This window comes from Lolium perenne, chromosome 7 (assembly GCF_019359855.2).
Source record: "Lolium perenne isolate Kyuss_39 chromosome 7, Kyuss_2.0, whole genome shotgun sequence".
In the NCBI taxonomy this organism is placed as follows: domain Eukaryota; kingdom Viridiplantae; phylum Streptophyta; class Magnoliopsida; order Poales; family Poaceae; genus Lolium; species Lolium perenne.
The window spans coordinates 38,266,460-38,338,548 of NC_067250.2; positions in this window are offsets into that span (position 1 = coordinate 38,266,460).

The window sequence follows — 72,089 nt, forward strand, 5'->3', positions numbered from 1 at the left end:
AAATTATTTCGGTAGAGACACAGCCAAGTGTCAATTCTGACATTTAAGGTGCGTATCTAGATCAGTGATGCTGGTATTACAGCTCAAAATAAGGTCATTGTCATTGCAGTGGGTGACTAGTCCAGCTGTCCCCATCAACAACACCCAACTAGGGCTCTCAAGATAGCGACTAGAATCAATGAAGTGCTTGTCGATGTCGATGCATAACATATGGAAATGTCTCAGCATCTCAACAGTTGTAAATATGAATACCACTACTGATTTGTACCAGTACTCCTGTATCACAAGCACAATTAGAACTGGATATCCATGGTGTCTCGACCATAGAAGGCAAGGCAAATATTATAAAGATCATTTATAAGATCCTTAAAATAACCTTCAATCCCGCGGGTTTGTTCCTTCTTTATGGGTCTGATTGATTGTTATTTTTGAATGGCAGAGGTTTGATTAATTCTGATTAGCCTTTATAAGGCCCTACGGCAGGTCTGCATTAGTGAGGTGAAGGCTAGCAGCACCCGTACACCACTCGTACTCGTAGTACTCCTACCATTTTTGTGATTCAGTCAAGTTGGCATTACCCATTACTTCACTGATTTGAACAACGCGCATACGGCTTGGCAGGATCGAATTGGAAAAGCCTTACGGCTCAGAGCAGTGTAACCGCGTCGGCTCCACAATGATTTGCATGGCCGTGCATCTCATCTAAGAACAGGGGAAAAGACTGTGTTTTATCATCGTCGCGTCGGATCCCCTTTCATTTCGTCGCTGAAACCTGCAGGCGATCTGGTCGACGACTTGAATTAGCGACATTGAAGCCATCATATGGATGGCATAAAGGCCCTATACCCCTTTACTGGGATGAAATGCACATTCATTTCTGGGGAGAGTTATTATTTCTTGTTCGCCATCAATCGCTGCACAACGACCTTACTGACACGGGATGTTGAAAATTCAAAACCCTCTTCTGTTCGCTCATTTGTTTTCTTATTAAACACAACATCTTCTTATTTGCACACAACAATCTTGTCTTCTTATTAAATTCGACCAACAAGGTTTGAATTTGGCCAAAAATTAGAAGAATAAATTATGGCTTTTGCATGCCAAAGTGATCATACAAAAACTGTTGTCGAATACACCCTTGTGCGCAGTACTGTCTCGGTCAGATTTTTGCAACGACACGTGTATTTGTTCCAATGGCTTGCAAAACAATTCACACAAAGTTGAAAACATTCAATCATTAGTTGTAAGTTCGACGTGAAAATGTGCAATTAACTCATTTAACGTGATGAAATCGGAGGGGACAATCACTACTAAGAATACAGTAGTATGTCACTGTGTGGAACTGCATCATGCAATTATACTACTTAACATCTCTCCTCACATCTGGGCCTGTAGGTTTTTTTTTTACGCGCAAGCCTTATATGGATATTTGGACTTTTTTATGGAGACTGCAAATATTTTCTTTTAATGTTATGTTTGCCAGGATATAAACTGACACCTTGTTGTCTGGTACCACGTAGAATTGCATGCTCTACTCAGCTAAACCAAAATATTCAACTAAAACACCAATCTGATGAAAGAATAACAAAAATGGAAGGTGTACAGGATTTAGTAGAAAGGCCCAAAAAGGCTTAGGCCCCGTTTTTTTTTTCCACACAAAGAGGGGCCGGAAGCCCCTAGAGAAATCCGTTAAAGTGGCAGGATTACAAATTGCAGAAAGCCCCTTACAAATTCTCGCTCGAAGAACCTAATATTTGAAGATAGGGACCTCCACTTTACAGAAAACACCCTAACAAAAACTAGATCGAAGCAATCAAGTCCAATGGTGTCTCTGCCACACATTGCCGGCGTCCTCCAGGCGTCGCCGCCGAGGAACCAGAGCCATCTGCTCCGGAGCCCTTTTCCGGCGAAAAGCTTGCTGCCGCGGTCCATCACCTCCAAGCGGGGAACGAATCACTTCGCATAGAGATGATTTGGAGCACCCGTGGCAGAGATGATTCAGGGCCTCCACATCGGAGGTTGAAGATGCGCCGCCCATGCGGCCATGAATAGCAGCGGCAAGGTTGCCAACTACTTGTTGAAGCTCGTCGACATAGCACCCCGTAGGCACCAGATAGCACCCATCCAGAGCTCCTTCGCCTTCTTCCACTTCCATCTCACCACCATGGCGAGTCAGAGAAGAGGGGAGAAGAAGAAATCCCCCACAGTTGGAGCCATCCACTGACCTGGATCTTGCAGCCATCACAAAGAGAGATGCATCACCTCTAGACTCCCCCTCGCCACCTAGGCCGGCCGGGAGATGAAGAGAAATCATCGCCAAGCTTCCTCCTCTCTTCCCCTCGCCACCATGGCCGGCCAGAAGAAGAGGAAGAACTTGGATCTTGCACAGGCCACCGAGATTCGCCGCCGCTACCTTATTTAAGAAGGTGGATCGCCCTCCGCTCCTGATCCCCTCCACCCAGAGGAGGCAGAACAGCAGCAGCAGAGCACCTAGGCCATGGATCCGGCGGAGATCCCTGGCGCAACCTCCGCTACGGGACATCCGGCCGAACACTGGCATAGCGCCAAGAACAAGAATACTACCAATCCTATACTACTCCGGCGCTTCACCTCCACCGCCTCCGGCCGGCTAAGCCGGCGGAGTGGCTTCGGATCGGCCCGGCCGATGGAGAGAGATGACCAAGTAGTGTAGACGGCTGAGAGCTGGCGGAGGGGGAAATGAGAGCGGGTGAATAGGTTCGCTTAGGCCCCGTTTGGTAGCTCCATATTTTTGGGAATGATGTTTTGGCACATGGCAGTGTATGCTCCCTTTATTTCGAAATGCATGTTAGACATATTTTGAAATGTTAAAAAAATTGAAATAAAAATTTCGCACGTACATCTTCATGTGCTACGCGCTCACAAAATCGTTTCGTGAAAAAACGAGTTGTCATGTGGCATGTGTAAAAAAAGACAAAATTCGGTGCTAAAACAAAGACTTGTCACAAGATAAAATTTCTCTTTTTCACGTAGACTATAAAAAATATCATTTTTTCGTGAAACTTGGCGAACACACATATATTATGGAGATGTACGTTAAAAAAAATTTGTCTAAATTTTTTAACACTTGGAAATATGTTTTTATGGTAGAGGGATCATACGCACCCGTGAGCCGAATTGAGTTTCTGCATATTTTTGAAGTATCCCAAGAATACTTCAGTTTTTAAAAATACTGTAGTATTAAAAAAATTGAGGCGTTTGGCTCTAAGAACTATTGAAGTTTTCAAAAACCAAAGTATCTACAAAACAGTGGTATTTTTTTAAGTAATCTAAAAACAGGTCTGACACTCTTTTTTCTAAAACTGAGAAACAAGAAAAACGAGGCGCGTTGTGGTCGCCTCCCTGCTGGCTATAGAAGCTCCTAGCGGCAGCCATGGATACGTGCGTCGCCTACAAGGCCATGCTCAGCGTCACCAAGAAAGCAGAAATAGCTAGCTCTTGCCTATTGCTCTGTCCTACCCCTCTGCATTGCATTCATGTGTGGATCCAACGTCATCAGGTGTGAGCTGAAACATCCAAAATCATCGGTTGATCAAACAGCCCTGCAACTAAACAATCAGCTAAAAAATGTATGCATGCAACAAGTTGTTCAACGGCCATGCAACTATACTTTCAGTCAACTATTGGTTATCCATGCGTCAAAACCACAACAAAACTCCAATTGTCAAACACATTGGTAGTTTTGCTAAAAACTGAGAAAAACGGTGGTTTCAAGAAAATAAAGTATTCATTGGCCTGACGTTGAAATACTTTGGTTTTGTAATACTTTAATTTTAGAAAAACTTTGTTGCTAAACTAGGCCTTATATTCAACACATAGACCCATTGTCACAACTGGATTTAAGGAACCGGATGGTAGCGTCCCCAGATGATGCCTAATAGCGCACTAATTCCGTCTGTATTCAAAGAATTGAGGGGTAGTTCTAAACCCATTAGAAGTTTTCTGCTAGACATATCTGACATATCTGCTCAGGTGGTTAATAATACCCGTTAGAGGTAATGACCAGTATGTGAGGGATAGGTCTTACCACCTTGTGGATGGCCGCTAAACAAGTGGGAAATAACGGTGCAATTTGTAAGGTCTCGGTATTGGGATACCCTTCCATGGCATTTAACGCAACTCCTCGTTGCAGCGATAGTCAATGTCCTTGCAAGCTCGATAATGCTTGTCAAGTGCATATTACAAAGATTTGGGCCCTTTTCTGCAGAGTTCATTCCATTTTAAAGATAGTTCTTTTTTTAGTTAAGATTATGGTACACTTATTTGAAAATATGGCAACTTTCTCATGCATAAACATTATCCCTTCGCAAGGCACTTACTCTATTTATTTGATTTGAGCTAGAAAGCAAGAGCGTACTTATTATTTATATTAAGGCATTGGCCTGGCCTGGGCAGATTGTTGCACTGCTAGAATCAAGAGAGTACTAGTGTACTATCACTGTTTACCAGATACACGTAAAAAATTTCTTACTTCATTAGTCGAGTAGAACATAAGAAAAAATAATCCTTGCAAAAAAAAATTTATGTGACGTAAATAAATAAATATGACATAAAATAAGTATTTCCGTAATTTTTTACACTACAATTACTCATACAATGTGTTTTTATGTCGACCTTTTGTGGTAAGTCAATATGAATGTAATTATATGTATAAAAACATAATTTTATGAATGTTACAACGTAAATTATGTTGGGTGCAAATTAACTATTCTGCACCCTCAGGGTCAAATACGTTTTTATATATGTATATGTATATGTATATGTATATGTATATGTATATGTATATGTATATGTATATGTATATGTATATGTATATGCATATGCACGTGTCAAATCTCTTAGATGGTGAACCCTTTAATAATGCTTCTCCTACTACTCCCGTTTCATGCTCCTGCATAGACGCATGGGCAATACCAATGGATCCTACTATGTACACTAGAGCTAAAACCGTTAGCGTGATCTGAATCGTCGACGCACATATATCAATATATGGACATCATTATATACATTTAAGTAAATATATCACCGTGAGTTTATTTTGGGAATGAAGGTTTTTTGTTGGTTGCGGTATGGCTAGCTAGTACACCTATGAAAGAGTACAAAGCTCCTGGCCTCTCCACCAAAAGTCCACACAACACAAAAGGTGCAAATAAAATAAACGTGATTAATATTTCCTTGGAGAAGGATGAAAGACAACTCTCTGAAAATAAGTGGTTGGAAATATAGCATGGACCCTCTCAATTAGCTTCCACAATGGAAATATACTACACCATCATTTATATATGGTGGGTAAAAACTGTCCGCGACTATCTCGCGATTTATACATGCTGCTCACACGAGCTCGCCCTGAAGAGTAGATCAAACATAAAGCAATGTGAAAATATATAATTTGCACATGAGAGTTGATTTTTTCTTTTATAAGAGCAATGAACTACATACCAAGTACCAACACATAGCAACAATTATAACATTTATAAGATCCATGAAATTATGATTGGTCCTTGTCAACCAAATCCTAAATATAGTAATTAGTAACACTTCTTGGGGTGTTTTAAGTTATATTAGACCTAGACTATGCAATCGCGAGAATAAATCATAATTATCACCGAAATTTTTTCAAGATAACTTAGTCAATTAAGTTCTTTTAATGGGGTTGTCCTTTGTTAGTACGACACATTTATGCGTGTAGCTCTGAAAATTCTTAATTTGAATGGTGCTTGAGTTTCAAAATCTATATATATTCTAAATAGGGGCATCAGACTGTATGAAGGACTAGTGCTGGTGTGATTACTTATTGTGGGCTTGAGACTCTCCTGGTCTACAATGCCTTGGTCATCCAGCCCGTTTCCCTCTCTTTCTAGAGAAAAAAATGGGGTAATCTCCGGCGCCATTGCATAACATGAAGCCAATTATTTGAGTTATAGAGAAATCAAACACACCCACCGGACAATCCCTTAGTTCTAGTAAGTGACCTGAAAGCGAAAGGAGAAACTAAAAGTTTTAGTAGCAACACGAGAATCTTTTCACAAATAAAACTACATGAACTAGGTCAAACTACCGGTTGGAGGGGTGACAGTAAGGCAGAGTAAAAGGGATGGCTCTAGTAGGGCATCTTGGTTTAGCTTCACTTACAAGGTCCTCAATAGAGAATTGCGTAAACAAAAGGTCCTCAATAGAGAAGAAAGCTAGGTTGAGAATGTAGTCATGCCTAGATTCTTTCTTTTGAAAAGGTCTTTGTATGAGGAACTAGCTACATCTAACAGGTTAGAGATTTATGTTACTTCCCTTGCAAACCACTCTAGGGAATTATGAGGTTTTTCCTCTCTTGCTCACAACTGCATTAAAGTAGGCGGGTCTTCTCCCACCTTCTACATTTCTGCACTAATTTTCTTTAACCTGTTTTTCTCTTCAACAAAGAGCTCCTATGTCTTAGACTTTATGTCTACGATACCATTTCTAGCACCATTTCTCTCTTTATTTTTCTTGGGAAGCCTTAGTGTTCTTGCTCGAGCCTTTAGGAACTCTCCTAAATTTAGTTAACTGGTATGTAATTTGTCCAGAAGGGTGACACTATTTTTCATACAAACTCAGTCCAAACTTCTATTACTGATTGGCTAACCTCATCTATAAGAATCACCATTTCTCATATGTGATTTTAATGGATATGCCAGAGTCCTATAGAACTGGGGTGTGGTCACTGCCAATCCTAGTGAGATCCTCGATAGAAACTAGAGGGGACAAGATATATAATTAATTATTACCAAAAATCATATCTATAGTTGACATGCATGATCAAGTTATTTTGATTATTTTCCTAGGTGTAGCATATTCTTGAAGCAAAATACATATCTCTATCGAGGCATTGAACTTGTCACACCAATTCTGATTAACAACATGGTTGTTTTCATTAGTTTGAAACCCAACTACATTGAAATCTTCACCAAGTAGGGTGAAGTAGAGGAATCCACGAAGGGGGAATGGAGTTCAAAAATGAATTCCTATTTTCCTTCCACATATGGTGAACCATAAACGGAGATAACTCTGAAAACTATGTTCTTAGTTTCATAGTTAAGAAAACATGAGATAAAGAGAGAGATAATGTCTAGTGAATGGATATCGTACATATCATTGTCTTTTCCTACCAGAATGCCACTACCACTAGCAGAGCCTATGACTGGGAGGCAGTTCAAAGTGCAATTCATGTTACCCACTAGGTATCTAAGGAAGGAGTTAGACATCTAATTATATTTTCTTCTTGAAAACAAACAATCGATGCATGAATTCTAGCTATTAATTTACCTATGATAAGAGGTTTTCTGTAAAAGGGGCATCTCCCTTTGGTATTCCAATTCATGCAATTGAAACCATTGATTAAAATTCTTCCTGGAGTGCTTGATCCAATATGGTTTCACCTTAGTCCACATAAATAAATAAAAGCTGTCATCACTAACACAACTTGTGAAACTAGGGGAGAAGGTTGTTCATCTACATTCAATGAAGAAAGACTGGTCTTGCAGGGTTTTTTCATGCGCAAAACGCCCATGTGCATTGAAAGATCATACCTACGAAGGATTGCACTGGCATCTAAATCCTCGGATTATGGGATGAAAATGTTTACTTTCATGGAAATATTATAAATTTGGATTGCCTAAAACAATAAAAAAGTATATACCCTTTTGATTTTGATGGTTTGGGTATTTCCATGCTCATATTTGTGTTTTCTCTAGTTATTTTCCATGACGGTCTTGTAGGAGGCAAAAGCTTTTACTTGCAGGAGAAATATGCTCAATTAAATAGTGGAGAACTGGACTAAGTAAACTATAACAGCAAGGCCACAACCATAGTACCAATCTCACTCATTGACTAAAACAAACCATGCTTGGCCTAGACACGATGCAACGAAAGTGCACAAACCACACATACGCACACAAGCATGCGTTGATGCGTGCACACCAAACGGCTGTGACACATGCAAAGAAACCGGTGGGGACGCGATATGCCTGGCTAGCAAATGGAATCTCTTAATGGTGTTGGAGAAAATAACGCATAACTAGTATGGAAAGAACATACAAAGGACACCCAGCGTTGGTAAAAACATGCGATAAACAAAAACCCGATGTCAAATGCAACAGATGACACGTTGCCGTCCAATGCCAAGGGAAATCTTGTTTCCCAAATAACACGACTCAAAGCTCTCAAAGTTGAAAACATGCTCTTTATAAATAAAAAAAAGTTATGTTGTGATAATGTCGTGGAGCATCTTTCTCACATACACCCAGCAACATCCCATATCTCCTTCTCCTTGATACGTCTCAAACGTATCTATAATTTCTTATGTTCCATGCTACTTTTATGACAATACTCACATGTTTTATATACACTTCACATCATTTATATGCATTTTCCGGCACTAACCTATTAACGAGATGCCGAAGCGCCAGTTGCTGTTTTCTGCTGTTTTTGGTTTCAGAAATCCTACAAAGAAAATATTCTCGGAATTGGACGAAATCAACGCTCAGGGTCTTATTTTTCCACGGAGCTTCCAGAAGACCGAAGAGCATACGAGGTGGGGCGACGAGGCGCCCAAACCACAGAGCCGCGCGGCCTGGGTGGGGCCCGCGCCGACCTATGGTGTGGGGCCCTCGTGCCTCCACCGACCCTGCCCTTCCGCCTACTTAAACTCTCCGTCACGAAAACCCTATTACCGAGAGCCACGATACGGAAATACTTCCAGAGACGCCGCCGCCGCCAATCTCATCTCGGGGGATTCAGGAGATCGCCTCCGGCACCCTGCCAGAGAGGGGAATAATCACCGGAGGGCTCTACATCATCATGCCCGCCTCCGGATTGATGCATGAGTAGTTCATCCTTGGACTATGGGTCCATAGCAGTAGCTAGATGGTTGTCTTCTCCTCATTGTGCTATCATGTTTAGATCTTGTGAGCTGACTATCATGATCAAGATCATCTATTTGTAATGCTACATGTTGTGTTTGTTGGGATCCGATGAATATTGAATACTATGTCAAGTTGATTATCAATCTATCATACATATGTTGTTTATGTTCTTGCATGCTCTCTGTTGCTAGTAGAGGCTCTGGCCAAGTTGATACTTGTAACTCCAAGAGGGGGTATTTATGCTCGATAGTGGGTTCATGCCTCCATTGAATCATGGACAGTGACAGAAAGTTCTAAGGTTGTGGATGTGTGATGGCGTGTAACTCACACGTTCGTTGGGAACCCCAAGAGGAAGGTATGATGCGCACAGCAGCAAGTTTTCCCTCAGAAAGAAACCAAGGTTTATCGAACCAGGAGGAGCCAAGAAGCACGTTGAAGGTTGATGGCGGCGGGATGTAGTGCGGCGCAACACCAGGGATTCCGGCGCCAACGTGAAACCTGCACAACACAACCAAAGTACTTTGCCCCAACGAAACAGTGAGGTTGTCAATCTCACCGGCTTGCTGTAACAAAGGATTAACCGTATTGTGTGGAAGATGATTGTTTGCAGAAAATAGTAGAACAGTATTGCGATGAGATTGTATTTCAGTATAGAGAATTGGACCGGGGTCCACAGTTCACTAGAGGTGTCTCTCCCATAAGATAAACAGCATGTTGGGTGAACAAATTACAGTTGGGCAATTGACAAATAAAGAGGGCATGACCATGCACATACATATTATGATGAGTATAGTGAGATTTAATTGGGCATTACGACAAAGTACATAGACCGCCATCCAGCATGCATCTATGCCTAAAAAGTCCACCTTCAGGTTATCATCCGAACCCCCTCCAGTATTAAGTTGCTAACAACAGACAATTGCATTAAGTATTGCGCGTAATGTAACTAGTAACTACATCCTTGAACATAGCACTAATGTTTTATCCCTAGTGGCAACAGCACATCCACAACCTTAGAACTTTATGTCACTGTCCCAGATATCAATGGAGGCATGAACCCACTATCGAGCATAAATACTCCCTCTTGGAGTTACAAGCATCTACTTGGCCAGAGCATCTACTAGTAACGGAGAGCATGCAAGATCATAAACAACACATAGACATAACTTTGATAATCAACATAACAAGTATTCTCTATTCATCGGATCCCAACAAACGCAACATATAGAATTATAGATAGATGATCTTGATCATGTTAGGCAGCTCACAAGATCCGACAATGAAGCACAATGGGGAGAAGACAACCATCTAGCTACTGCTATGGACCCATAGTCCAGGGGTAGACTACTCACACATCACTCCGGAGGCGACCATGGCGGCGTAGAGTCCTCCGGGAGATGATTCCCCTCTCCGGCAGGGTGCCGGAGGCGATCTCCTGGATCCCCCGAGATGGGATCGGCGGCGGCGGCGTCTCTGGAAGGTTTTCCGTATCGTGGCTCTCGGTACTGGGGGTTTCGCGACGGAGGCTTTAAGTAGGCGGAAGGGCAGGTCAGGAGGCGGCACGAGGGCCCCACACCACAGGGCCGCGCGGCCAAGGGGGGGGGCCGCGCCGCCCTAGGGTCTGGGCACCTCGTGGCCCCACTTCGTCTCCTCTTCGGACTTCTGGAAGCTTCGTGGCAAAATAGGACCCTGGGCGTTGATTTCGTCCAATTCTGAGAATATTTCCTTACTAGGATTTCTGAAACCAAAAACAGCAGAAAACAGCAACTGGCACTTCGGCATCTTGTTAATAGGTTAGTTCCAGAAAATGCACGAATATGACATAAAGTGTGCATAAAACATGTAGATATCATCAATAATGTGGCATGGAACATAAGAAATTATCGATACGTCGGAGACGTATCAGCATCCCCAAGCTTAGTTCTGCTCGTCCCGAGCAGGTAAAACGATAACACAGATAATTTCTGGAGTGACATGCCATCATAACCTTGATCATACTATTTGTAAAGCATATGTAGTGAATGCAGCGATCAAAACAATGTATATGACATGAGTAAACAAGTGAATCATATAGCAAAGACTTTTCATGAATAGCACTTCAAGACAAGCATCAATAAGTCTTGCATAAGAGTTAACTCATAAAGCAATAATTCAAAGTAAAGGTATTGAAGCAACACAAAGGAAGATTAAGTTTCAGCGGTTGCTTTCAACTTGTAACATGTATATCTCATGGATATTGTCAACATAGAGTAATATAATAAGTGCAATAAGCAAATATGTAGGAATCAATGCACAGTTCACACAAGTGTTTGCTTCTTGAGGTGGAGAGAAATAGGTGAACTGACTCAACATTGAAAGTAAAAGAATGGTCCTCCATAGAGGAAAAGCATCGATTGCTATATTTGTGCTAGAGCCTTGATTTTGAAAACATGAAACAATTTTGTCAACGGTAGTAATAAAGCATATGTATCATGTAAATTATATCTTACAAGTTGCAAGCCTCATGCATAGTATACTAATTGTGCCCGCACCTTGTCCTAATTAGCTTGGACTACCGGATCATCGCAATGCACATGTTTTAACCAAGTGTCACAAAGGGGTACCTCTATGCCGCCTGTACAAAGGTCTAAGGAGAAAGCTCGCATTGGATTTCTCGCTATTGATTATTCTCAACTTAGACATCCATACCGGGACAACATAGACAACAGATAATGGACTCCTCTTTTATGCATAAGCATGTAACAACAATTAATAATTTTCTCATATGAGATTGAGGATATATGTCCAAAACTGAAACTTCCACCATGGATCATGGCTTTAGTTAGCGGCCCAATGTTCTTCTCTAACAATATGCATGCTTAACCATAAGGTGGTAGATCTCTCTTACTTCAGACAAGACGAACATGCATAGCAACTCACATGAAATTCAACAAAGAGTAGTTGATGGCGTCCCCAGTGAACATGGTTATCGCACAACAAGCAACTTAATAAGAGATAAAGTGCATAATTACATATTCAATACCACAATAGTTTTTAAGCTATTTGTCCCATGAGCTATATATTGCAAAGGTGAATGATGGAATTTTAAAGGTAGCACTCAAGCAATTTACTTTGGAATGGCGGAAAATACCATGTAGTAGGTAGGTATGGTGGACACAAATGGCATAGTGGTTGGCTCAAGTATTTTGGATGCATGAGAAGTATTCCCTCTCGATACAAGGTTTAGGCTAGCAAGGCTTATTTGAAACAAACACAAGGATGAACCGGTGCAGCAAAACTCACATAAAAGACATATTGTAAACATTATAAGACTCTACACCGTCTTCCTTGTTGTTCAAACTCAATACTAGAAATTATCTAGACCTTAGAGAAACCAAATATGCAAACCAAATTTTAGCATGCTCTATGTATTTCTTCATTAATGGGTGCAAAGTATATGATGCAAGAGCTTAAACATGAGCACAATGATGGCGTGTATTTCACACGTTCGTTGGGCAACCCCAAGAGGAAGGTATGATGCGCACAGCAGCAAGTTTTCCCTCAGAAAGAAACCAAGGTTTATCGAACCAGGAGGAGCCAAGAAGCACGTTGAAGGTTGATGGCGGCGGGATGTAGTGCGGCGCAACACCAGAGATTCCGGCGCCAACGTGGAACCTGCACAACACAACCAAAGTACTTTGCCCCAACGAAACAGTGAGGTTGTCAATCTCACAGGCTTGCTGTAACAAAGGATTAAACGTATTGTGTGGAAGATGATTGTTTGCAGAAAACAGTAGAACAGTAGATTGTATTTCAGTAAAGAGAATTGGACCGGGGTCCACAGTTCACTAGAGGTGTCTCTCCCATAAGACGAACAGCATGTTGGGTGAACAAATTACAGTTGGGCAATTGACAAATAAAGAGAGCATGACCATGCACATACATATCATGATGAGTATAGTGAGATTTAATTGGGCATTACGACAAAGTACATAGACCGTCATCCAACTGCATCTATGCCTAAAAAGTCCACCTTCAGGTTATCATCCGAACCCCCTCCAGTATTAAGTTGCTAACAACAGACAATTGCATTAAGTATTGCGCGTAATGTAACTAGTGACTACATCCTTGAACATAGCACTAATGTTTTATCCCTAGTGGCAACAGCACATCCATAACCTTAGTGGTTCTTGTCACTCCTCCAGTTTCACAGAGGCATGAACCCACTATCGAGCATAAATACTCCCTCTTGGAGTTACTAGCATCAACTTGGCCAGAGCATCTACTAATAACGGAGAGCATGCAAGATCATAAACAACACATAAGCATAGCTTTGATAATCAACATAACAAGTATTCTCTATTCATCGGATCCCAACAAACGCAACATATAGAATTACAGATAGATGATCTTGATCATGTTAGGCAGCTCACAAGATCCGACAATGATAGCACAATGGGGAGAAGACAACCATCTAGCTACTGCTATGGACCCATAGTCCAGGGGTAGACTACTCACACATCACACCGGAGGCGACCATGGCGGCGTAGAGTCCTCCGGGAGATGATTCCCCTCTCCGGCAGGGTGCCGGAGGCGATCTCCTGGATCCCCCGAGATGGGATCGGCGGCGGCGGCGTCTGCGGAAGGTTTTCCGTATCGTGGTTCTCGGTGCTGGGGTTTCGTCACGGAGACTTTTTATAGGCGAAAGGGCAGGTCAAGAGGCGGCACGGGGCCCCACACCCACGGGGCCGCGCGGCCAAGGGGGGGCCGCGCCGCCTAGGGTGTGGCCCCTCCGTGGCCCCTCTTCGTCTCTCCTTCGGACTTACGGAAGCTTCGTGAGAAAATAGGCCCCTGGGCTTTGATTTCGTCCAATTCCGAGAATATTTCCTTACTAGGATTTCTGAAACCAAAAACAGCAGAAAACAAGAATCGGCACTTCGGCATCTTGTTAATAGGTTAGTTCCAGAAAATGCACGAATATGACATAAAGTGTGCATAAAACATGTAGATAACATCAATAATGTGGCATGGAACATAAGAAATTATCGATACGTCGGAGACGTATCAGCATCCCCAAGCTTAGTTCTGCTCGTCCCGAGCAGGTAAAACGATAACACGAGATAATTTACGGAGTGACATGCCATCATAATCTTGATCATACTATTTGTAAAGCATATGTAGTGAATGCAGCGATCAAAACAATGTATATGACATGAGTAAACAAGTGAATCATAAAGCAAAGACTTTTCATGAATAGCACTTCAAGACAAGCATCAATAAGTCTTGCATAAGAGTTAACTCATAAAGCAATAATTCAAAGTAAAGGTATTGAAGCAACACAAAAGAAGATTAAGTTTCAGCGGTTGCTTTCAACTTGTAACATGTATATCTCATGGATATTGTCAACATAGAGTAATATAATAAGTGCAATAAGCAAGTATGTAGGAATCAATGCACAGTTCACACAAGTGTTTGCTTCTTGAGGTGGAGAGAAATAGGTGAACTGACTCAACATTGAAAGTAAAAGAATGGTCCTCCATAGAGGAAAAGCATCGATTGCTATATTTGTGCTAGAGCTTTGATTTTGAAAACATGAAACAATTTTGTCAACGGTAGTAATAAAGCATATGTATCATGTAAATTATATCTTACAAGTTGCAAGCCTCATGCATAGTATACTAATAGTGCCCGCACCTTGTCCTAATTAGCTTGGACTACCGGATCATCACAATGCATTGTTTTTACCAAGTGTCACAAAGGGGTACCTCTATGCCGCTTTGTACAAAGGTCTAAGGAGAAAGCTCGCATTGGATTTCTCGCTATTGATTATTCTTCAACTTAGACATCCATACCGGGACAACATAGACAACAGATAATGGACTCCTCTTTTATGCATAAGCATATAACAACAATTAATAATTTTCTCATTTGAGATTTGAGGATTGTTGTCCAAAACTGAAACTTCCACCATGGAACATGGCTTTAGTTAGCGGCCCAATGTTCTTCTCTAACATATGCATGCTTAACCATATGGTGGTAGATCTCTCTTACTTCAGACAAGACGAACATGCATAGCAACTCACATGAAATTCAACAAAGAGTAGTTGATGGCGTCCCCGGTAAACATGGTTATCGCACAACAAGCAACTTAATAAGAGATAAAGTGCATAATTACATATTCAATACCACAATAGTTTAAAGCTATCTGTCCCATGAGCTATATATTGCAAAAGGTGAATGATGGAATTTTAAAGGTAGCACTCAAGCAATTTACTTTGGAATGGCGGAAAATACCATGTAGTAGGTAGGTATGGTGGACACAAATGGCATAGTGGTTGGCTCAAGTATTTTGGATGCATGAGAAGTATTCCCTCTCGATACAAGGTTTAGGCTAGCAAGGCTTATTTGAAACAAACACAAGGATGAACCGGTGCAGCAAAACTCACATAAAAGACATATTGAAAACATTATAAGACTCTACACCGTCTTCCTTGTTGTTCAAACTCAATACTAGAAATTATCTAGACCTTAGAGAAACCAAATATGCAAACCAAATTTTAGCATGCTCTATGTATTTCTTCATTAATGGGTGCAAAGCATATGATGCAAGAGCTTAATCATGAGCACAACAATTGCCAAGTATCACATTACCCAAGACATTTATAGCAATTACTACATGTATCATTTTCCAATTCCAACCATATAACAATTTAACGAAGGAGAAACTTCGCCATGAATACTATGAGTAGAAACCAAGGACATACTTGTCCATATGCTACAGCGGAGCGTGTCTCTCTCCCATAAAGTGAATGCTAGGATCCATTTTATTCAAACAAAACAAAAAACAAAAACAAACCGACGCTCCAAGAAAAAGCACATAAGATGTGATGGAATAAAAATATAGTTTCAGGGGAGGAACCTGATAATGTTGTCGATGAAGAAGGGGATGCCTTGGGCATCCCCAAGCTTAGACGCTTGAGTCTTCTTGATATATGCAGGGGTGAACCACCGGGTGCATCCCCAAGCTTAGAGCTTTCACTCTCCTTGATCATGTTGCATCATACTCCTCTCTTGATCCTTGAAAACTTCCTCCACACCAAACTCGAAACAACTCATTAGAGGGTTAGTGCACATTATAAATTGACATATTCAGAGGTGACACAATCATTCTTAACACTTCTGGACATTGCATAATGCTACTGGACATTAGTGGATCAAAGAAATTCATCCAACATAGCGAAAGAGGCAATGCGAAATAAAAGGCAGAATCTGTCAAAACAGAACAGTTCGTATTGACGAATTTTAAAATGGCACCAGACTTGCTCAAATGAAAATGCTCAAATTGAATGAAAGTTGCGTACATATCTGAGGATCATGCACGTAAATTGGCTTAATTTTCTGAGTTATATACAGGGAGGTGGACCCAGATTCGTGACAGCAAAGAAATCTGGAACTGTGCAGTAATCCAAATCTAGTACTTACTTTTCTATCAACGGCTTAACTTGGCACAACAAAACTCAAAACTAAGATAAGGAGAGGTTGCTACAGTAGTAAACAACTTCCAAGACACAAAATAAAAACAAAGTACTGTAGGTAAAAAAACATGGGTTGTCTCCCATAAGCGCTTTTCTTTAACGCCTTTCAGCTAGGCGCAGAAAGTGTGTATCAAGTATTATCGAAGGGTGATGCATTCTCAGCGGGGTGTGGAGTTTTCTCAACTAGGCATAGTATATTGGATACATAAGTTTCAGCATCTCCCTTTTCATTAGTCTTAGGCGTGCTACTCTCATCAAACAAATTTTCAGGAACTAGCCAAGCATAGTTATTTTCTAATGCATCATTCATAGCTAAGAGCTTACATGGTATTGGTGCTTTTATCTCCCCTCCATCATCAATATTATTAGTGTATCTTATTCTATCCATATCCATCTTTTCAAGGAGACTAACAAAATTAGTAGGAGAACCAAGCATATTAAACTTAGCAAACACCTTTCTAGCTTCTCTTGCTAGACCACCAAATTCTCTAAGAAGGGTTTCTAGTACAAAATCTTTCTTTTCCCCTTCTTCCATATCGCCAAGTGTGAAGAACATGTGTTGGATTATAGGATTAAGATTAACAAATTTAGTTTCCAACAGGCGAACTAAATGTGCAGCAGCAATTTCATAAGTAGGCGCAAGGTCTACCAAGTGTCTATCTTCAAAATTTTCAATAGTACTAACATGATTGAAAAATTCTTCTATATTATTTCTCCCAACTATAGACCCACGTCCTACCGGTATGTCTTTTGTGGTAAAATTAAAAGGAAACATGATGAAATAAGTAAAGTAAATGCAAGTAAACTAATTTTTTTGTGTTTTTGATATAGCAAACAAGATAGCAAGTAAAGTAAAACTAGCAACTAATTTTTTTGTATTTTGATTTAGTGCAGCAAACAGAGTAGTAAATAAAACTAAGCAAGACAAAAACAAAGTAAAGAGATTGAGAAGTGGAGACTCCCCTTGCAGCGTGTCTTGATCTCCCCGGCAACGGCGCCAGAAAATATGCTTGATGGCGTGTATTTCACACGTTCGTTGGGCAACCCCAAGAGGAAGGTATGATGCGCACAGCAGCAAGTTTTCCCTCAGAAAGAAACCAAGGTTTATCGAACCAGGAGGAGCCAAGAAGCACGTTGAAGGTTGATGGCGGCGGGATATAGTGCGGCGCAACACCAGAGATTCCGGCGCCAACGTGGAACCTGCACAACACAACCAAAGTACTTTGCCCCAACGAAACAGTGAGGTTGTCAATCTCACCGGCTTGCTGTAACAAAGGATTAACCGTATTGTGTGAAAGATGATTGTTTGCAGAAAACAGTAGAACAGTATTGCAGTAGATTGTATTTCAGTAAAGAGAATTGGACCGGGGTCCACAGTTCACTAGAGGTGTCTCTCCCATAAGACGAACAGCATGTTGGGTGAACAAATTACAGTTGGGCAATTGACAAATAAAGAGAGCATGACCATGCACATACATATCATGATGAGTATAGTGAGATTTAATTGGGCATTACGACAAAGTACATAGACCGTCATCCATCTGCATCTATGCCGATAGAGTCCGCCTTCAGGTTATCATCCGAACCCCTCCGGTATTAAGTTGCTAACAACGAGACAATTGCATTAAGTATTGCGCGTAATGTAACTAGTGACTACATCCTTGAACATAGCACTAATGTTTTATCCCTAGTGGCAACAGCACATCCATAACCTTAGTGGTTCTTGTCACTCCTCCAGATTCACAGAGGCATGAACCCACTATCGAGCATAAATACTCCCTCTTGGAGTTACTAGCATCAACTTGGCCAGAGCATCTACTAATAACGGAGAGCATGCAAGATCATAAACAACACATAAGCATAGCTTTGATAATCAACATAACAAGTATTCTCTATTCATCGGATCCCAACAAACGCAACATATAGAATTACAGATAGATGATCTTGATCATGTTAGGCAGCTCACAAGATCCGACAATGATAGCACAATGGGGAGAAGACAACCATCTAGCTACTGCTATGGACCCATAGTCCAGGGGTAGACTACTCACACATCACACCGGAGGCGACCATGGCGGCGTAGAGTCCTCCGGGAGATGATTCCCCTCTCCGGCAGGGTGCCGGAGGCGATCTCCTGGATCCCCCGAGATGGGATCGGCGGCGGCGGCGTCTCTGGAAGGTTTTCCGTATCGTGGTTCTCGGTACTGGGGGTTTCGTCACGGAGACTTTTTATAGGCGAAAGGGCAGGTCAAGAGGCGGCACGGGGGCCCCACACCACAGGGCCGCGCGGCCAAGGGGGGGGGCCGCGCCGCCCTAGGGTGTGGCCCCTCCGTGGCCCCTCTTCGTCTCTCCTTCGGACTTCTGGAAGCTTCGTGAGAAAATAGGCCCCTGGGCTTTGATTTCGTCCAATTCCGAGAATATTTCCTTACTAGGATTTCTGAAACCAAAAACAGCAGAAAACAGCAACTGGCACTTCGGCATCTTGTTAATAGGTTAGTTCCAGAAAATGCACGAATATGACATAAAGTGTGCATAAAACATGTAGATAACATCAATAATGTGGCATGGAACATAAGAAATTATCGATACGTCGGAGACGTATCACACAACAATTGCCAAGTATCACATTACCCAAGACATTAATAGCAATTACTACATGTATCATTTTCCAATTCCAACCATATAACAATTTAACGAAGAAGAAACTTCGCCATGAATACTATGAGTAGAAACTAAGGACATACTTGTCCATATGCTACAGCGGAGCGTGTCTCTCTCCCATAAAGTGAATGCTAGGATCCATTTTATTCAAACAAAACAAAAAACAAAAACAAACCGACGCTCCAAGCAAAGCACATAAGATGTGATGGAATAAAAATATAGTTTCAGGGGAGGAACCTGATAATGTTGTCGATGAAGAAGGGGATGCCTTGGGCATACCCAAGCTTAGACGCTTGAGTCTTCTTAATATATGCAGGGGTGAACCACCGGGGCATCCCCAAGCTTAGAGCTTTCACTCTCCTTGATCATGTTGCATCATACTCCTCTCTTGATCCTTGAAAACTTCCTCCACACCAAACTTAGAACAACTCATTAGAGGGTTAGTGACAATAAAAATTAACATGTTCAGAGGTGACACAATCATTCTTAACACTTCTGGACCTTAATGGATCAAAGAAATTCATCCAACATAGCAAAAGAGGCAATGCGAAATAAAAGGCAGAATCTGTCAAAACAGAACAGTTCGTATTGACGAATTTTATCGAGGCACCAGACTTGCTCAAATGAAAATGCTCAAATTGAATGAAAGTTGCGTACATATCTGAGGATCACTCACGTAAATTGGCATAATTTTATGAGTTACCTACAGGGAAAACAGCCCAGATTCGTGACAGCAAAGAAATCTGTTTCTGCGCAGTAATCCAAATCTAGTATGAACTTTTCTATCAACGACTTTACTTGGCACAACAAAACACTAAACTAAGATAAGTAGAGGTTGCTACAGTAGTAAACAACTTCCAAGACACAAAATAAAAAACCAAGTACTGTAGGTAAAAACATGGATTGTCTCACATAAGCGCTTTTCTTTAACGCCTTTCAGCTAGGCGCAGAAAGTGTGTATCAAGTATTATCGAAGGATGGGGTTTCTACAGCGGGGTGTGGATTTTTCTCAACTATGCATAGTATATTAGATACATAAGTTTAGAATCTCCCTTTTCATTAATCTTAGGCGTGCTACTCTCATCAAACAAATTTTCAGGAACAAGCCAAGCATAGTTATTTTCTAGTGCATCATTCATAGCTAAGAGTTTACATGATATTGGTGCTTTGATCTCCCCTCCATCATTAATATTATTAGTGTACTTTATTCTATCCATATCCATCTTTTCAAGGAGACTAACAAAATTGGTATAAGAACCAAGCATATTAAATTTAGCAAAGACCTTTCTAGCCTCTCTTGCTATACCACCAAATTCTCTAGGGTTGGTGGCCGGCGGCGCCCTAGGGAGGAGGGGGCGGCGGCTAGGGAGGAGGGGGCGGCGGCTAGGGTCGGTGGCCGGCGGCGCCCTAGGGAGGAGGTGGCCGGCGGCGCCCCAAGGAGAGAGGAGGGCGGTGGCTAGGGCAGGACCCAAAGGGTCTCTGATACCATGTAGAAGAGTTATTGGAGATTGCACAGCACCAATAGGGCCGGCTGCTCATGTTTATATAGGCGGACACATGTACAATTACAGGTACAACCCTAAGAAAACACGGGGACCTATACCTATACAATATGTTACTCAACAATATGATCTACTTCATCCGAACCATAATAAGTTTTGAAGATTTAATTTAAATTAAAGCTACTTTGAACTAAAATCTCAACGCTTATTATGAATGGAAGTGAGTGGTTGATGTTATACACTTAGTGGAACGTATAGAGAGAGTCCTACACAAATACAAAATAGTTTTCTCCGCCGGCGCGGCTCGCCGCATTTTGCCCGGCTCGCGAGCTGCAACGATGTTTACGAAACAAAGTTGTGTGCTCACAAGTACGTACTCTCCCATGCGTGGTGGTTCTCGTCGATGGTGGAATTTATGCAAAGTCTTTCTGGTGCATCGATATATCCGTCCTGCGAAACAGTGTTGTAGTTGGCGCTCCGTATGACGTACGCCTTGCATCGCTATTACTCCCCGAACCAACTTAAATACTAGCCATCGATCATGTAGCTAGCTGCAATATCGCCTCCACCGGTCATCGATCATGTAGCTAGCTGCAATATCGCCTGCACCAGGGAGACAGAATGGCCAAGACACGAGGGATAAATGCAACAATCTGTTGATCTGAAATTACCCTGGAGTATCTATTTATTTATTGGCTTATTTAGCGAGAAGAAATGCTTGGACAAGTTTGGAAATCTTGAAGGGACTTGCGATTGAACCGTTGTTTTTTCATGCCGTGTATACTATAGCGTGACACAGGCACAGTGCAAATTACGTATTGCTTGGCATTTAATTCCAGGGAAGGGAACGAAAGAGGGTGGAAAAGAAAACAACTTGGGCCAGAAAGAGCTGCGTCGACGATATGGGCAGCGATGACGACAACTAGGAGCACCTAGGCACGCTGCTGCAACGGTATGGCCATATTTAAGGCCCCTCCTTCATTCAATTCCGTCGTACATATTCTCCAGCACAACAAGCCCAAAGTGACCAAGCCTCCAACAAATCCAGAAACCACTCCAAAATCAGAAATTTCGGCTGCATATGTTTTCTCGATCCAAAAATGTATCTCTGATTGTTAAAAAAATTTAACAAAAAATATCATACGTACATCTCGACAATCTATATGCGTTCGTAAAGTTTCACGAAAAACATTTTTTATATGGTTAATGTAAAAAAAAAGGATAAAACATGTCTCACAAAAGGTCTTATTTGTAGCACTAAAATTTGCCTTTTTTTTACATGGCTCAAACGATAGTTCGACTTGTCGTTGAAATACTTTGTGCCACGTAACATGTGAAGATCGTACACGCGGATTTTTCATTTGGAAGAGCAATAACAACTCGATACAAGTAGTGGAATAAAATAACTGAAAATAAAAACCAAAAGCGTGAAGCTTCTCGGCAACGGCGCTAGATAATAGCTTCATGCCTCCAAGATCATAGATTCCTTGTATCTAGTTTTAAAAGTAAGTGTCGGATCCACAATGAAGTGATTGCTAATGGTTTATTGCTTACCGCTATATTCACTAAAAATCATTTAGGACTATTCTTAGTCCTATGCAAGGTAAATGAGAGGGATTAAAAAATAACAATGTAATAGTAAATAAAATTGTAAAGAGAAGACAGTGCTAATGATATAAAATGCTTGAAACTCAATGGAGGTGAAGCATTATGAGGGAGTTGCGGATTTACCGCTAGCATGCTTACTAATTTGATTAGAATTTAATATCTTTTTGCTACATGTGTGAAGTGGGGAGAGGTCCGAATAAAGGTGCTCCCATAAACGATGTTCCACACCCCTCATAACCACTACTTTTCCCATCGCATGCCCCGCCGGTCCAGTAATTAAGGGTCTTTCCATGGCTACAGAGCTCTTGTACCTCATAACCCTCGTTGAACGTGGCTGAAAGAGGTGATTGATTCTATCTTTTTTACGTCCACGTACTGCCAACCATGCTCAATGATGATTAGCTCCAGTGTCCCTAATATAAAATATTGCATGGTGCACAACATAGAACATCATGGAAGACAACCACCACTTTTACATGTTACAATTAAACAACATAAATATTTATTTGAAATCATAGAATTACTAGGGTTTCTCCATCTCCCAAAGAACAAATGAAAGTACTCACTCACGGGGCAAATAACGTCAGCATGAATGTAAATTAAGTACGATCGATCAAATGAATACGAGTGCAAACCAATGTAAGATGTGTATTACAACAAGATGGATATGATGGATATGGTGATTGATGTAATGGTGCTGATGGGGATGATGAAGATGATGCCCAATCCTCCAAGATCCGAGCAGCGGCGTGATGGATCCCCTTCGGTAAGTTACCCCTCCAGATCCCTTCCGGAGACGAGGTTTCGTGGTTTTCTGGTGTCTCTACGTCTCTGATTCAAGATTCATCTTCACAGGGTTGAGATAGTTAACGAGGGGAGGCCGACATCAGGTGCTACGGTCGCACCACAAGGGTGGGTGTGATCGTACCACTGATCGTTAAATCTTCTCCTTCGACGCTTCACGAATTTCTTCCTTGGTTTGACTCCTAGGTTTGTGGCAAATGCAAGGAAGGTGTTTTAATACCTTCAATCATTATTATTACACCCAAATATGATCTATTTTATCAATTTGTCCATCCTCCTCCTTAAATCTGGGATCGTGCTAAAAAACAAAAATTGGTGCACGCTAGCGTAGTAAAATGGCAAAATCCCTATTACTTAGGCATCTTCTGTGTCGTAAAACATGTCGCTTTTTGCACTCATCAACATCCCCAAAATTAGACTCTTGATCATCCCTGAGCAAGATAGCAACTTGAGTGAACACGGTCAACTCGTTCATTAAAGATGAGCCGCTAAACTAAATGAGGGCAATACAGCGAATGATGATTTTAAAGGATGTAGAACTACTTTTAAGCTCTACCTTACTTATATAAATAAAATGGACTAAGAAGCTTCCACGCCTTATAAGAATACTTGTTATACGAAGATCTAATCAATAGCATAACATAGCTCATAAATTTTAACCGAGTAAGTGTGATGAGGTGCCCTCAAACCTTTTTGGAATCTTCATACATATGCCTTTGTTTGAAACCTTGAATGTTCTCTTTTAGTCACTCTTTCTTCCTTTTTATCTTATTTATCTTCTTCTTTCTTTTCTTTAGAGCCATGCAAGGAACTAGACATATTTGACCAACATATGAGATGGAATAAAAGATATCAAGAATGAAGGTTTACACTTAAAAGTCGAGCATGAAGTGATTCAATATTTGTGATTTGAGTTACGACCTCAACCCATGCCTACTCCAAGAGTTGGATATAATATGCAACAGTCCTTATTTTACTTCTTTTTGTATTCTTATTTGATAATAAAACTCATGATTTATCTCATGACATGGATCATTCTTCACGTGTTCAAACAGACTCATGGGTGTGGAAGGTCCTAAACCATTATCTACATACAAGTGAAGTAACACTCAACTTAATTCATACACCTAATAAAATGATCACAAACTGAATTCTTCAATCATAATATTGTCTCACATATCAAGGGATAAAAATTGTTCCCTCCTTAAAGAGTTGATGAAAATGATGTAAATTAATGTAACACAAAATTAGATCAAACTAACTTTTATTGAAAAGATAAACATGCTAGAAGCGGCAAAAATCACAAGGTATCAGAAATTCTTCTAGCTTGAAACCAAGCGAGGGAGGATCATATAATCCCTTGCTTGCACCTAAATTTTCCCCGGGCCGACTTCCAACTTCATATTCCTTCACCTCCCAAGTACAAGAATGAGCAATACACGCGAAACGAGAAGAAGTTCTATTATTGTTGCTTGTTGCTTGTGCACAATATTCATGATTTCCTTCTTTTCTGCTGCCATCTAAATAATAAATTTAGTGAGTATGTTCATCGTACTGTTGATATCATTGATCTTATTTTGATAGGTTTGCTCATCATCCAGTAGGCATCAACCCCTTATCCAATAGTATTAACACAAGCTTAGATTTTTCCTCAAGTTCATTGATCTTCTCCTTAACCTCATCCCGCAGCACACCCAGGGGTTGAGGTGGTGGTGGAAAAAGTTTTGGTGAGGATCTTTCAAGATTATGCCTGTACGTATTTGGCGGGTGCACCTTATTTTCTTCAATACTGATGTGCCTCGGCATCTTGAGGTTGTGCGGAAGCAAGTCTTCTCAATTGGGCAATGGGTTTACCTTGATCTGGCTTGATGGTTCCTCCTCCCTGGTTTGCAAGGGCTTCATCTCTTATGTTGGCTCATCGGTCTTCTTCATCCAAACCTACTTGGTGTGGAAGGGTTGCATCATGGCGATTGGATCTGATGGAGGATCAATTAGAGGCCTTTGGGGAGGCTAGGTTAGGTTACTAGCCCTTGGTCTCATGAGTTTGGATGGGGGGAAATGAGATTGGCAACAATGGCAAAGAAATCAGGCTTAAAGGGGTCAATCTCGGTCGGTAATGGCCACTGGTACGAGCGAGTATGACCGTACTGCGCCTGCATACCATGGAGTTACATATTTATAAAATCGATAAGTTTTAATGAACCGTGATGCGGTCATGGTCACCGTACGATGCACCCGTACCAAAACTCATAGATAATCTCGGGAAAACCTAACGAAAATACATAAGGTTTAACGAGCTGCGGTACGGTCGTGGCCTCCATACCATGCGCCCATACCAAAACTTGTAAAAATGACTCAAAAAGAAAACAAAGATGGAGAAGTTTACGGGCCGTGGTACGTTCGCGGCCATCATACCATGCGCCCGTACCAAAACTTGTAAAATGATCCAAACAATAAATAGACAAACAAAAGGTTTAATGACCCATGGTACAGGTGCGGTGACCGTACGGTCCGCCCGTACGAGTCAGAAAACCCACCATTTTTATCAGAATAAAATTGGGGAAGAGGAAAATGAAGTCAAAACAAAGAATTTAAGAGAAGTTGTTCACAGAGTGAAGTCTTTTTGGATGGTCTAATGAACCCTTATTTCTTCCTTAGGTGAGACAACTAGGATTAACTCAATGGACTTTTGTTCTTCAATCATGTAGTGTTTTATTTGTTGTCCATTGACAATCCAAGTAGTAACTTTACTTCCCTCAATCTTATAGCTCATGACTTATAGGCTTCTTCAACTTCGAGTGGTCCTTCCCTTTTTGACTTAACTTTCCCTCCAAACAACTTCAAATGAGATATGTACAACAAACTTTATCTCCTTCTTTGAATTGTTGTTTTTAATATTTTTATCATACAACATCTTAACTTTCTCTTTAAAAAGTCTAGAATTTTCATAAGCTTCATTTCTATGTTCATCTAGAGGATGGATATCCAATAAGCCTTTTCCTCTCGCAGTTTTACAATCATACTTAAAATTCTCTGTAGCCTAGTAAGCCTTGTGTTCTAGTTCTATGGGAAAATGATGAGATTTACCGTAGACCATTCTGTATGGTATCATTCCCATATGTTTTTATACGGTGGTTCGATATGCCCATACATCATCGTTTAACCGAGTTGACAAATCCTTCCTTGATATAGCAACTATCTTCTCCAAAATTCCTATTATCTCCCTGTTGACAACTCTACATACCACTTCTTTGTGGATGATATGGCGAGGAGACTCGGTGCATTACTCCGTACCTATGAAGAATTTTCCTAAAGGTTCCTTTCAAAAAGTGAAATCCACCATCAGTTATAAGGCAACCAAATCATAGTGCATATGCATTTCTTGCCTCTTATTCAGGGCCCTTTGTCGCAAATGATGTCTCACTAAAGTAAGAGAGACAGACACCCCACTAGCCGCTTATATGTTGCAAGCCATATGTCAAGCGCGGAACCAGTTTTGTGTAAGTGTACGCATGAGGTTGGTTTGGGTCCGCTTCATCAAACAGTGTCGTGATACGTCCAAAACATATCTACTTTCCCGAACACTTTTGCTGTTGTTTTCCCTCTATCTTGTGTGTTTTGAATACAACTAACGGGGACTAATGTCGTTTTCAGCAGAATTGCTCTGGTGTCTTGTTTTTGTGCAAAAATTCAACTTTCAGGAAAATTCCCGAAAAATATAGAAAAAACCATATTTCACCTGAAGACTCCCGGAGCCAGAAGAAGAGATGGAGGGGGCCACGAGGGGCCCACACCCACCCTTGTCGCGGGCCAGGACTTGGCCGCGCCCAGGGGTGGTTTGGCCGCCTCGGCCACCCCCTCGACCTCTCCTTTGCACTATATAAGCCTCCTGACCTAAAAATCGAGGGGGGTCGACGTTTTTCCAGAAAGAGTTCCGCTGCTCCGCCGCCACCAGAAACCCCAATCCGGGGACCAGAAAATATGTTCTGGCACCCTGCCGGGACGGGGATTTGGAGGAGATCATCGCTATCACCGACGCCTCTGCATCAACCATCCATGATTCCCCCATCCATGTGTGAGTAATTCCCCACTGTAGGTTGTAGGGGATGATAGGGATTGGATGAGATTGGTCATGTAATAGCTATAATATTGTTATGGGCATAGTGCCTAGTATCTTTTGTTAGTATTTTTGACATTGTTGCAACTTGCTATGCTTAATGCTTGTCACTTTGGGCCCGACTGCCATGATCTCAGATCCAAACATGTTATTGATTTATGAGGATAATTATTATTTTTGATCATATCTGCAAGTTGTAGACACATATTGTTGTCTGGAACCCGAGGCCCCAAAGTGACGATAATTGGGATAAGTTGAGGGGATGGCTATGATGTGAGGATCACGTGTGTTCATGGAGTGTTAATGCTTTGCTCTGGTACTCTATTAAAAGGAGTACCTTAATTACCAGTAGTTTCCCTAGAGGCTCCACTTCAACGGGCTGGTAGGACAAAAGATGTCGTGTGATGCGTGCAGTTAACACACGTCCGTTGGGAACCTTGATGTCTACGGGAGCTTCTATTCTTGTAGACAGTGTTGGGCCTCCAAGAGCAGAGGTTTGTAGAACAGCAGCAAGTTTCCCTTAAGTGGATCACCCAAGGTTTATCGAACTCAGGGAGGAAGAGGTCAAAGATATCCCTCTCAAGCAACCCTGCAACCACAAAGCAAGAAGTCTCTTGTGTCCCCAACACACCTAATACAATAGGTGCACTAGTTCGGCGAAGAGATAGTGAGATACAAATAATATGGATGAGTATGAGTGATAATAGCAATCCGAGTAAAATATGGCAGCGAGTAAACATTCAACAAAACAGTAAACAAATGGAGATTCGATGCTTGGAAGCAAGGCCCAGGGATCCTGCTTTCACTAGTGGACACTCTCAACAATGATCACATAATAGGACTACTCTACACCCTCTTGTTGGATGATGAACACCACTAACTGTGTAGGATTACACGAACCCTCAATGCCGGAGTTACAAGCTCCACAATATTCAATGTTCATATTTTAAATAACCTTAGAGTGTAAGATAGATCAATACGACTAAACCAAGTACTAACATAGCATGCACACTGTCACCTTCACACTATGTAGGAAGAATAGATCACATCAATACTTATCATGGCAATAGTTAACTTCATAATCTACAAGAGATCACAATCATAGCATAAACCAAGTACTAACACGGATGCACACACCGTCACCATTACACCGTGTAGGAGGAATAGACTACTTTAATAACATCACTAGAGTAGCACATAGATAGTATTCAACTTGATCACAAAGAGAGAGATGAACCACATAGCTACAGCGGAGCCCTCAGCCCCGGGGGTGAATTACTCCCTCCTCATCATGGAGGCAGCGATGGCGGTGGAGACGGCGGTGGAGATGGCTCCGGGGGCAATTCCCCATCCCGGCAGGGTGCCGGAACAGCGACTTCTGTCCCCCGAATTGGACTTTCGCGATGGCGGCGGCTCTGGATGGTTTTCTCTGTTTCCGTCGAACTGGTCGATGTTTTTAGGTCAGGGACGAATATATAGGCGGAGAGTCGGAGTCGGAGGGGCCACGGGGTGCCCACACCATAGGGGGCGCGCCCCCCCCTTGGGCCGCGCCGCCCTGTGAGGTGGGGCCCCCAGCACCCCTACGACTTTTCTTCGGTGCTCCGGAAGCTTCCTGAAATTATAAGATCTCCGGAGTTGATTTCGTCCGATTCCGAAAATATTTCCTTACTAGGATTTCTGAAACCAAAAACAGCAGAAAACAGCAACTGGCCTTTCGGCATCTCGTCAATAGGTTAGTTCCGGAAAACGCATAAAAATGATATAAAGTGTGAACAAAACATGTTGGTATTGTCATAAAACAAGCATGGAACATCAGAAATTATAGATACGTTGGAGACGTATCAGCATCCCCAAGCTTAGTTCCTACTCGTCCTCGAGTAGGTAAACGATAAAAGATAATTTCTGAGGTGACATGCTACCAACATAATCTTAATCATACCATTGTAAAGCTTATGAGATGAATGCAGCGATTCAAAACAATGTAAATGCAATGAGTAAACAATTGAATCATATAGCAAAGACTTTTCATGAATAGTACTTTCAAGACAAGCATCAATAAGTCTTGCATAAGAGTTACTCATAAAGCAATAATTCTTAGTAAAAGGTATTGAAGCAACACAATGGAAGATTAAGTTTCAGCGGTTGCTTTCAACTTGTAACATGTATATCTTATGGATAGTTGTCAATGCAAAGCGATATAACAAGTGCAATAAGCAAGTATGTAAGAATCAATGCACAGTTAACACAAGTGTTTGCTTCTAAGATAGAGAGAAATGGGTAAACTGACTCAACATAAAAGTAGAAGAAAGGCCCTTCGCAGAGGGAAGCATTGATTGCTATATTTGTGCTAGAGCTTTTATTTTGAAAACAAGAAACAATTTTGTCAACGGTAGTAATAAAGCATATGTATCATGTAAATTATATCTTACAAGTTGCAAGCCTCATGCATAGTATACTAATAGTGCCCGCACCTTGTCCTAATTAGCTTGGACTACCGGAATTATCGCAATGCACATGTTTTAACCAAGTGTCACAAAGGGGTACCTCTATGCCGCCTGTACAAAGGTCTAAGGAGAAAGCTCGCATTGGATTTCTCGCTATTGATTATTCTCAACTTAGACATCCATACCGGGACAACATAGACAACAGATAATGGACTCCTCTTTTATGCATAAGCATGTAGCAACAATTAATTTTCTCATATGAGATTGAGGATATATGTCCAAAACTGAAACTTCCACCATGGATCATGGCTTTAGTTAGCGGCCCAATGTTCTTCTCTAACAATATGCACGCTCTAACCATAAGGTGGTAGATCGCCCTTACTTCAGACAAGACGAACATGCATAGCAACTCACATGATATTCAACAAAGGGTAGTTGATGGCGTCCCCAGGAACATGGTTATCGCACAACAAGCAACTTAATAAGAGATAAAGTGCATAAGTACATATTCAATAGCACAATAGTTTTTAAGCTATTTGTCCCATGAGCTATATATTGCAAAGGTAGAGGATAGAAATTTAAAGGTAGCACTTCAAGCAATTTACTTTGGAATGGCGGAGAAATACCATGTAGTAGGTAGGTATGGTGGACACAAATGGCATAGTGGTTGGCTCAAGTATTTTGGATGCATGAGAAGTATTCCCTCTCGATACAAGGCTTAGGCTAGCAAGGTTGTTTGAAGCAAACACAAGCATAAACTAGTACATCAAAACTTACATAAAAGACATATTACAAGCATTATAAGACTATACATCGTCTTCCTTGTTGTTCAAACACCTCATTAGAAAATATCTAGACTCTAGAGAAACCACTCATGCAAACCAAATTTTAACAAGCTCTATGTATTTCTTCACTAATAGGTGCAAAGTATATGATGCAAGAGCTTAAACAAGAGCACAACAATTGCCAAGTATCAAGTTATTCAAGACATCATACCAATTACTACATGTAGCATTTTCTGTTTCCAAGCATATAACAATTAACGAAGCAGTTTCAACCTTCGCCATGAACATTAAAAGCTAAGAACACATGTGTTCATACGAACCAGCGGAGCGTGTCTCTCTCCCACACAAGCATTTATTCAAACAAGAACAAAAACAAGAAACATACAGACGTTCCAAGTAAAGTACATAAGATGTGACCGAATAAAAATATAGTTTCAAGAGAAGGAACCTGATAATTTGTCGATGAAGAAGGGGATGCCTTGGGCATCCCCAAGCTTAGATGCTTGGGTCTTCTTGAAATATGCAGGGATGAACCACCGGGGCATCCCCAAGCTTAGACTTTTCAGTCTTCTTGATCACATTGTATCATCCTCCTCTCTTGACCCTTGAAAACTTCCTTCACACCAAACTCAAAACAACTCATTAGAGGGTTAGTGTATAATCAAAAATTCACATGTTCAGAGGTGACACAATCATTCTTAACACTTCTGGACATTGCCCAAAGCTACTGGAAGTCAATGGAACAAAGAAATCCATCCCACATAGCAAAAGAGGCAATGCGAAATAAAAGGCAGAATCTGTCAAAACAGAACAGTCCGTAAAGATGAATTTTATTGAGGCACCAGACTTGCTCAAATGAAAATTCTCAAATTGAATGAAAGTTGCGTACATATCTGAGGATCACTCACGTAAATTGGCTTAATTTTCTGAGTTACCTACAGAGAATTTAGCCCAGATTCGTGACAGCAAAGAAATCTGTTTCTGCGCAGTAATCCAAATCTAGTATGAACTTTTCTATCAACGACTTTACTTGGCACAACAAAACACAAAACTAAGATAAGGAGAGGTTGCTACAGTAGTAAACAACTTCCAAGACACAAATATAAAACAAAGTACTGTAGCAAAATAATACATGGGTTATCTCCCAAGAAGTTCTTTCTTTATAGCCATTAAGATGGGCTCAGCAGTTTTGGTGATGCACCCGCAAGAAATAGTATTTGAAGCAAAAGAGAGCTTCAAGAGGCAAATTCAAAACACATTTAAGCCTAACATGCTTCCTATGCAGAGGAATCTTGTACACAAATGAATTCATGAAGAACAAAGTGACAAGCATAAGAGGATAAAACACGAGTAACTTCAAGATTCTCAACATAAAGAGGGGAAACTTAATATTATTAAGATGCATATAACCATATTTCCCTCTCTCATAATAACTTTCATTAGAATCATTGATGAAATCCACAATATACTCATCACTTAAAACATTCTTATCATGGTTCATATGCATAGAAGTATCATTAATTTTGGCATAAGGAGAGTTCTTTTCATTAATAGTAATTGGAGCAGGATTATTATCAAGAATTTGAACATGGTAAACAAGTTGCATATTAAGGGAATTGTTTTTGGTAACCCAATCATGACTATGACAAGTTTCATAAGGATAGTTAGAACCTATATCATAGCATTCTTTGTAATAATCATCAGAGATCGGAGGCACAGTGTCATCATAGGCAATAGAATAGTTATCTTTCACAGTCGGTTTATCTGTGTCCACACCATCATTGTTATTAGAAGGAGATGTATCAAGAACATAATGACCAGTAGCTAAAGGATTTTCAAACACCTCTTCCCCAAGCTTAGAGCTTTCTATATCATTATGGGAGGAAGCATGGATAGCACTGATACTATGGCAATTATTAACATCATCATTTTCAGAATTAGTTTCCCAGAGATTTGCAATATCAAAAGTAGTGTGCTCATTCAAATCATGATTGCTAATGTATGTAAAGGGCATAGGAAGATCATCGTATTCAGATTCATTATCACAATAATCGTTAGGAGCAACATACTTACGGTTACCTATCGTTATCTCATATACGCGGGGATATGCTGTTACCTCTTTCTTTTTATTCCCCTTATTCTTCTTCTTCTTCTTCGTTCCCTTCTTCTTCTTCTTCTTCTTCTTCTTCTCCTTCTCCTTTTCCTCGTTCCCTTCTTCAGGAGGGAGAGGCTTGATGAGAGGCTTCTCCACATAACCTGCTTTATTTCCAGAAACAATAAAAGAAACTTGGGAGGATTCCTCCTTTTCATTAATAAGTTTGAAACACACAGCGGTCCTATCATATTTTGGCAAGGTGTCATCTTCTAAAATATTTTGTATGTAAGTATTTGTATGGCAATTATCAATGCAATAAGAAAAACACCCATGCAGGACATCATCAACATCAAGATCGTTAATATCTAACAAAGAAATTTTTCTTGATAACTCTTCACACCACAAAAATAAAGTAAGTTCATCATGCTGATTAGGAGTAATTTCATCATCACAATACAAATTTGCAGCACTCATGGGATTCAAATTATCATTGGAGGAGCATTGAAAATTAAAATGACCCACTCTATGGCAAAGTTCACAAATAAAAGGATAGAGGACACAAACTTTTTTACCAAGATCATCTAGTGCCCTAGACCACTTTCTAGTTTTTTCATTAGTATGATGGATACAATATTCATCTTCGATTTGATTAATTCCACAAGGTCTATGCATTCCACAAAAATTAACATGCTTATAGGAAATAGCATTCTTAAGAGTTTGAGCATGTTTATTGCAATCATTAACAATAATTTCATCCTTCATACAAGCCTCTTTAAAAGGTTCATGATACTTATCAAAATTCTTCCTAGGCAATTCAAAATGAGAGGCAAAAGCTTTATAAAGATTCACAGCAACTTGAGAGTCAAGACCATAGGTAGCACTCATATTTCGAAATTTACCAGTATCCATAAAAGTTTCAATGCATTCATAATCATAGTTTATACCTGATTCTTTACCTTTGTCGTTCTCCCAATCTTCAGCGTTCTCCTGAATCCGATTAAGAAGGTCCCATTTAAACTCTTCTTTATTGCGCGTGAATGATCCAGAACAAGCAGTATCCAGCAAGGTTTTATCTTGAAAAGAAAGTCTTGCATAGAAATTATCAATGATGATATTACCAGGAAGCTCATGATTGGGGCATTTGAGCATTAAAGACTTCAATCTCTCCCATGCTTGGGCAATACTCTCTCCATCATGAGGCCAGAAATTATATATTCGGTTTCGGTCTTTGTGAATTTCACTTGGAGGATAGAATTTAGAATAAAATAGAAGCACAATATCCTTCCAATCAAGAGAATGCTCATCCTTCAGCAGTTTATACCAATGCGCCGCTTTACCAGACAACGACATAGAGAATAATTTCTTCTTCACTTCATCCATAGAGATACCTGCACACTTGAATAACCCGCATAATTCATGCAAAAAGAGTAAATGATCTCCAGGATGGACAGTTCCATCCCCTTCATAGCGGTTATCCACAACACGTTCAATAATTTTCATAGGGATTTTTTATGGAATACTTTCAGTAGGTGCATTTAAAATATCACAAGCATCATTAGAGTTATTGCATATGGGAGATAAAGTATTATCAGAGCAAATTTTCTCCCCTAAAGATGGGAAGCTAAAAAGATCACAAAAACTAGCTTCCCCAAGCTTAGACTTCTCCATAGCATTAGCAGTAATTGCATTCATACTAATAACATCGCTACTAGCATGCAAATAAGGTTCCATAGGTTTTTTAATTTTCGCATCAAACAATTCTAAATCAGGAAAAAGATTAAAAAGCTCACCAATTTTTTTGTTGGTTTCCATTATGCCTAACTAGTGTAAACAAGAAACAAAAAGTTGCAATTGCAGGATCTAAAGGAAATAGCTTCGAGCACACACACAATGGCGCCAGAAAAGTACTGTTACCTGGAACCGGAGTATGAGTGCCTTTTACCTTTCCTCCCCGGCAACGGCGCCAGAAAATAGCTTGATGTCTACGGGAGCTTCTATTCTTGTAGACAGTGTTGGGCCTCCAAGAGCAGAGGTTTGTAGAACAGCAGCAAGTTTCCCTTAAGTGGATCACCCAAGGTTTATCGAACTCAGGGAGGAAGAGGTCAAAGATATCCCTCTCAAGCAACCCTGCAACCACAAAGCAAGAAGTCTCTTGTGTCCCCAACACACCTAATACAATAGGTGCACTAGTTCGGCGAAGAGATAGTGAGATACAAATAATATGGATGAGTATGAGTGATAATAGCAATCCGAGTAAAATATGGCAGCGAGTAAACATTCAACAAAACAGTAAACAAATGGAGATTCGATGCTTGGAAGCAAGGCCCAGGGATCCTGCTTTCACTAGTGGACACTCTCAACAATGATCACATAATAGGACTACTCTACACCCTCTTGTTGGATGATGAACACCACTAACTGTGTAGGATTACACGAACCCTCAATGCCGGAGTTAACAAGCTCCACAATATTCAATGTTCATATTTTAAATAACCTTAGAGTGTAAGATAGATCAATACGACTAAACCAAGTACTAACATAGCATGCACACTGTCACCTTCACACTATGTAGGAAGAATAGATCACATCAATACTTATCATAGCAATAGTTAACTTCATAATCTACAAGAGATCACAATCATAGCATAAACCAAGTACTAACACGGATGCACACACCGTCACCATTACACCGTGTAGGAGGAATAGACTACTTTAATAACATCACTAGAGTAGCACATAGATAGTATTCAACTTGATCACAAAGAGAGAGATGAACCACATAGCTACAGCGGAGCCCTCAGCCCCGGGGGTGAATTACTCCCTCCTCATCATGGAGGCAGCGATGGCGGTGGAGACGGCAGTGGAGATGGCTCCGGGGGCAATTCCCCGTCCCGGCAGGGTGCCGGAACAGCGACTTATGTCCCCCGAATTGGACTTTCGCGATGGCGGCGGCTCTGGATGGTTTTCTCTGTTTCCGTCGAACTGGTCGATGTTTTTAGGTCAGGGACGAATATATAGGCGGAGAGTCGGAGTCGGAGGGGCCACGGGGTGCCCACACCATAGGGGGGCGCGCCCCCCCTTGGGCCGCGCCGCCCTGTGAGGTGGGGCCCCCCTGGCACCCCTCAGACTTTTCTTCGGTGCTCCGGAAGCTTCCTGAAATTATAAGATCTCCGGAGTTGATTTCGTCCGATTCCGAAAATATTTCCTTACTAGGATTTCTGAAACCAAAAACAGCAGAAAACAGCAACTGGCCTTTCGGCATCTCGTCAATAGGTTAGTTCCGGAAAACGCATAAAAATGATATAAAGTGTGAACAAAACATGTTGGTATTGTCATAAAACAAGCATGGAACATCAGAAATTATAGATACGTTGGAGACGTATCAAACCCCAAGAGGAAGGTGTGATGCGTACAGTAGCAAGTTTTCCCTCAGTAAGAAACCAAGGTTATCGAACCAGTAGGAGTCAAGGAACACGTGAAGGTTGTTGGTGACGGAGTGTAGTGCGGCGCAACACCAGGGATTCCGGCGCCAACGTAATCAAAGTACTTTGCCCCAACGTAACAGTGAGGTTGTCAATCTCACCGGCTTGCTGAAAACAAAGGATTAACCGTATAGTGTGGAAGATGATGTTTGTTTGCGAAGAACAGTAAAGAACAATTGCAGTAGATTGTATTTCAGATGTAAAGAATGGACCGGGGTCCACAGTTCACTAGTGGTGTCTCTCCCATAAGATAAATAGCATGTTGGGTGAACGAATTACAGTTGGGCAATTGACAAATAAAGAAGGCATAACAATGCACATACATATATCATGATGAGTACTATGAGATTTAATCAGGGAATTACGACAAAGTACATAGACCGCTATACAGCATGCATCTATGCCTAAAAAGTCCACTTTCAGGTTATCATCCGAACCCCTTCCGGTATTAAGTTGCAAACAACAGACAATTGCATTAAGTATGGTGCGTAATGTAATCAACACAAATATCCTTAGACAAAGCATTGATGTTTTATCCCTAGTGGCAACAACACATCCACAACCTTAGAACTTTCGGTCACTGTCCCAGATTCAATGGAGGCATGAACCCACTATCGAGCATAAATACTCCCTCTTGGAGTTACAAGTATCAACTTGGCCAGAGCCTCTACTAGCAACGGAGAGCATGCAAGAACATAAACAACATATATGATAGATTGATAATCAACTTGACATAGTATTCCATATTCATCGGATCGCAACAAACACAACATGTAGCATTACAAATAGATGATCTTGATCATGATAGGCAGCTCACAAGATCTAACATGATAGCACAATGAGGATAAGACAACCATCTAGCTACTGCTATGGACCCATAGTCTAGGGGTGAACTACTCACACATCGATCCGGAGGCGATCATGGCGATGAAGAGTCCTCCGGGAGATGATTCCCCTCTCCGGCAGGGTGCTGGAGGCGATCTCCTGAATCCCCCGAGATGGGATTGGCGGCAGCTGCGTCTCTGGAAGGTTTTCCGTATCGTGGCTCTCGGTACAGAGGGTTTCACGACAAAGGCTTTAAGTAGGCGGAAGGGCGGAGTCGGAGGGCTGACAGGGGCCGCACACGCTAGGGCGGCGCGGGCCCAGCCCTGGCCGCGCGGCCCTAGTGTGGCGGTGCCTCGTCGCCCCACTTCGTGATCCTTTCGGTCTTCTGGAAGCTTCGTGGAAAAATAAGACCCTGGGCGTTGATTTCGTCCAATTCCGAGAATATTTCCTTTGTAGGATTTCTGAAACCAAAAACAGCAGAAAACAGCAACTGGCTCTTCGGCATCTCGTCAATAGGTTAGTGCCGGAAAATGCATAATAATGACATAAAGTGTGTATAAAACATGTGAGTATCATCATAAAAGTAGCATGGAACATAAGAAATTATAGATACGTTTGAGACGTATCATCGTGCAAGTTTCTCATTGCGAGCACGCACGATTAAATAGGAACACACGCCTATGGTTATATTATGCTAGGATGGTTATATCATTATTACTTGCAATGCCTATGTCTTGCTATTATATGGACTCTCTCATTCATGCAACGCTCGTTCATCCATCATTGTGCCTACAGTATTTTAATCCTGATGTTTACTGCAATCATCGCTACTGGTGTTTTTATATCGCTACTGTTGTTACTTCACTACTACCACTGCTATAAAACTGTTACTACTGATAAACTGTTGCGAGCAAGTCTAATTTCAGGTGCAGGTGAATTGAGAACTCATCTATTAAAGCTTATAAATATTCTTTGGCTCCCCTTGTGTCGAATCAATAAATTTGGGTTTTACTTCCCTTGAAGACGGTTGCGATTCCCTATACTTGTGGGTCATAATTTTGATCAATACTATTGTAAAGCACATGAGATGAATGCAGCGATTCGAAGCAGTGATGAAGACAATGAGTAAACAACTGAATCATATAGCAAAGACTTTTCATGAATAATACTTTCAAGACAAGCATCAATAAGACTTGCATAAGAGTTACTCATAAAGCAATAAATTCTTAGTAGAAAGCTTTGAAACAACACAAAGGAAGATATAAGTTTCAGCGGTTGCTTTCAACTTCAACATGTTTATCTCATGGATAATTGTCAACACAAAGTAATATAACAAGTGCAATAGGTAGATATGTAAGAATCAATGCACACAGTTTACACAAGTGTTTGCTTCTAAGATAGAAAGAAGTAGGTAAACTGACTCAACAATAAAGTAAAAGAATGGCCCTTCGCAGAGGGAAGCATGGATTACTATTTTTGTGCTAGAGCTTTTCATTTTGAAAACATAGAAACAATTTTGTCAACGGTAGTAATAAATCATATGTGTTATGTATAAGATATCCTATAAGTTGCAAGCCTCATGCATATAATACTAATAGTGCTCGCACATTGTCCTAATTAGCTTGGATTAACACGGATTATCATTGCATAACATATGTTTCAACCAAGTGTCACAAAGGGGTACCTCTATGCCGCCTGTACAGAGGTCTAAGGAGAAAGTTCGCATTGGATTTCTCGCTTTTGATTATTCTCAACTTAGACATCCATACCGGGACAACATAGACAACAGATAATGGACTCCTCTTTAATGCATAAGCATTCAACAACAGATAAAATTCTCATAAGATATTGAGGATTAATTGTCCAAACTGAAACTTCCACCATGGATCATGGCTTTAGTTAGCGGCCCAATGTTCTTCTCTAACAATATGCATACTCAAACCATTTGATCATGAAAAACGCCCTTACTTCAGACAAGACGAACATGCATAGCAACTCACATGATATTCAACAAAGGTGAAAAGTTGATGGCGTCCCCAGAAACATGGTTGCCGCTCAACAAGCAACTTATTAAAAAATAAGATACATAAGTACATATTCTTCACCACAATAGTTTTTAAGGCTATTTTCCCATGAGCTATGTATTGTAAAGGCAAAGAATAGAATTTTAAAGGTAGCACTCAAGTAATGTACTTTGGAATGGCGGAGAAATACCATGTAGTACGTAGGTATGGTGGACACAAATGGCATAGTTTTTGGCTCAAGGATTTGGATGCACGAGAAGAATTCCTCTCAATACAAGGCTAGGCTAGCAAGGTTGTTTGAAGCAAACTCAAGTATAAAATGGTACAGCAAGACTCACATATGAACATATTGTAAGCATTATAAGACTTTACATCGTCTCCTTGTTGTTCAAACACCTTAACCAGAAAATATCTAGACTCTAGAGACCAATCATGCAAACCAAATTTTAACAAGCTCTATGTAGTTCTTCATTAATAGGTGCAAAGTACATGATGCAAGAGCTTAAACATGATCTATATGAGCACAACAATTGCCAAGTATCAAATTATTCAAGACATTATACCAATTACCACATGCAGCATTTTCTGTTTCCAACCATATATCAATGAACGAAGTAGTTCAACCTTCCCAATGAACATTAAGAATAAAGCTAAGAACACATGTGTTCATATGCAACAGCGGAGCGTGTCTCTCTCCCACACAAAGAATACTAGGATCCGATTTTATTCAAACAAAAACAAAAACAAAAGCAAACAGACGCTCCAAGTAAAGCACATAAGATGTGACTGAATAAAAATATAGTTTCACTAGAGGTGACCTGATAAGTTGTCGATGAAGAAGGGGATGTCTTGGGCATCCCCAAGCTTAGATGCTTGAGTCTTCTTGAAATATGCAGGGATGAACCACGGGGGAATCCCCAACCTTAGACTTTTCACTCTTCTTGATCATATTGTATCATCCTCCTCTCTTGACCCTTGAAAACTTCCTCCACACCAAACTCAAAACAAACTCATTAGAGGGTTAGTGCATAATTGAAAATTCATATATTCAGAGGTGACATAATCATTCTTAACACTTCTGGACATTGCACAAGGCTACTGAAAGTTAATGGAACAAAGAAATCCATCAAACATAGCAAAACAGGCAATGCGAAATAAAAGGCAGAATCTGTCAAAACAGAACAGTCCGTAAAGACGAATTTTTCTGGGGCACTTAACTTGCTCATATGAAAATGCTCAAATTGAATGAAAGTTGCGTACATATCTGAGGATCACGCACGTAAATTGGCATATTTTTCTGAGTTACCTACAGAGAATTCTACTCAAATTCGTGACAGTAAGAAATCTGTTTCTGCGCAGTAATCCAAATCTAGTATTGACTTTACTATCAAAGACTTTACTTGGCACAACAATGCAATAAAATAAAGATAAGGAGAGGTTGCTACAGTAGTAACAACTTCCAAGACTCAAATATAAAACAAAAGTGCAGAAGTAAAATAATGGGTTGTCTCCCATAAGCGCTTTTCTTTAACGCCTTTCAGCTAGGCGCAGAAAGTGTGAATCAAGTATTATCAAGAGATGAAGCATTAACATCATAATTTGTTCTAATAATAGAATCATAAGGTAACTTCATTCTCTTTCTAGGGAAGTGTTCCATACCTTTCTTGAGAGGAAATTTATATTTAATATTACCTTCCTTCATATCAATAGTAGCACCAACAGTTCGAAGAAAAGGTCTTCCCAATATAATGGGACAAGATGCATTGCATTCAATATCCAAGACAACAAAATCAACGGGGACAAGGTTATTGTTAACCATAATGCGAACATTATCAATCCTCCCCAAAGGTTTCTTTATAGCATTATCAGCAAGATTAACATCCAAATAACAATTTTTCAATGGTGGCAAGTCAAGCATATCATAGATTTTCTTAGGCATAACAGAAATACTTGCACCAAGATCACATAAAGCATTACAATCAAAGTCATTGACCCTCATCTTAATGATGGGCTCCCAACCATCTTCTAACTTCCTAGGAATAGAAGTTTCAAGTTTTAGTTTATCTTCTCTAGATTTTTATGAGAGCATTGGGACTTTTAGCAAGTTTTTGTAAGAACTCTATAACTTCAGAGATGTGATAATCATCAAAATCTAAACCATTATGATCTACAGCAATGGGATCTTTGTCTCCAATATTTTGAAAAATTTCAGCAGTTTTATCACAAGCAGTTTCAGCAGTTTTAACAGTTTCAGACAATTTTGCACGCTTTGCACTAGGAGTAGAAACATTGCCAATATCAATTATTTTACCATTGATAGTAGGAGGTGTAGCAACATGTGAAGCATTATCATTACTAGTGGTGGTAATAGTCCAAACTTTAGCTACATTATTCTCTTTAGCAAATTTTTCGTTTTCTTCTCTATCCCACCTAGCATGCAATTCAGCCATCAATCTAATATTTTCATTAATTCGAACTTGGATGGCATTTGCTGTAGTAACAATTTTATTATCATTATCCTTATTAGGCATAACTTTCGATTTTAAAAGATCAACATCAGAGGCAAGTCTATCAACCTTAGAAGCAAGAATATCAATTTTATCAAGCTTTTCCTCAACAGATTTGTTAAAAGCAGTTTGTGTACTAATAAATTCTTTAAGCATGGCTTCAAGACTAGAGGGTGCATTCCTATTATTGTTGTAAGAATTCCCATAAGAATTACCATAACCATTACTATTATTAGAAGGATATGGCCTATAGTTGTTACCAGAATTATTCCTATAAGCATTGTTGTTGAAATTATTATTTTTAATGAAGTTCACATCAACATGTTCTTCTTGGGCAACCAATGAAGCTAAAGGAACATTATTTGGATCAACATTAGATCTACCATTAACAAGCATAGACATAATAGCATCAATCTTATCACTCAAGGAGGAGGTTTCTTCAACAGAATTTACCTTCTTACCTTGTGGAGCCCTTTCCGTGTGCCATTCAGAGTAATTTATCATCATATCATCAAGAAGCTTTGTTGCCGCCCCCAAAGTGATGGACATAAAGGTACCTCCAGCAGCTGAATCCAATAGGTTCCGCGAAGAAAAATTCAATCCTGCATAGAAGGTTTGGATGATCATCCAAGTAGTTAGTCCATGGGTAGGGCAATTCTTCACCAAAGATTTCATTCTCTCCCATGCTTGAGCAACATGTTCATTATCTAATTGCTTAAAATTCATTATGCTACTTCTCAAAGATATAATTTTAGCGGGAGCATAATATCTACCAATAAAAGCATCCTTACATTTAGTCCATGAATCAATACTATTCTTAGGCAAAGATAGCAACCAATCTTTAGCTCTTCCTCTTAAGGAGAAAGGAAACAATTTCAATTTTATAATATCACCATCTACATCCTTATACTTTTGCATTTCACAAAGTTCAACAAAATTATTGAGATGGGCAGCAGCATCATCAGAACTAACACCAGAAAATTGCTCTCTCATAACAAGATTTAGTAAAGCAGGTTTAATTTCAAAGAATTCTGCTGTAGTAGCAGGTGGAGCAATAGGTGTGCATAAGAAATCATTATTATTTGTGCTAGTGAAGTCACACAACTTAGTGTTTTCATGAGTATTCATTTTAACAGTAGTAAATAAAGAAAACTAAATAAAGTAAATGCAAGTAACTAATTTTTTTTGTGTTTTTAATATGGAGATCAAGACAGTAAATAAAGTAAAACTAGTAACTAATTTTTTTGTGTTTTTGATATAAGAGCAAACAAAGCAGCAAATAAAGTAAAGTAAAGCAAGACAAAAACAAAGTAAAGAGATTGGATGTGGGAAACTCCCCTTGCAGCGTGTCTTGATCTCCCCGGCAACGGCGCCAGAAAAAGTGCTTGATGCGTGCAGTTAACACACGTCCGTTGGGAACCCCAAGAGGAAGGTGTGATGCGTACAGTAGAAAGTTTTCCCTCAGTAAGAAACCAAGGTTATCGAACCAGTAGGAGTCAAGGAACACGTGAAGGTTGTTGGTGACGGAGTGTAGTGCGGCGCCAACGTGGAACCTGCACAACACAATCAAAGTACTTTGCCCCAACGTAACAGTGAGGTTGTCAATCTCACCGGCTTGCTGAAAACAAAGGATTAACCGTATAGTGTGGAAGATGATGTTTGTTTGCGAAGAACAGTAAAGAACAATTGCAGTAGATTGTATTTCAGATGTAAAGAATGGACCGGGGTCCACAGTTCACTAGTGGTGTCTCTCCCATAAGAAAAATAGCATGTTGGGTGAACGAATTACAGTTGGGCAATTGACAAATAAAGAAGGCATAACAATGCACATACATATATCATGATGAGTACTATGAGATTTAATCAGGGCATTACGACAAAGTACATAGACCGCTATCCAGCATGCATCTATGCCTAAAAAGTCCACTTTCAGGTTATCATCCGAACCCCTTCCGGTATTAAGTTGCAAACAACAGACAATTGCATTAAGTATGGTGCGTAATGTAATCAACACAAATATCCTTAGACAAAGCATTGATGTTTTATCCCTAGTGGCAACAGCACATCCACAACCTTAGAACTTTCTGTCACTGTCCCAGATTCAATGGAGGCATGAACCCACTATCGAGCATAAATACTCCCTCTTGGAGTTACAAGTATCAACTTGGCCAGAGCCTCTACTAGCAACGGAGAGCATGCAAGAACATAAACAACATATATGATAGATTGATAATCAACTTGACATAGTATTCAATATTCATCGGATCCCAACAAACACAACATGTAGCATTACAAATAGATGATCTTGATCATGATAGGCAGCTCACAAGATCTAACATGATAGCACAATGAGGAGAAGACAACCATCTAGCTACTGCTATGGACCCATAGTCTAGGGGTGAACTACTCACACATCGATCCGGAGGCGATCATGGCGATGAAGAGTCCTCCGGGAGATGATTCCCCTCTCCGGCAGGGTGCCGGAGGCGATCTCCTGAATCCCCCGAGATGGGATTGGCGGCGGTTGCGTCTCTGGAAGGTTTTCCGTATCGTGGCTCTCGGTACAGAGGGTTTCGCGACGAAGGCTTTAAGTAGGCGGAAGGGCGGAGTCGGAGGGCTGACAGGGGCCCCACACGCTAGGGCGGCGCGGGCCCAGCCCTGGCCGCGCGGCCCTAGTGTGGCGGCGCCTCGTCGCCCCACTTCGTGATCCTTTCGGTCTTCTGGAAGCTTCGTGGAAAAATAAGACCCTGGGCGTTGATTTCGTCCAATTCCGAGAATATTTCCTTTGTAGGATTTCTGAAACCAAAAACAGCAGAAAACAAAGAATCGGCTCTTCGGCATCTCGTCAATAGGTTAGTGCCGGAAAATGCATAATAATGACATAAAGTGTGTATAAAACATGTGAGTATCATCATAAAAGTAGCATGGAACATAAGAAATTATAGATACGTTTGAGACGTATCATCGTGCAAGTTTCTCATTGCGAGCACGCACGACTAAATAGGAACACACACCTATGGTTATATTATGCTAGGATGGTTATATCATTATTACTTGCAATGCCTATGTCTTGCTATTATATGGACTCTCTCATTCATGCAACGCCCGTTCATCCATCATTGTGCCTATAGTATTTTAATCCTGATGTCTACTGCAATCATCGCTACTGCTGTTTTTATATCGCTACTGTTGTTACTTCACTACTACCACTGCTAAACTGTTACTACTGATAAACTGTTGCGAGAAAGTCTATTTTCAGGTGCAGGTGAATTGAGAACTCATCTATTAAAGCTTATAAATATTCTTTGGCTCCCCTTGTGTCGAATCAATAAATTTGGGTTTTACTTCCCTTGAAGACGGTTGCGATTCCCTATACTTGTGGGTCATCAAGACTATTTTCTGGCGCCGTTGCCGGGGAGCATAGCTTTATTTACAAGCCCACTTGAAATTGATATTGTTCGCTGCAATTTATTTATTATGGGGAAAGCTCCTGAATCAAAGTTCCCTATATTGCCATCCACTACAAGAAGAGGTACAACTCTGAACACCTCTGTTGCTCTTGATTCGCCATCTGTTATGAGTAAGCTTCTTACTCCACCACATGCTACTGCTACTTCTACTGAATCTGATAATGTTCCTGATGATTTTGATGATGCTTCTATTGTGCTTGATAAGAGTGGTTCGTTAGGTCCTTTCCAAGATACTACAATTGCTAGAGCTAAACAAATTGAAAATGTTGAAAATACTATTACACCTGTTAGTTCACCGCAAACTAGGGGGAATCCTAGTGATGATCTTGATGAAACTTATATTGAACTCGATAATGACTTCATTGAAAAATGTCATGCTACTAGAGATGCAAGTTCTATGAAAAGTCTTCTTGCAAGAGGAGTTGTTAGATATAATTTGTCTCCTGATTCTAAATTTGCCACATCTCCCATAAATATTAGAAATAAGGATTAAGATTTCTCTTTGGATTTATCTTACATATCTATTATTGAGAAAGAACCTTTCTGAGGTACTGAAAATGAAAGTGCTATGAAACATATGAATGAACTCTCTACTTTGAGCAATTTATTTTCTAATGATATTAAGATATGCACTTACTTTGTCACTAAAATTTTCCTTTTCTCTCTGAAAGGAGCAGCTAAAATTTGGTATGATAATTTGTCTCCTGGATCTGTTGATAGTCATACTGGTTTGATTAATGCTTTCTTGCAAAAATATTTCCCTGCTAGTGCTCAGCATGCTGCTTTGCAGAAAATCTTTCACTTTGTAGAAGGAGAGAAATTCCCTGAATCTTGGGCAAGATTTTGTTCTTTAATTAGAGCATTACCTAAACATCCATTAGCTAAAAATGAACTCCTTGATATATTCTATAATGGACTAACGGCTGAATCTAGGACATACCTGGATAGTTGGGCGGGTTGTGTTTTCAGGAAAAGAATTCCGGCTGAGGCTAAGAAATTTTTGGCCAAAATAAGCAAGAATTATGATGATTGGACTACACCGGAGCCGACACCAACACCGAAGAAAAGGGGAATGATTGAATTAAATGATGAAGTGATGAGGGAAGCCAAGAAATCTCTTAAGGAGAAGGGTATTAAATCTGAAGATGTGAAGAATCTACCACCTATAGAAGAATTATGTAAGCCAATCCATCGTTCTTCCACTATTGAGGTACACTCTCTCCAACGTTTTGATAATAGAGATATTCCCTACTCTAAACCTCCTGATCAATGCTTAGATTAATTTGATAATTATATTATTAAGCAAGATAACTTTAATAAGAGAGTGGAACATCACCTAATAGAAAATTCTAGAGCTATCAATAATTTGCATGATATTGTGGAAAAAACCTCTAATGATGTTAAAAGGCTTGTTAAACATTTCCATATGGTTCAAACTCAAATTGATCAGCTCACTAAAGTGCAAAAAGATTTTCTAGTTAATGCTTCTAGAGAAAAGCATGCTTATGAAATAAGAACTAGAAGTGGTGTTTCTACTCAGGATCCTCTATATCCTAAAGGACATCCAAAGAGAATTGAACAAGATTCTCAACAAGTTAATGATACTAGGACTAAGTCTAAGAAAAAGAAAAAGAAACATAAAACTGTTGTAGAATCCTCTGAACCTACTAAAGATCCTAGTAGTATATCTATTTCTGATACAGAAACTGAAAGTGGTAATGATAAAAATGATGCTTCCGATAAAGAAGACATTGCAGAAGAACCTGAAAAGCATACTAGGAATACAAAGTACACTAAGGAAGATTTCATTGCTAGTAAACATGGTAGTGAGAGAGAACTTGGGTGCAAAAACCAATGCCTTTTCGTAATAAGAAACATAAATCAAAGGAGGAAGAACATTATAATAAGTTCCGTGAATGGATGAAACCTTTGTTTTTACAAATTCCTTTGACTGATGCTATTAAATTGCCTCCTTATTCGAAGTATATGAAAGATATTGTCTCTAATAAGAGGAAGATTCTAAATGAGGAAATTTCCACTATGCTCGCTAATTACTCTTTTAGTGGTAAGGTTCCAAAGAAGCTTGGTGATCCAGTATACCCACTATTCCATGCTCCATCAAAAATAATTATGTTAGAACTGCCTTATGTGATTTGGGAGCAGGAGTTAGTGTTATGCCTTTTTCTCTCTATAGAAGACTTGATCTAGAAAAATTAATACCAACTGATATATCCTTGCAAATGGCTGATAAGTCTACTACTATTCCTGTTGGTATATGTGAGGATGTTCCTGTTCAAGTTGCTCATCATTGTATGATATTAACTGACTTTGTTGTGTTGGAAATGCCGGAAGATGATAATATGTCTATTATTCTTGGGAGACCTTTTCTTAACACTGCATGGGCTGTTATTGATTGCAACCAAGGAAAAGTAACTTTTAATGTTGATGACAAAGAGCATACGGTTTATTTTCCCAAGAAGATTGGTGTGAATTATGGTCTAAACTCAATTATTAATGTTGATACTACCCAAATTGGGAAATTTCATTTCCCTTTGCCCAAGCCAAAGAAGGGGAATGATATTGTCATGGTTGGAACTATTCCTATCAAGATTGATGTAACATAATCATATCGTGAAATACAAAGTTTTGCTTCATATAAAATTGTTTTGATAACAAGACTTGATCAACCTTGTTAACAAAATAATTTTGACTGAGTGAAACTATGTTTTCAACTATGTACCATTGATTGACTTTATATTAGAATGTCTTAGAGTTGCTGTAGATTTGATTTTGATTTTGATTTTCATCATTCTATAATTGTTTTCCTGCGATATAATCATTATTCAAATTCTGAAATTTGGCCAAAAATAAAATTTATCGAAAAATTCCAGAAAATGTATAGAAATTTTTTACGCATGAAAAGGGGTAGAGAGGCACTTGGGGCAGCCCAGGGGGACCCACCAGCCGACCACACCATGTGGTGGCGCGGCTGGCCCCCTGGCCGCGCCAAGGGCAGGTGTGGGGCCCCTTGGCCCTCCACTTGCTCCCTCCTCTGCCATTCTCTTCTCTCTCCCGAAAAAACACCCCACCATTGCTCAAATCCGTGCTCTTGCTGTTCTTCATCGCGAATTTTCGATCTCCTTCCTCAGCCCATATTTCTTGCTGAAATTTGAAGCATTTGCTCTCCGGTATGTGACTCCTCCGATTATCCAACTAGAATTTTGATTGGTGAAGTATATCTTGAGTATTTTGCTGATGTAGATAACATGTTAAGTAAGCTTGCATGCTTGTATTATGATGAGATAAGTTGTTTTGATACATGTTTAGTCCTCTTATAAGTCTCCATAGTGTTCTCCTTCATTTGTTTGTCTTAAAATCATTTTTATGAGGTTTGTTAAAAATTTCAGAGAACAAGGATGGACAACCACTCATATGGAGATATCTTTGAGAGGGAAGAACCTGGACCTAGGAGGACTTCAAGATCATCTACCCAATACAGGCAATCTTACAGTGAAGATCTCATTGCCCAAGATTTTGGTGAAAGGGATGAAGGGGAGGCACATCCATCCACTTTTCATTGCACTGACTTCATGATAGATGCAGGGATTTGTGATGATTTCTTATTCCTTGTTGACAGGGTTGGCTTAACCGATTACATGAATGATGAGAGCGAGCAATATGCTTCGCTCACTAAAACATTTGTTGAGAGTTTCCAGTTTAGCATAACTAAGTACAAGCCGAGTGTTGCATTTAAAATCTATGACAATTCTATCACTTTGCCTTTATCATTTTTTTTGCAATCCTAGGTATTCCTACTACAGGGATGATACGTCCCAAACGTATCTATAATTTCTTATGTTCCATGTTACTTTTATGATGATACTCACATGTTTTATACACATTATATGTCATTATTATGCATTTTCCGGCACTAACCTATTGACTAGATGCCGAAGAGCCAGTTGCTGTTTTCTGCTGTTTTTGGTTTCAGAAATCCTAGTAAGGAAATATTCTCGGAATTGGACGAAATCATCGCCCAGGGGCCTATTTTTCCACGAAGCTTCCAGAAGACCGAAGAGGATAAGAAGTGGGGCCACGAGGTGGCCACACAACAGGGCGGCGCGGCCCAGCCCCTGGCCACGCGGCCCTAGCGTGTGGGCCCCTCGTGACGCCCCCTGACCTACCCTTCCGCCTACTTAAAGCCTCCGTCGCGAAACCCCCAGTACCGAGAGCCACGATACGGAAAACCTTCCAGAGACGTGATGCATGCAATTAACACACGTCCGTTGGGAACCCCAAGAGGAAGGTGTGATGCAGACAGTAGCAAGTTTTCCCTCAGAAAGAAACCAAGGTTTATCGAACCAGGAGGAGCCAAGAAGCACGTTGAAGGTTGATGGCGGCGGGATGTAGTGCGGCGCAACACCAGGGATTCCGGCGCCAACGTGGAACCTGCACAACACAACCAAAGTACTTTGCCCCAACGAAACAGTGAGGTTGTCAATCTCACCGGCTTGCTGTAACAAAGGATTAACCGTATTGTGTGGAAGATGATTGTTTGCAGAAAACAGTAGAACAAGTATTGCAGTAGATTGTATTTGATGTAAAGAATAGGACCGGGGTCCACAGTTCACTAGAGGTGTCTCTCCCATAAGATAAATAGCATGTTGGGTGAACAAATTACAGTCAGGCAATTGACAAATAGAGAGGGCATAACAATGCACATACATGATATGATGAGTATTGTGAGATTTAATTGGGCATTATGACAAAGTACATAGACCGCTATCCAGCATGCATCTATGCCTAAAAAGTCCACCTTCAGGTTATCATCCGAACCCCTTCCAGTATTAAGTTGCAAAACAACAGACAATTGCATTAAGTATGGTGCGTAATGTAATCAATAACTACATCCTCGGACATAGCATCAATGTTTTATCCCTAGTGGCAACAGCACATCCACAACCTTAGAACTTTCTGTCACTGTCCCAGATTTAATGGAGGCATGAACCCACTATCGAGCATAAATACTCCCTCTTGGAGTTAAGAGTAAAAACTTGGCCAGAGCCTCTACTAATAACGGAGAGCATGCAAGATCATAAACAACACATAGGTAATAGATTGATAATCAACATAACATAATATTCTCTATCCATCGGATCCCGATAAACACAACATATAGAATTACAGATAGATGATCTTGATCATGTTAGGCAGCTCACAAGATCCAACAATGAAGCACATGAGGAGAAGACAACCATCTAGCTACTGCTATGGACCCATAGTCCAGGGGTGAACTACTCACTCATCACTCCGGAGGCGACCATGGTGGTGAAGAGTCCTCCGGGAGATGATTCCCCTCTCCGGCAGGGTGCCGGAGGTGATCTCCAGAATCCCCCGAGATGGGATTGGCGGCGGCGGCGTCTCAGTAAGGTTTTCCGTATCGTGGCTCTCGGTACTGGGGGTTTCGCGACGGAGGCTTTAAGTAGGCGGAAGGGCAACGCGGGGGGCCACACGAGGGCCCCACACGCCAGGGCCGCGCGGCCTAGGGCTGGGCCACGCCGCCCTGTTGTGGCGGCGCCTCGTGGCCCCACTTCCTTTCCCCTTCGGTCTTCTGGAAGCTTCGTGCAAAAATAGGACCCTCGGCGTTGATTTCGTCCAATTCCGAGAATATTTCTTTACTAGGATTTCTGAAACCAAAAACAGCAGAGAACAGCAACTGGCTCTTCGGCATCTCGTTAATAGGTTAGTGCCGGAAAATGCATAAATACGACATATAATGTGTATAAAACATGTAGATATCATCAATAATGTGGCATGGAACATAAGAAATTATCGATACGTCGGAGACGTATCAGCATCCCCAAGCTTAGTTCCTGCTCGTCCCGAGCAGGTAAACGATAACAAAGATAATTTCTGGAGTGACATGCCATCATAACCTTGATCATACTATTGTAAGCATATGTAATGAATGCAGCGATCAAAACAATGGTAATGACGTGAGTAAACAACGGAATCATAAAGCAAAGACTTTTCATGAATAGTACTTCAAGACAAGCATCAATAAGTCTTGCATAAGAGTTAACTCATAAAGCAATAAATTAAAGTAAAGGTATTGAAGCAACACAAAGGAAGATTAAGTTTCAGCGGTTGCTTTCAACTTATAACATGTATATCTCATGGATAATTGTCAACATAGAGTAATATAACAAATGCAATATGCAAGTATGTAGGAATCAATGCACAGTTCACACAAGTGTTTGCTTCTTGAGGTGGAGAGAGATAGGTGAACTGACTCAACATAAAAGTAAAAGAAAGGCCCTTCGCAGAGGGAAGCATTGATTGCTATATTTGTGCTAGAGCTTTGGTTTTGAAAACATAAAGAGAGCATAAAAGTAAAATTTTGAGAGGTGTTTGTTGTTGTCAACGAATGGTAGTGGGCACTCTAACCCCCTTGCCAGACAAACCTTCAAAGAGCGGCTCCCATGAATTATTTTTATTTTTGGGTGGCACTCCTTCCAACCTTTCTTTCACAAACCATGGCTAACCGAATCCTCGGGTGCCTGCCAACAATCTCATACCATGAAGGAGTGCCTTTTTATTTTAGTTTTATTATGATGACACTCCTCCCCACCTTTGCTTTCTCAAGCCATGGCTAACCGAATCCTTCGGGTGCCGTCCAACAATCACATACCATGGAGGAGTGTCTATTTAGGTTAATTAATTTGGGACTGGGAATCCCATTGCCAGCTCTTTTTGCAAAATTATTGGATAAGCGGATGAAGCCACTAGTCCATTGGTGAAAGTTGCCCAACAAGAATGAAAGATAAACACCACATACTTCCTCATGAGCTATAAAACATTGACACAAATCAGAGGTGATAAATTTTGAATTATTTAAAGGTAGCACTCAAGCAATTTACTTTGGAATGGCGGAGAAATACCATGTAGTAGGTAGGTATGGTGGACACAAATGGCATAGTGGTTGGCTCAAGGATTTTGGATGCATGAGAAGTATTCCCTCTCGATACAAGGCTTAGGCTAGCAAGGTTATTTGAAACAAACACAAGGATGAACCGGTGCAGCAAAACTCACATAAAAGACATATTGTAAACATTATAAGACTCTACACCGTCTTCCTTGTTGTTCAAAACCCAGTACTAGAAATTATCTAGACTTTAGAGAGACCAATTATGCAAACCAAATTTTAGCAAGCTCTATGTATTTCTTCATTAATGGGTGCAAAGTATATGATGCAAGAGCTTAAACATGAGCACAACAATTGCCAAGTATCAAATTATTCAAGACATTTTACCAATTACTACATGTAGCATTTTCCGTTTCCAACCATATAACAATTAACGAAGCAGTTTCAACCTTCGCCATGAACATTAAAAGCTAAGAACACATGTGTTCATATGAACCAGCAGAGCGTGTCTCTCTCCCACACAAGGATGAACTTATTCAGAGAATGAAAATAACAAAACGAAAATAAAAGCACACAGACGCTCCAAGTAAAGTACATAAGATGTGACCGAATAAAAATATAGTTTCAAGAGAAAAAACCTGATAAGTTGTCGATGAAGAAGGGGATGCCTTGGGCATCCCCAAGCTTAGATGCTTGAGTCTTCTTGAAATATGCAGGGATGAACCACCGGGGCATCCCCAAGCTTAGACTCTTCACTCTTCTTGATCATAGTATATCATCCTCCTCTCTTGACCCTTGAAAACTTCCTCCACACCAAACTTAAAACAAACTCATTAGAGGGTTAGCGCATAATCAAAAACTCACATGTTCAGAGGTGACACAATCATTTTTAACACTTCTGGACATTGCACAAAGCTTCTGAAAGTTAATGGAACAAAGAAATCCATCCAACACAGAAAAAGAGGCAATGCGAAATAAAAGGCAGAATCTGTCAAAACAGAACAGTTCGTAAATACGAATTTTAAAATGGCACCAGACTTGCTCAGATGAAAATGCTCAAATTTAATGAAAGTTGCGTACATATCTGGGGATCACTCACGTAAATTGGCATAATTTTCTGAGTTACCTACAGAGAATTAGGCCCAAATTCGTGACAGCAAGAAATCTGTTTCTGCGCAGTAATCCAAATCTAGTATTGACTTTACTATCAAAGACTTTACTTGGCACAACAATGCAATAAAATAAGATAAGGAGAGGTTTCTACAGTAGTAACAACTTCCAAGACTCAAATATAAAACAAAGCTACTGTAGCAAAATAAACACATGGGTTATCTCCCAAGAAGTTCTTTCTTTATAGCCATTAAGATCGGCTCAGCAATTTTAATGATGCTCACGCAAGAAATAAGAGTTGAAGTAAAAGAGAGCATCAAAAAGCAAATTCAAAACACATTTAAGCCTAACATGCTTCCTATGCATAGGAATCTTGTAAATAAACAAGTTCATGAAGAGCAAAGTAACAAGCATAGGAAGATAAAACCAGTGTAGCTTCAAAAATTTCAGCATATAGAGAGGTGTTTTAGTAACATGAAAATTTTTACAACCATATTTTCCTCTCTCATAATAATTTTCAGAGGCATCATGAACAAACTCAACAATATAAGTATCACATAAAGCATTCTTATTCACATGCATAAAAGTATCATTACTCTCCACATAAGCATAATCAATTTTATTAGATGTAGTGGGAGCAAATTCAACAAAGTAGCTATCATTATTATTCTCATCATCAAATATAGGAGGCAAAGTATCATCAAAGTAAATTTTCTCCTCAATGCTTGGGGGACTAAAAAGATCATGCTCATCAGAACCAGCTTCCCCAAGCTTAGAACTTTCTATATCATTAGCAACAATGGTATTCAAAGTGTTCATACTAATATGTTCTTTGGGTTTTTTAATTTTCGCATCAAACCATCCATGTCTTAAATCAGGAAATAGAATAAGAAGCTCACTATTGTCCATTATGCCAAACTAGTGTAAACAAGAAACAAAAAGATGCAATTGCAGGATCTAAAGGAAATAGCTTCGAGCACACACACAATGGCGCCAGAAAAGTACTTTACCTGGGACCGAAGTATGAGTGCCTTTTACCTTTCCTCCCCGGCAACGGCGCCAGAAAAAGAGCTTGATGCGTGCAATTAACACACGTCCGTTGGGAACCCCAAGAGGAAGGTGTGATGCAGACAGTAGCAAGTTTTCCCTCAGAAAGAAACCAAGGTTTATCGAACCAGGAGGAGCCAAGAAGCACGTTGAAGGTTGATGGCGGCGGGATGTAGTGCGGCGCAACACCAGGGATTCCGGCGCCAACGTGGAACTTGCACAACACAACCAAAGTACTTTGCCCCAACGAAACAGTGAGGTTGTCAATCTCACCGGCTTGCTGTAACAAAGGATTAACCGTATTGTGTGGAAGATGATTGTTTGCAGAAAACAGTAGAACAAGTATTGCAGTAGATTGTATTTGATGTAAAGAATAGGACCGGGGTCCACAGTTCACTAGAGGTGTCTCTCCCATAAGATAAATAGCATGTTGGGTGAACAAATTACAGTCATGCAATTGACAAATAGAGAGGGCATAACAATGCACATACATGATATGATGAGTATTGTGAGATTTAATTGGGCATTACGACAAAGTACATAGACCGCTATCCAGCATGCATCTATGCCTAAAAAGTCCACATTCGGGTTATCATCCGAACCCCTTCCAGTATTAAGTTGCAAAACAACAGACAATTGCATTAAGTATGATGCGTAATGTAATCAATAACTACATCCTCGGACATAGCATCAATGTTTTATCCCTAGTGGCAACAGCACATCCACAACCTTAGAACTTTCTCACATCGTCCTGCATTTAATGGAGGCATGAACCCACTATCGAGCATAAATACTCCCTCTTGGAGTTAAGAGTAAAAACTTGGCCAGAGCCTCTACTAATAACGGAGAGCATGCAAGATCATAAACAACACATAGGTAATAGATTGATAATCACCATAACATAGTATTCTCTATCCATCGGATCCCGACAAACACAACATATAGAATTACAGATAGATGATCTTGATCATGTTAGGCAGCTCACAAGATCCAACAATGAAGCACATGAGGAGAAGACAACCATCTAGCTACTGCTATGGACCCATAGTCCAGGGGTGAACTACTCACTCATCACTCCGGAGGCGACCATGGCGGTGAAGAGTCCTCCGGGAGATGATTCCCCTCTCCGGCAGGGTGCCGGAGGTGATCTCCAGAATCCCCCGAGATGGGATTGGCGGCGGCGGTATCTTAGTAAGGTTTTCCGTATCGTGGCTCTCGGTACTGGGGGTTTCGCGACGGAGGCTTTAAATAGGCGGAAGGGCAACGCGGGGGGCCACACGAGGGCCCCACACGCCAGGGCCGCGCGGCCTAGGGCTGGGCCGCGCCGCCCTGTTGTGGCGGCGCCTCGTGGCCCCACTTCCTTTCCCCTTCGGTCTTCTGGAAGCTTCGTGCAAAAATAGGACCCTGGGCGTTGATTTCGTCCAATTCTGAGAATATTTCTTTACTAGGATTTCTGAAACCAAAAACAGCAGAAAACAACAACTGGCTCTTCGACATCTCGTTAATAGGTTAGTGCCGGAAAATGCATAAATACGACATATAATGTGTATAAAACATGTAGATATCATCAATAATGTGGCATGGAACATAAGAAATTATCGATACGTCGGAGACGTAATAAGACGCAGCCGCCGCCAATCCCATCTCGGGGGATTCAGGAGATCGCCTCCGGCACCCTGCCGGAGAGGGGAATCATCTCCCGGAGGACTCTTCATCGCCATGATCGCCTCCGGATTGATGTGTGAGTAGTTCACCCCTGGACCATGGGTCCATAGCAGTAGCTAGATGGTCGTCTTCTCCTAATTGTGCTATCATGCTCGATCTTGTGAGCTGCCTATCATGATCAAGATCGCTTCTTTGTAATCCTACATGTTGTGTTTGTTGGGATCCGATGAATATTGAATACTATGTCAAGTTGATTATCAATCTATCATATATGTTGTTTATGTTCTTGCATGATCTCCGTTGCTAGTAGAGGCTCTGGCCAAGTTGATACTTGTGACTCCAAGAGGGAGTATTTATGCTCGATAATGGGTTCATGCCTCCGTTAAATCTGGGACAGTGACAAAAAGTTCTAAGGTTGTGGATGTGCTGTTGCCACTAGGGATAAAACATCGATGCTTTGTCTAAGGATATTTGTGTTGATTACATTACGCACCATACTTAATGCAATTGTCTGTTGCTTGCAACTTAATACCGGAAGGGGTTCGGATGATAACCTGAAAGTGGACTTTTTAGGCATAGATGCATGCTGGATGGCGGTCTATGTACTTTGTCGTAATGCCCTGATTAAATCTCATAGTACTCATCATGATATTTATATGTGCATTGTTATGCCTTCTTTATTTGTCAATTGCCCAACTGTAATTTGTTCACCCAACATGCTATTTATCTTATGGGAGAGACACCGCTAGTGAACTGTGAACCCTGGTCTATTCTTTACATCTGAAATACAATCTACTGCAATTGTTCTTTACTGTTCTTCGCAAACAATCATCTTCCACACAATACGGTTAATCCTTTGTTCACAGCAAGCCGGTGAGATTGACAACCTCACTGTTACGTTGGGGCAAAGTACTTTGGTTGTGTTGTGCAGGTTCCACGTTGGTGCCGGAATCCCTGGTGTTGCGCCGCACTACATTCCGCCACCATCAACCTTCAACGTGCTTCTTGGCTCCTCCTGGTTCGATAAACCTTGGTTTCTTTCTGAGGGAAAACTTGCTACTGTCTGCATCACACCTTCCTCTTGGGGTTCCCAATGGACGTGTGTTAATTGCACGCATCAAGCTCTTTTCTGGCGCCGTTGCCGGGGAGATCAAGACACGCTGCAAGGGGAGTCTCCATTTCCAATCTCTTTACTTTGTTTTTGTCTTGCTTTATTTTACTTTATTTACTACTTTGTTTGCTACACTTAAACAAAACACACAAAAATTAGTTGCTAGCTTTACTTTATTTACTGTCTTGCTCTCCATATTAAAAACACACAAAAAATAGTTACTTGCATTTACTTTATCTAGTTTGCTTATTTACTACTGCTAAAATGAATACCCCTGAAAATACTAAGTTGTGTGACTTCACAAACACTAATAATAATGATTTCCTATGCACACCTATTGCTCCACCTGCTACTACAGCAGAATTCTTTGAAATTAAACCTGCTTTACTGAATCTTGTTATGAGAGAGCAATTTTATGGTGTTAGTTCTGATGATGCTGCTGCCCATCTTAATAATTTTGTTGAACTTTGTGAGATGCAAAAGTATAAGGATGTAGATGGTGATATTATAAAATTGAAATTGTTTCCTTTCTCATTAAGAGGAAGAGCTAAAGATTGGTTGCTATCTTTGCCTAAGAATAGTATTGATTCATGGACTAAATGTAAGGATGATTTTATTGGTAGATATTATCCTCCCGCTAAAATTATATCTTTGAGAAGTAGCATAATGAACTTCAAGCAATTAGATAATTAACATGTTGCTCAAGCATGGGAGAGAATGAAATCTTTGGTAAAGAATTGCCCAACCCATGGACTAACTACTTGGATGATCATCCAAACCTTCTATGCAGGATTGAATTTTTCTTCGCGGAACCTATTGGATTCAGCTGCTGGAGGTACCTTTATGTCCACCACTTTGGGGGCGGCAACAAAGCTTCTTGATGATATGATGGTCAATTACTCTGAATGGCACACGGAAAGAGCTCCACAAGGTAAGAAGGTAAATTCTGTCGAAGAAACCTCCTCCTTGAGTGATAAGATTGATGTGATTATGTCTATGCTTGTGAATGGTAGATCTAATGTTGATCCTAATAATGTTCATTTAGCTTCATTGGTTGCTCAAGAAGAAAATGTTGATGTGAACTTCATTAAAAATAATAATTTCAACACCAATGCTTATAGGAATAATTCTGGTAACAACTATAGGCCATATCCTTCTGCTAATGGTAATGGTTATGGTAATTCTTACAACAATAATAGGAGTGTACCCCCTGGTCTTGAAGCCATGCTTAAAGAATTTATCAGTACACAGACTGCTTTTAACAAATCTGTTGAGGAAAAGCTTGATAAAATTGATATTCTTGCTTCTAAGGTTGATAGACTTGCCTCTGATGTTGATCTTTTAAAATTGAAAGTTATGCCTAATAAGGATAATGAAAATAAGATTGTTACTACAGAAAATGCCATCCAAGTTAGAATTAATGAGAATATAAGATTAATGGCTGAATTGCGTGCTAGGTGGGATAGAGAAGAAAATGAAAAACTAGCTAATGTAGCTAAAGTTTGGACTATTACCACCACTAGTAATGTTAATGATTCACATGTTGCTACACCTTCTACTATCAATGGTAAAATAATTGGTGTTGGCAATGTTTCTACTCCTAGTGCAAAGCGTGCAAAATTACCTGAAATTGCTAAAACTGCTGAAACTGCTTGTGATAAAACTACTGAAATTTTTTCCAACATTGGGGACAATGATCCCATTGCTGTAGATCATAATGATTTAGATTTTGATGATTGTCACATCTCTGAAGTTATAAAGTTCTTACAAAAACTTGCTAAAAGTCCCAATGCTAGTGCTATAAATTTGGCCTTTACAAAACACATTACAAATGCTCTCATAAAAGCTAGAGAAGAGAAACTAAAACTTGAAACTTCTATTCCTAGGAAGTTAGAAGATGGTTGGGAGCCCATCATTAAGATGAGGGTCAATGATTTTGATTGTAATGCTTTATGTGATCTTGGTGCAAGTATTTCCGTTATGCCTAAGAAACTCTATGATATGCTTGACTTGCCACCATTGAAAAATTGTTATTTGGATGTTAATCTTGCTGATAATGCTAAAAAGAAACCTTTGGGGAGAATTGATAATGTTCATATTATGGTTAACAATAACCTTGTCCCCGTTGATTTTGTTGTCTTGGATATTGAATGCAATGCATCTTGTCCCATTATATTGGGAAGATCTTTTCTTCGAACTGTTGGTGCTATTATTGATATGAAGGAAGGTAATATTAAATATCAATTTCCTCTCAAGAAAGGTATGGAACACTTCCCTAGAAAAAGAATGAAGTTACCTTATGATTCTATTATTAGAACAAATTATGATGTCGATGCTTCATCTCTTGATAATACTTGATTCACACTTTCTGCGTCTAGCTGAAAGGCGTTAAAGAAAAGCGCTTATGGGAGACAACCCATCATTTTACTACAGTACTTTTGTTTTATATTTGAGTCTTGGAAGTTGTTACTATTGTAGAAACCTCTCCTTATCTTTATTTTATTTCATTGTTGTGCCAAGTAAAGTCTTTGATAGTAAAGCCAATACTAGATTTGGATTACTGCGCAGGAACAGATTTCTTGCTGTCACGAATCTGGGCAGAATTCTCTGTAGGTAACTCAGAAAAATCTGCAAATTTACGTGCGTGATCCTCAGATATGTATGCAACTTTCATTCAATTTGGGCATTTTCATCTGAGCAAGTCTGGTGCCACTTTAAAATTCTTCTTTACGGACTGTTCTGTTTTAACAGATTCTGCCTTTTATTTCGCATTGCCTGTTTTGCTATGTTTGATGGATTTCTTTGTTCCATTAACTTTCAGTAGCTTTCTGCAATGTCCAGAAGTATTAGAATGATTATGTCACCTCTGAATATATGAATTATGCACTGACCCTCTAATGAGTTTGTTTCGAGTTTGGTGTGGAGGAAGTTTTCAAGGGTCAAGAGAGGAGGATGATACAATATGATCAAGAAGAGTGAAAAGTCAAAGCTTGGGGATGCCCCCGTGGTTCATCCCTGCATATTTTAAGAAGACCCAAGCGTCTAAGCTTGGGGATGCCCAAGGCATCCCCTTCTTCATCGACAACATTATCAGGTTCCTCTAATGAAACTATATTTTTATTCAGTCACATCTTATGTGCTTTGCTTGGAGCGTCTGTTTGTTTTAGTTTTTGTTTTGTTTGAATAAAGTCGGATCCTAGCATTCTTTATATTGGAGATATTACGCTCCGCGGTTTCGTATGAACACATGTGTTCTTAGCTTTATCTTTAATGTTCATTGCGAAAGTTGAACTACCTCATTCATTGATATATGGTTGGAAACGGAAAATGCCGCATGTGGTAATTGGTATAATGTCTTGAATAATGTGATACTTGGAAATTGTTGTGCTCATATAGATCATTTTTAAGCTCTTGCATCATGTACTTTGCACCTATTAATGAATAAGTACATAGAGCTTGTTAAAATTTGGTTTGCATGATTGTTCTCTCTAAGTCTAGATATTTTCTGGTTGAGGTGTTTGAACAACAAGGAGACGATGTAAAGTCTTATAATGCTTACAATATGTTTATATGTGAGTCTTGCTGCACCGTTTTATACTTGAGTTTGCTTCAAACAACCTTGCTAGCCTAGCCTTGTATTGAGAGGGATTCTTCTCGTGCATCCAAATCCTTGAGCCAAAATCCATGCCATTTGTGTCCACCATACCTACCTACCACATGGTATTTCTCCGCCATTCCAAAGTACATTACTTGAGTGCTACCTTTAAACTTCTATTCTTTACCTTTACAATATATAGCTCATGGGACAAAATAGCTTAAAAACTATCGTGGTGAAGAATATGTACTTATGTGTCGTATTTCTTAATAAGTTGCTTGTTGTGCGGTAACCACGTTTTCTAGGGACGCCATCAACTTTTTACCTTTGTTGAATATCATGTGAGTTGCTATGCATGTTCGTCTTGTCTGAAGTAAGGGCGGTTTTCACAATCAAATGGTTTGAGTATGCATACTGTTAGAGAAGAACATTGGGCCGCTAACTAAAGCCATGAATCATGGTGGAAGTTTCAGTTTGGACATAAAACCTCAATCTCTTATGAGAATATTAACTTTTGTTGAATGCTTAAGCATTAAAAGAGGAGTCCATTATCTGTTGTCTATTTTGTCCCGGTATGGGTGTCTAAGTTGAGAATGATCAAAAGCGAGAAATCCAATGCGAACCTTCTCCTTAGACCCTTGTACAGGCGGCATAGAGGTACCCCTTTGTGACACTTGGTTGAAACATATGTTATGCAATGATAATCCATGTAAACCCAAGCTAATTAGGACAAGGTGCGAGCACTAATAGTATACTATGCATGAGGCTTGCAACTTATAAGATGTCTTATACATAACTCATATGCTTTATTACTACCGTTGACAAAATTGTTTCTTGTTTTCAAAATAAAAAGCTCTAGCACAAAAATAGTAATCAATGCTTCCCTCTGCGAAGGGCCTATCTTTTACTTTATTGTTGCGTCAGTTTACCTATTCTTTCTATCTTAGAAGCAAACACTTGTGTAAACTGTGTGTGCATTGATTCTTACATGTTTACCTATTGCACTTGTTATATTACTTTGTGTTGACAATTATCCATGAGATATACATGTTGAAGTTGAAAGCAACCGCTGAAACTTATATCTTCCTTTGTGTTGTTTTAAAGCTTTCTACTAAGAACTTATTGCTTATGAGTTAACTGTTATGCAAGACTTATTGATGCTTGTCTTGAAAGTACTATTCATGAAAAGTCTTTGCTATATGATTCATTTGTTTACTCATTATCTTCATCATTGCTTCGAATCGCTGCATTCATCTCATGTGCTTTACAATAGTATTGATCAAGATTATGATAGCATGTCACTTTAGAAATTATCTTTGTTATCGTTTACCTACTCGAGGGCGAGTAGGAACTAAGCTTGGGGATGCTTGATACGTCCCAAACGTATCTATAATTTCTTATGTTCCAAGTTACTTTTATGATGATACTCACATGTTTTATACACATTATATGTCATTATTATGCATTTTCCGGCACTAACTTATTGACGAGATGCCAAAGAGCCAGTTGCTGTTTTCTGCTGTTTTTGGTTTCAGAAATCCTAGTAAGGAAATATTCTCGGAATTGGACGAAATCAACGCCCAGGGGCCTATTTTTCCACGAAGCTTCCAGAAGTCCGAAGAGGATAAGAAGTGGGGCCACGAGGTGGCCACACAACAGGGCGGCGCGGCCCAGCCCCTGGCCGCGCGGCCCTAGCATGTGGGCCCCTCGTGACGCCCCCTGACCTACCCTTCCGCCTACTTAAAGCCTCCGTCGCGAAACCCCCAGTTCCGAGAGCCACGATACGGAAAACCTTCCAGAGACGCAGCCGCTGCCAATCCCATCTCGGGGGATTCAGGAGATCGCGTCCGGCACCCTACCGGAGAGGGGAATCATCTCCCGGAGGACTCTTCATCGCCATGATCGCCTCCGGATTGATGTGTGAGTAGTTCACCCCTGGACCATGGGTCCATAGCAGTAGCTAGATGGTCGTCTTCTCCTAATTGTTCTATCATGCTCGATCTTGTGAGCTGCCTATCATGATCAAGATCGTTTCTTTGTAATCCTACATGTTGTGTTTGTTGGGATCCGATGAATATTGAATACTATGTCAAGTTGATTATCAATCTATCATATATGTTGTTTATGTTCTTGCATGCTCTCCGTTGCTAGTAGAGGCTCTGGCCAAGTTGATACTTGTGACTCCAAGAGGGAGTATTTATGCTCGATAGTGGGTTCATGCCTCCATTAAATGCAGGACGTGTGAGAAAGTTCTAAGGTTGTGGATGTGCTGTTGCCACTAGGGATAAAACATCGATGCTTTGTCTAAGGATATTTGTGTTGATTACATTACGCACCATACTTAATGCAACTGTCCGTTGCTTGCAACTTAATACCGGAAGGGGTTCGGATGATAACCTGAAAGTGGACTTTTTAGGCATAGATGCATGCTGGATGGCGGTCTATGTACTTTGTCGTAATGCCCTGATTAAATCTCATAGTACTCATCATGATATTTGTATGTGCATTGTTATGCCTTCTTTATTTGTCAATTGCCCAACTGTAATTTGTTCACCCAACATGCTATTTATCTTATGGGAGAGACACCGCTAGTGAACTGTGGACCCCGGTCTATTCTTTACATCTGAAATACAATCTACTGCAATTGTTCTTTACTGTTCTTCGCAAACAATCATCTTCCACACAATACAGTTAATCCTTTGTTCACAGCAAGCCGGTGAGATTGACAACCTCACTGTTACGTTGGGGCAAAGTACTTTGGTTGTGTTGTGCAGGTTCCACGTTGGCGCCGGAATCCCTGGTGTTGCGCCGCACTACATTCCGCCACCATCAACCTTCAACGTGCTTCTTGGCTCCTCCTGGTTCGATAAACCTTGGTTTCTTTCTGAGGGAAAACTTGCTACTGTCAGCATCACACCTTCCTCTTGGAGTTCCCAACGGACGTGTGTTAATTGCACGCATCAAGGGACAGCGAGGAAGATTAAGGACATCCCCGCTGACTTGTTGGAACTTTGCCAGGAGGTGACGAATGATGATGACCGCAAGGCCCAGCGTGGCAACATAAGAAACATCCAACTCCCAGCTATTAGATACTTTACCTATTACCTTGCCACTAGTATTCTTGGTAGAAAAAATACTAGTAACATTTCCCATTATCACTTGGCTTTTCTAGCTATTGCACTCGATGATAGTACTAAGTATAATCTTGGTGCTCTTATTGCTCGTCGCTTATCTGCTAAAGGACCCATTTATGGGAGATTTGTTGTTGCACATGTTGTAGCTGCCTTGGATCTTACTATTGATCCAAATGATGTGTTGTTGGAACCACAAAGACTTGATCTTGCTGCTATGAAACACCATCAATTTGTTACTGCTAACTCTAGTGCTGGGAGTTTAGTGTATAGAATGTTATTTGTTGATGGGGAAGAAAGGGAGGTTCCCCTACCATAACCTAGTTTGTTTAGTGTACACAGGAAGCCGTGGTCTCGCTCAAAGGAGGAGTTGGACGAGCAGCTCCGACTGCTTGGATTCCATGGGCAGCAGCCACAGGAGGAGGAGGAGGCGGCCCCTGAGGACTACACCGCGCACTACACCGAGCCGTTCTCGAGTTCATACCAGGACGAAGGTGCCTCCTCGTTGTATTACGGGGGCAACATTTCTTTCGATGCTTGTTCACCATGGGGGTGATCTCTACTTAGGACAAAAGCCTAAGCTTGGGGGCAGGTATACCGACATCTCGCTCATCTACATATCATATTCCGTCGGAACTTTGTATATCCATGTTTCGCTTTATTTTTTATTTTTGTTAGTTTATTTCTATAATTTCTCTCTATTTGAATGTTGGGAGTTGTTACTACTGTAATAACCTTTCTTTAGCTTATTTATTTCATTTTTATACCAAGGATAGCCTCTAATAAGAAGGAGGTAAGAATTTGGGGAGTTGCTATCTAAAAACAGATTCTGTGCTGTCACTGTAAAAATTCATATAAATATTCAGAATGGAATTTTGAGCTGCCAATTTTTTAGCATATTTCCCAGTTTGTTATCTAACTTTCGTTAGTTGAGCACTTTTCGAGATGAGCTACAGAAAATTTTCATAAAAATCGATTTTTGACTGCTGTTCTGGGTTGGCAGATTTCTGCCATTTGTTGTGTTTATGTGTGTATGTTAGTTTTCTTTCTTTTTGTTGTTCTTTCTTTTGTTTCTACTTTCCAAACACAAAATACCAAAAAAAATTATATTGTTTCTCTTTATTTTCTTCTTTTTGCTTCATCTTCTCATTATGGTTTGCTATGCGAAAATCTAAAAAGATTTTGCTTTGTGTGTTGATTAAAAATCGAAAACCTAAAAATATTTGTTGTTCTTCTTTGGTTTTGTAAAGTTGCTACAGGGTTCCACGGTCTTCCGTGACTTCATTGGAGCTTGTTTATCATTTCATATTATTCAATCCACACAAGTGAAGAGCAACAATGACGGTCACAACAATTCGAGTTGTGGTGAGAGGCTGGTATGAACTCTATTTATTTTCATTTTTGTACATATACTAATTTATGTGAACATGCTTAGTTTGTTTGTGTAAGGTGTATGCTACTCAATGTTTCTCAGTAGTTTATGCTCTCTCATGATTAGTTCTAATTTACTAATAGTAGATAACATGTCATATAGATGTTTGCTTGCATTGCTCTATTCATATAACGGTATGACATTGTGGTATCCTCCTATGAATGTTTCATTTGAATCGACTTGGCACATGCTCAAGCATGCATAGGACTAAAACAAGAGTCATTTAAGCCTCAATGATTTATCTTGATTCAGAGTTCTTGTATTACTTTTATGCTTCCGTTAATTTTATCCGTCGCAAGCATGGTTATGGTAGTTACTGCTTTCCTGATTGTCGCTTCCCAGTCTACTGCTAGCCTTCACTTGTACTGAGTATGAGCTCTACTCGTGCATCCAACTACTAAAAACCAAAGTGACAATTGAGTCCACCATACATACCTATATGTGGTACTTCACCGCCACTCCAAAGTGAATTGCTTGTGTGCTACCTTTAAACTTTTAAACATTACTACTTGTTTTGTGTAATTTATAGCTCATGGGAAAGTAGTCTAAAAAACTATTGTGGTAAGTAATATGTCTTATGCATTATTAGTTCTTATAAGTTGCTTGTTGTGTGATAACCATGATGTCATGTGGAATACCATCAATATGCCCTTGTTGAATATCGTGTGAATTACTATGCATGCTCATCTTGTTTGAAGTGAGGGAGATTTACCATGAGTTGCAAAGATTGGAGTATGCATATTGTTAGAGAGGAACATTGGGCCGCCAACTAAAGCCATATTCACATGGTGGAAGTTTCAGCTGGACAAAAATCCAAATATCTGTTGTTCTTGTCTTCCCGGTATGGATGTCCAAAAAGTTGAGATTTATCAAAATTGAGAAATCAAATGAGATTCATCTCCTAGGACCTTTGTACAGGAGGCAAGGAGGTACCCCTTTGTGACACTTGGTTGAAACATATGTATGCGATGAAAATCCATGGAAATCCAAGCTAATTAGAACAAGGTGTGAGCACTATTAGTATATTATGCATGAGGCAAGTAACTTATAGGAAGTTTTATGCATAAGCCATATTATTTATCACTACCGTTGACATGAGTTGCACTTCTCAAAATATATTTTTTCAACACTCCTATTGCATTCAAAATGAAAAGCTCTAGCACATGAGCAATCTTACTTCCCTCTGCGCAGGGCCAATCTTATACTTTTATGTTGAGTCACCGTCCGTTCTTCGAGCATTTTCTTGAAAGCATAGCTGTCATTCTTAGTTTAATGTGCTTATCCCGGAATAATATTAATTGTGGTATAACTGTGATGCTTGAATCGTTCGATATTTTTACTTATATTCTTCTCTTGAACTTCAGAGGTGTCCCGGCATTTATGTTTTTCTCCACAAATAGGGCAAGCAATATACCACTTTATCATATAATATTATGAACATTGCAATCCTGCAAATACTTATGTTTCATGTTGAAAGGATCGTATGCCGCACCTAGAGGGGGGGTGAATAGGTGCTAACCAATTTTTAGTTCTTTTTCAATTTAGGCTTGACACAAAGGTAAATTCTCTAGATATGCAACTATGTGAATTTACCTATATGACAAGGTCAACGAGTAAGCAAGATATAGCAATGGAATATAGAGGAGATAAAGGATAGAGGTAACTGAGAGTGGAGCACACGGAGACACGGAGTTGATTCCCGTAGTTCCCTTCCTTTGCAAGAAGGTACGTCTACGTTCAGAGGAGTGTGGTCGCTACGAAAGCCAGACCAACAGTCACGAAGACTTCACTCAGGTCTCCTGTGAGCAACGCCACGAAGGCCTAGCCCACTTCCACTAAGGGATTTCCTCGAGGCGGAAACCGGGCCTTTACAAAGTTCTTGGGGCACACATCCACAACCAAATTGGAGGCTCCCAAATCTGAAACAACACAACAATCAACAACAATACATCAACAACAAACAACTAGGGATCCAAAGAGGAACACTAGCAAGAGGGCCCTCAAGCATATGAGGGGGAAATGTAAATCGCTTCGGTGAGGATGTAGATCGGTGTCTTCTCCTTCGAATCTCCAAAGATCAAGATCTTTGGTTGGGTGAGGGAGGAGATCTTGCAAATCTTGAGTTCTTGAGGTGGCTCTAATGGTGGTGAGGCTTGACAAATTTTTGTGCAATGATTGAGCAAGGAGGAAGGTAGAAGAAGGGGGGTATAAATACCCCCCCCCCCCCCAAAAAAAAATCCAACCGTTGGAGTCTTCGAGGGCCGGATAATCCGGCCTAAGTTGGGGCCGGATAATCCGCCGCCCACCAAAAATCCGGCCCTGGGAAAAATCCGGCCAAATGTCCGGCCAAAAGTCCGGCCCATGTCCAGGGCCTTACTGAGCCGCGTCGCCTCTGGTCCTTAGCCATTTTTTGGGGGGCCGGATATTTCGAAAATATCTAGCCCGGATTATCCGGCCTAGGGGAAATTTCGGCCAAATGTCCGGCCAATAATCCGGCCCTTGTACTGAGCCACATCGCCTCGAGTCCTTAGCTAAAAATTGGGGGCCGGATATTTTGCAAATATCCGGCCCGGATTATCCGGTCTGGTGAACCTTTTTCAGCTTTATTTTGACTCGTTTTTCCACACAAGTCACACATATTCATGTACCTATATACACCCTGCACCACTTCATCAAACATTAGAGTATCACATACATTGAAATCAAACACTCAAAACATATTGCGAGAGATGTTCTTTCAATCTCCCCCTTTTTGGTGTTTGATGACAATATACGGATTTGCAAGAAAATCACTATAGAGAGCAAGCATGTTGGCAAAAACATAGAGGCACTCCCCCTACATGTGTGCATACAAGTAATTTGCATTTGAATACAAATACACAATATATAGGTGCGAGGTGCCTCAACACTAGAGATATCCAACATGAGCTCAAACAAGAGACATAGACAAGTATGAAGTTGAGACAAGGTGATAGAAATCATACCCATATGGAGATATATAATACCGGATATATAACATCACACTCCATATAATAAACCTTGGTCTCGACATATAGAAATCCGAAATCCATAACATAATGTCTCACAACCACATATAGCACATAGTTTTAAACGAACAAACCAACAAGCCAAATAGTTCAAATAAACGACATAAAGGACACAAGCAATAAAGGAATGATAAACGCATATGCTTGTGCCCTAACCACCATGCAAATCCCCGAGAAGTCCTAATAGAACACTTCTCCCCCTTTGGCATCAAGACGCCAAAAAGGGGAAAAGCGTGATGCTACTCGCCCCATGAAGATCACTCGGAACCATCTTCGTCTTCGGTCTGGTACTCCTGTTCCTCTTCCTCTTCATCTTCAGTGTCAGCGGCAGGTGGAGAGCTGCGAGTGTAGTTGGCCCTCTGAATGCAGTCCTCAAGATCATTCCACAAAACCTGTGAAGAGTGCCACCCACTGTAACCTGGGTGAACTGGAGGCTGAGGCGGAGGTCCTTGCTCACCACTGAGCTTGTGAAGAATGACCGCCTGAGTATGCTAAATTTCAGAACGCTCTCGGCTGGCCGCATAGTTCTCCTTGTGAATCTCAATATTCATGCACAGAATGTGGCGCCGAATCCAAGTAAGCTTCTTCACATGCTTCTTCACGGCAGGAAGATCAACATGGCGAGCAGGGGCAAAGCCAGTAGAGCGGGCATCTCCCATAAAGGAGTCATGAGCAGGGGCAGCATGGGGAACCGGCTTCTTCTTGTAAGCCTTCTTGACAGTGTGCTTCTCCTTTGGGAACCGACTCAAGTCTTCATCCATAGCCACAGAGTTGTTGATGAGGAGCTGGATATATGGTGCATATGGCATGGTGGTCCGGGAGACCATGGCATCATGAATCTCATTAAAAATGAAGTCCATGACATCAAGAGAGAAGTCTTGGTCCTCATTACCATCACGAGCACACTTATAGCTGAGGTGCATAAGATCCACAAGTGCTCCACGGAGTGCATCATTGTTTCCACCACTTGGAGCAATGGTGGCTCGAAGGAAACGGAGCACCTGACTGTAGATGGGAAGAAGCCCCTTGGTAGAGCCAACCGCTCCAGACGAGTCATAGAGATTAAAAAGCACATTTTTATCCGTCTTCTGAGGACCATGGAGGCGAAGTCCACCTTCAGCTGGAAGTCCAAGAATAGAAGCAAACCGGCGCAAGGTTGCCTCACAATGAGTGGAGCTAGACATCCATTCCATAGTGCATGATCTTTCTTGAAGGCCAGAGTAGCATAGAATTGCTTAATCAACTCTGGACTGAAGTCACACTGAATCTTCATCAGATCCTGCAAACCCATCCTACCAGTCACCCAGATGGCATCCTCAAAATGATTATTGACAACCAGATCATCCACATTGATTGCTTGCATGGGTCGCACTTTCCTCATGGGCACATAAATTTCCTTGTAGATGCACTCCTGCTCCACGCACCAGAAGCGCATGCCCTCTATCTCCTCATCCCTTGCAACATCTTCATACCAGTTCTTCATACGGATTGCTGCATAAGAGACAATGTCCATCGTATTGTAGTTCACCCTAGGTTCCTTGTTCTTCCTCCTACTAGTGGTGGACTTGCGAGGAGCATTCGAAGCAAATTCATCACTTGACCTGTTCTGCCTTGGGCGTCTCCGAGTACCCTGAGAACCACTAAGCAAAGATGGATAGCAAAGAGAAGATAATGCTCATAAGTCATGTATGATACAGTAATGTACTCTAGAAACATACTATAAGTCGGTAGAAGTCTAGACATGACAGATTGAATCAACATTGCAGCAGCGATGAAGCTCCAGGCCGGATAATCCGGTGTCCCCGAGGGGCGGATAATCCGGCCAGGCCGGATAATCCGGCTAGCGCGGGGGCCGGATAATCCGGCCCTGCGGATCTGCAGAAATCGCAATCAAAAACTCGTCTACGACCAGATCGGCCTTATAGTATGAAAGAGGAGTATACTACACATGATTTGGAACAACTAGGCAACATCTCCACCAAGAAAATAGCACATATAAAACACAACACCTAGGGTTAGGGATTGTGAGCCATACCCCCATCCATTGGAGGAGCCGCTTGGAGGAGATGAGAGCTAGGAAGGAGGAGCACCCGATCCACCCAAAAATGCCGGGAGGGGGCGGACGGGGCGGCTCCGGCGAGGAGGAGGACCTCCGGCGAGTTTGAGGGGAGAGAGAGAGGGAGGCGCGTGGGGAACTGGTTGTGGAACCGTTCACCCCCGTGGCCTCCCCTCAAATCCTTCGCACCCTGCCCAGGCCGGATAATCCGGCCATAAGTTAGGGCGGATAATCCGGCCGGGCCGGATTTTCCGGGGTGTCTGATACGTCCAAAACGTATCCACTTTCCCGAACACTTTTGCTATTGTTTTGCCTCTAATTTGTGTATTTTGGATATAACTAACACGGACTAACGCTGTTTTCAGCAGAATTGCCCTGGTGTCTCGTTTTTGTGTAGAAATTCAACTTTCAGGAAAATCCCCGGAATTTATGTCGAAGGGCTTATTTTTCCAGAAGATTCACGGAGCCAGAAGGGCAGGCCTGGGGGAGGCCCCGGGCCCCCACACACTAGGCCGGCGCAGCCTGGAGGGGGGGCGCCGCCCTACTGTGCGGCCGCCTCGGCCAGCCTCTGACGCCCCCCTCTGGACTATTTAAGGTTTTCGATCTAAAATCGCGAGGAGAGAAGTTGAAGTCGCCAGAAACCATCCAGTACACCGCCACCGTCGCGAAACTCCGTCTCGGGACCAGAAACTCCGTTCTGGCACTCCGCCGGGACGGGGAATTGGATGAGATCATCGCCATCATCACCACCGACGCCTCTCCATCAACCAGCCATGTTTCCCCCATCCATGTGTGAGTAATTCCCCCGCTGTAGGCTGAAGGGGATGGTAGGGATTGGATGAGATTGGTCATGTAATAGCATAAGATTGTTAGGGCATAGTGCCTAGTATCCGTAATTGGTACTTTTATGATATTGTTGCAACTTGTTATGCTTAATGCTTGTCACTAGGGTCCGAGTGCCATGATCTCAGATCTGAACATGTTATTGTTTCATGATGATATGCATTTTTTTATGATCTTACCTGCAAGTTGTATACACGTATTGTTGTCCGGAACCCGAGGCCCCAAAGTGACAGAAATTGGGACAACCGAAGGGGAAGGCGGTGATATGAGGATCACATGTGTTCACGGAGTGTTAATGCTTTGCTCCGGTGCTCTATTAAAAGGAGTACCTTAATTTCCAGTAGATTCCCTAGAGGCCCGGCTGCCACCGGCTGGTAGGACAAAAGATGTTGTGCAAGTTTCTCATTGCGAGCACGTACGACTATATATGGAACACATGCCTATTGATTGATTAGTACTTGGATACCGCTTTATTACTATCTGCAAATGCCCTACCTTGATTGTTACATGAGATTCTCTCATCCATGCAACGCCCGTTCATCCATCCCTGTGCCTACAGTATTTTAATCCTGCTGTTTACTATAATCACTACTGCTGTCTTTGTTACTGCTAACGTCGTTGTTATTTCACTACTGCTACTGCTATAAAACTGTTACTACTGATAAACTCTTGCGAGCAAGTCTGTTTCCAGGTGCAGCTGAATTGACAACTCCGCTGTTAAGGCTTTCAACTATTCTTTGTCTCCCCTTGTGTCGAATCAATAAATTGGGTTTTACTTCCCGCGAAGACTGTTGCGATCCCCTATACTTGTGGGTCATCAAGACTATTTTCTGGCGCCGTTGCTGGGGAGCATAGATTTATTTGGAAGTTCACTTGGATTGATATTGTTCGCTATAAATTCTCCATCATGGGTAAATCTCGTGATCCTAAAGTCGCCATATTACCATCCACTACAAGAAAAGGTACAACTCTGAGTACCTCTGCTGCTCTTGATTCACCATCTGTGATAAGTGATACGTCTCAAACGTATCTATAATTTCTTATGTTCCATGCTACTTTTATGATGATACTCACATGTTTTATACACATTATATGTCATTATTATGCATTTTCCGGCACTAACCTATTGACGAGATGCCGAAGAGCCAGTTGTTGTTTTCTGCTGTTTTTGGTTTCAGAAATCCTAGTAAGGAAATATTCTCGGAATTGGACGAAATGAACGCCCAGGGGCTTATTTTTCCACGAAGCTTCCAGAAGACCGAGGGAGAAACGAAGTGGGGCCACGGGGCGCCGCCACACTAGGGCGGCGCGGCCTGGAGGGGGCCCGCGTGGCCCTAGCGTGTGGGGCCCCCG